The 72,089-nt window shown below is 37.5% G+C and overlaps 1 protein-coding gene across 1 annotated transcript; it reads right to left on the bottom strand.

Moving 5' to 3' along the window:
* Window positions 1-24,664: 24,664 nt before the first annotated feature.
* Window positions 24,665-62,267, bottom strand: UPRT (uracil phosphoribosyltransferase homolog). The gene is made up of 7 exons (XM_053580997.1): window positions 61,736-62,267; window positions 41,293-41,335; window positions 31,006-31,075; window positions 29,856-29,918; window positions 27,709-27,870; window positions 26,887-26,985; window positions 24,665-24,797 (listed from the first exon to the last, which is right to left on the bottom strand). Exons 1-7 carry the CDS (start codon window positions 62,122-62,124, stop codon window positions 24,691-24,693), a joined length of 933 nt encoding a protein of 310 aa, XP_053436972.1. The 5' UTR covers window positions 62,125-62,267; the 3' UTR covers window positions 24,665-24,690.
* Window positions 62,268-72,089: the final 9,822 nt, after the last annotated feature.

Below are 72,089 nucleotides of genomic sequence, written 5' to 3'. Positions count from 1 at the left end.
ATGTTTAAACAAGATGTTCCAACACGACATGCACCATCACCAACCACAATAAAACTTTCCTTAAAAAACATCTTACTTCACTTACTTTTTAGTCAATCAACTCACAATGGAATAATCACATATGATTAATAATAAGCACATAATAAAAGTATATATAACCAACATTAACTTAAAATTTATATATCTAATAAGAGCCTTAAAACAAATTATGCCTTTACTATTACTCAAACACAAATGTAAAGAATTACACTATACTAACATTCCTCAGATAAGAGGAAGCAAGAAGAAGCAAGAAAAAGCAAATAATTTTCGCTGATAACCACTAACCTTTGTTCTCCTTAAGGGCAGGATATTGAAAAATAGTAATGGATAACTACCCACGTTTGCAAACTTAAAATATAACTTGTAAAAGTCAGCAAGTTGTAAAAAAGCTTTGTGTAACCTGTAATGCTTCGTGTAAAATGTATAAAAACCGTACTTAAAACTCAGTAAAGTGCAGCTGCATACTGCACCAAGTGCTATGTGCCAGACTGTCATTTTCCTGCGTCGACCTTTCAACCAACCTGACTCCGTTTCCCTGCTTTCCCTCGGACTGAAGCCCACCGACAGGGTGGTCCGTGGCAGAAGAGAAATTCAAAAGTTGTCTCAAGAATTTAATGATTTTAAAGACAAAACCACCAAAGATTTTGACTCACTGAAGCAAGAATTTGCAGCCCTCAAAGATATGAAAAATACAGTAGAATCGCTCACTAACAGAGTGGAACAAGCAGAAAAAAGGATTTCTGACAATGAAGACAAAGCTTTTGAATGCTCCCAAACTCTCAAAGAGGAAGAGAAATGGAGAGCAAAAACAGATCATTCTCTCAGAGTGGTTTGTAATAATTTGAAGAAGGCTAATACCTGCCTTATTGGAATCCCTGGAAGTGATGAAGTGGCCACCCAAGGCAGAGAGGCCCTTCTCCATGAAATTATGAAAGAGAATTTTCCAGACATGCATAGATATTCTGAAATTCAGATAGGAGACAGTTTCAGAACTCCAGCATGACTCAATCCCAATAAGACATCCCACAGGCATATCATAATTAACTTCACTAAAGTTAATATGAAGGAGAAAATTCTGAAAGCAGCCAGATGTAAGAAATCCATTGCCTACAAAGGGAAGAATATTAGAATGCTGCAGATCTCTCTGCTGTAAAATTTTCTGGCAAGAAGAGGGTGGTCATCAACTTTTGATCTCCTAAAGCAAAATAGCTTTCGACCCCAGATCCTGTATCCAGTTAAACTGAGTTTCATTTATGATGGAGAAATTCTATACATTACTGACATTCATATGTTGAAGAAATTTGCCATAACCAAACCAGCTCTTCAGGATATTCTCACACCTATCCTCTATAATGACCAGCCCAATCCTCTACAACAAAAATAAACTCACTCAGAAACACTTCATCAAACTCCAACTTCCACAGTGGCGATAGGATTAAAAATGTCCACAGGACTTTCAAAAAAAATCAATACCCAAAATTTTATCAGACTTATCAATATTCGCCATTAATGTGAATGGCTTCAACTGTCGTCTAAAGAGACACAGGTTAGCTGACTGGATACAAAAACTCAGGCCAGATATTTGTTGCATACAAGAGTCACATCTTACCTTAAAAGATAAATATAGACTCAGGGTGAAAGTACGGTCGTCCATATTTCAGGCAAATGATAATCAGAAAAAAGCAGGTGTTGCAATTCTATTTGCAGACACAATAGGCTTTAAACCAACGAAAGTAAGGAAGTATAAGAATGGTCACTTCATATTTGTTAAGGGTAATACTCAATGAGATGAGATTTCAATTATTAATATTTATGCACCCAACCAGAATCCACCTCAATTTATAAGAGTAACTCTAACAGACGTGAGCAACTTGATTTCCTCCAGCTCCATAATAGTTGGAGATTTCAATACTCCTTTGGCAGTGTTGGATAGATCCTCCAATAAGAAGCTGAGCAAACAAATCTTAGATTTAAACCTAACCATCCAACATTTGGATTTAGCAGACATCTACAGAACATTTCATGCCAAAAAAACTGAATACACATACTTCTCATCAGCCCACGGAACATACTTCAAAAATCGATCACATCTTAGGTCACAAGTCTAACCTCAGTTAATTTAAAGGAATAAAAACAATTCCTTACATCTTCTCGGACCACAATGGAATAAAAGTTGAACTCAGTAACAACAGGAATCTTCACACTCATACAAAAACATGGAAGTTAAGTAACCTTATGCTAAATGATAGCTGGGTCAGGGATAAGATTAAGAAGGAAATTGCCAAATGTTTTAAACAAAATGGTAATGAAGACATGAATTATCAGAACCTGTGGGATACTGCAAAGGCACTGCAAGCCTTCCTCAAGAGAATGGAAAGAGAGGAAGTTAACAACTTAATGGGACATCTCAAGCAACTGGAAAAAGAAGAACATTTCAAACCCAAACCCAGTAGAAGAAAGAAATAACCAAAATTGGAGAAGAATTAAATGAAATTGAACACAAAAGAATTATACAACAGATCAATAAATCAAAAAGTTGTTTTTTTGAAAAGGTCCATAAAATAAAACTTTGGCTAACCTAACCAGGAAAAAAAGAGTAAAATCTCTAATCTCATTAATCAGAAATGACAAAGACAAAATAACAACAGACTCCTCAGAAATTCAAAAAAAATCCTTAATGAATATTACAAGAAACTTTATTCTCAGAAATATGAAAACACGAAAGAAGTTGACCAATACTTAGAAGCACATCACCTTCCAAGTCTTAGCCAGAATCAAGTGGAAATGTTGAACAGGCCAATATCAAGTTCTGAAATAGCATCAAACGTACAAAATCTCCCTAAAAAGAAAAGCCCAGGAGTAGATGGCTTCACGTCAGAATTCTACCAAACCTTTAAAGAAGAACTAGTACCTATGTTACTCAACCTGTTCGAAATGTAGAAAGAGAAGGAAGACTACCCAACACGTTAAAGGAAGTAAACATCACCCTGCCCAAACCAGGAAAAGACCCAACAAGAAAAGAAAATTATAGACCAATATCACTAATGAATATAGATGCAATAATATTCAACAAGATCCTAACAAAATCCAGCAACACATCAAAAAAATTATACAACATAACAAAGTCGGTTTTATCCCAGGGTCTCAAGGCTGGTTCAATATCCATAAATCTATAAGTATAATTCAGCACATAAATAAAAAAAAGACCATATGATTCTCTGAATCGATGCAGAATAAGCTTTTGACCATATCTAGCATCCCTTCCTAATCAGAACACTTAAGAAAATTGGTATAGGAGGTACTTTTCGTAAACTGATAGAGGCCATCTACAGCAAACATACAGCCAATATCGTATTGAAGGAAGTTAAATTGAAATCATTTCCATCCTAGCCAATAGATTACAGCTTATCATCAAAAAAGTCATACATCATGATCAACTAGGTTTCATCCCAGGGATGCAAGGCTGGTTTAACATACGCAAGTCCATAAATATTATCCACCATATTAACAGAGGCAAAAATAAAGATCATATGATCCTCTCAATAGATGCAGAAAAACCATTTTATATAATCCAGCATCGTTTTTCTAATTAGAACACTGAAGACTATACGCATAGGTGGCACATTTCTAAAACTGATTGAAGTTATATATGACAAACCCACAGCTAATATTTTACTAAATGGAGTAAAACTGAAAGCTTTTCCTCTTAGAACTGGAACCAGACAAGGTTGTCCTCGGTCACCTTTTCAACATAGTGCTGGAAGTTCTAGCCAATATAATTAGGCAAGACAAGGAAATGAAGGGAATCCAAATGGGAGCAGAGGAGGTCAAACTCTCCCTCTTTGCTGATGATATAATCTTATACTTAGAGAATCCCAAAGACTCAACCACAAGACTCCTAGAAGTCATCAAAAAATACAGTAATGTTTCAGGATATAAAATCAATGTCCACAAGTCAGTAGCCTTTGTATATGCCAATAACAGTGAAGATGAGAAGCTAATTAAGGACACAACTCCCTTCACCATAGTTTCAAAGAAAATGAAATACCTAGGAATATACCTAACGAAGGAGGTGAATGTACTCTATAAAGAAAATTATGAAATCCTCAGAAAGGAAATAGCAGAGGATATTAAAAAATGGAAGAACACACCATGCTCATCGATGGGCAGAATAAACATTGTTAAAATGTCCACACTTCCCAAAGCAATCTACCTATTCAATGCCATTCCTATCTAAATACCAACATCGTACTTTCAAGATTTGGAAAAAATGATTCTGCGTTTTGTATGGAACCAGAAAAAAACCCCGTATAGTTAAGGCAGTTCTTAGTAATAAAAATAAACCTGGGGGCATCAGCATACCAGATTTTAGTCTGTACTACAAAGCCATAGTGGTCCAGATAGCATGGTACGGGTACAAAAATAGAGACATTGAAACTTGGAATCGAATAGAAAACCAATAAATGAAACTAACATCCTAAACCACCTAATCTTTGATAAACCAAAGAAGAACATACCTTGGGGGAAAGACTCCCTATTCAATAAATGGTGTTGGGAGAACTGGATATCCACGTGTAAAAGACTGAAACTGGACACACACCTTTCCCCACTCACAAAAATTGATTCAAGATGGATAAAGGACTTAAATTTAAGGCATGAAACAATAAAAATCCTCAAAGAAAGCATAGGAAAAACACTGGAAGATATTGGCCTGGGGAAAGACTTCATGAAGAAGACTGCCATGGCAATTGCAACAACAACAACAATAAACAAATGGGACTTCATTAAACTGAAAAGCTTCTGTATAGCTAAGGACACAATAATCAAAGCAAAGAGACAACCTACACAATGGGAAAGGATATTTGCATATTTTCAATCAGACAAAAGCTTGATAACCAGGATCTATAGAGAGCTCAAATTAATCCACATGAAAAAAGCCAACAATCCCTTATATCAATGGGCAAGAGACATGAATAGAACCTTCTCTAAAGAAGACAGACAAATGGTTAACAAACATGGAAAAATGTTCATCATCCCTATCTATTAGAGAAATGCAAATCAAAACCACCCTGAGATACCATCTAACCCCAGTGACAATGGCCCACATCACAAAATCTCAAAACTGCAGATGCTGGCGTGGATATGCAGAGAAGGGAACACTTTTACACTGCTGGTGGGACTGCAACCTTTCTGGAAGGAAGTATGGAGAAACCTCAAAGCACTCAACCTAGACCTCCCATTTGATCCTGCAATCCCATTACTGGGCATCTACCCAGAAGGAAAAAAAAAATCCTTTAATCATAAGGACACTTGTACTAAACTGTTTATTGCAGCTCAATTTATAATCGCCAAAATGTGGAAACAGCCCAAATGCCCACCAACCAGGAATGGATTAACAAGCTGTGGTATATGTATACCATGGAATACTATTCAGCTATTAAAAAAAAATGGAGACTTTACATCCTTCATTTAACCTGGATGGAAGTGGAAGACATTATTCTTAGTAAAGCATCACAAGAATGGAGAAGCATGAATCCTATGTACTCAATTTTGATATGAGGACAATTAATGACAATTAAGGTCATGTGGGGGGGAAGGAAAAGCAGAGAGAGGGAAGGAGGTAGGGGAGTGGGGCCTTGGTGTGTGCCACAACTTCTGGGGGCAAGACATGATTGCAAGAGGGACTTTACCTAACAAATGCAATCAGTGTAACCTGGGTTATTGTACCCTCAATGAATCCCCAATAATAAAAAAAAAACAAAAAATGGAAATCATTTCTACTCAGATCAGGAACCAGACAGGGCTGCCCATTGTCTCCACTGCTATTTAACATTGTATGAAAGTTTTAGCCATCACAATTAGGGAAGAAAAGGTGATCGAGGGTATCCATATAGGGTTAGAAGAGATCAAACTTTCGCTCTTCGCAGATGATATGATTGTATATCTGGAAAACACCAGGGATTCTACTACAAAACTCTTAGAAGTGACTAAGGAATACAGCAGCATCTCACATTACAAAATCAACATTCATAAATCAGTAGCCTTTATATATACCAAGAATAGTCAAGCTGAGAAAACAGTTAAGGACTCTATTCCATTCATAGTAGTACCAAAGAAGATGAAATATTTGGGAGTTTATCTAACAAAGGACGTGAAAGATCTCTACAAGAAGAACTATCAAACTCTAAGAAAAGAAATAGCTGAAAATGTTAACAAATAGAAAAACATACCATGCTCATGGCTGGAAAGAATCAACATTGTTAAAATGTCCATACTACCCAAACCAATATACAATTTTAATGCAATCCCTATTAAAGCTCCACTGTCATACTTTAAAGATCTTGGGGAAAAAACAAAACAAAACAAAAAAAAACTTCGTTTTATATGGAATCAGAAAAAACCTCAAATAGCCAAGACATTACTCAGAAATAAAAACAAAGCAGGAGGAATCACGCTACCAGACCTCAGACTATACTATAAATTGTTAGTGATCAAAACAGCATGGTACTGGTACAAAAACAGAGAAGTAGAAGTCTGGAACAGAATAGAGAACCAAGAGATGAATCCAGCTACTTACCATTTGTTGATCTTTGACAAGCCAATTAAAAACATTCAGTGGGGGAAAGATTCCCTATTTAACAAATGGTGCTGTGTGAACTGGCTGGCAACCTGTATAAGACTGAAAGTGGACCCACACCTTTCACCATTAACTAAGATAGACTCTCACTGGATTAAAGATTTAAACTTAAGACATGAAAGTATAAAAATACTAGAAGAGAGTGCAGGGAAAACCCTTGAAGAAATCGGTCTGGGTGAGTATTTTATGAGGAGGACCCCCCTGGGCATTTGAAGCAGCTTCAAAAATACACTTCTGGGACCTGATCAAACTAAAAAGCTTCTGCACAGCCAAGAACACGGTAAGTAAAGCAAGCAAACAGCTCTCAGAATGGGAGAAGATATTTGCAGGTTATGTCTCCTGCAAAGGTTTAATAACCAGAATCCACAGAGAACTCAAACGTATAAGCAAGAAAAGAACAAGTGATCCCATCGCAGGCTGGGCAAGGGACTTAAAGAGAAACTCTTCTGAAGAAGACAGGCGCATAGCCTATAGACATATGAAAAAATGCTCATTATTTTTAATCATCAGAGAAATGCAAATCAAAACTACTTTGAGATATCATCTAACTCCAGTAATATTAGCCCATATCACAAAATCCCAAGACTAGAGATGTTGGCGTGGATGTGGAAAAAAGGGAACACTTCTACATTGCTTGTGGGAATGCGAATTAATACATTCGTTTTGGAAAGATATTTGGAGAACACTTAGAGATCCAAAAATAGATCTGCCATTCAAGCCTATTATTCCTCTATTAGGTATATACCCAGAAGACAAAAAATGACATTATAGCAAAGGTATTTGTACCAGAATGTTTTTTGCAGTCCAATTCATAATTGCTATGTCATGGAAAAAGCCAAAGTGCCCATCGATCCACAAATGGATTAATAAATTGTAGTATGTGTACCCCATGGAATATTATGCAGCTGTAAATAAAGGTGGGGACTTTACCTCTTTCATGTTTACATGGATGGAGCTGGAACATATTCTTCTTAGTAAAGGATCTCAGGAATGTAAGAAAAAGTATCCAATGTACTCAGCCTTACTATGAAACTAATTTATGGCTTTCACATGAAAGCTATAACCCAGTTATAACCTAAAAATGGGGGAAGGGGGAGAGGGTGGGGAGGGAGTGGAGAGGATGGGCAGAGAGAGGGTGATTGGTGGGATTACACCTGCGGTGCATCTTACAAGGGTACATGTAAAACTTAGTAAATGTAGAATATAAATGTCTTAACACAATAAGAAAATGCCAGGAAGGCTATGTTAACCAGTGTGATGAAAATGTGTCTCAAACAGTCTATAAATCCAGTGTATGGTGTCCCATGAGTGCATTAATGTGCACAGCTATGATTTAATAATAAAAAAAAGAAATAATAAAAAGAAAAAATTATAACACAGCTACGATAATCAAAACTGGCATTAGGATAGACTTATGAAATAGAATTGAGAGTCCAGAAATAAATCCTTATATTTACAGTGAATTTATTCTTGACAAGTGTGTCAAGACCATGTAATGGGGAATGAATAATCTTTTAAAAAACATATACACAGGCAGAAGAATAGAATTGAATTTCTTTCTTATACTATAAATGAAAATTAACTGAAATGGATAAAACATTGTATTTTTCCATTTATATCAAATTTTCAGAATAGGTAAACCCACAGAAATGAAAAATAAATTAGTGGTTGCCAGGGACTAGGGGAAGAAGAATATAAAGTGACTAGTAATGAGTATGGAGTTTCCTTCCTTCCTTCCTTCCTTCCTTCCTTCCTTCCTTCCTTCCTTCCTTCCTTCCTTCCTTCCTTCCTTCCTTCCTTCCTTCCTTCCTTCCTTCCTTCCTTCCTTCCTTCCTTCCTTCCTTCCTTCCTTCCTTCCTTCCTTCCTTCCTTCCTTCCTTCCTTCCTTCCTTCCTTCCTTCCTTCCTTCCTTCCTTCCTTCCTTCCTTCCTTCCTTCCTTCCTTCCTTCCTTCCTTCCTTCCTTCCTTCCTTCCTTCCTTCCTTCCTTCCTTCCTTCCTTCCTTCCTTCCTTCCTTCCTTCCTTCCTTCCTTCCTTCCTTCCTTCCTTCCTTCCTTCCTTCCTTCCTTCCTTCCTTCCTTCCTTCCTTCCTTCCTTCCTTCCTTCCTTCCTTCCTTCCTTCCTTCCTTCCTTCCTTCCTTCCTTCCTTCCTTCCTTCCTTCCTTCCTTCCTTCCTTCCTTCCTTCCTTCCTTCCTTCCTTCCTTCCTTCCTTCCTTCCTTCCTTCCTTCCTTCCTTCCTTCCTTCCTTCCTTCCTTCCTTCCTTCCTTCCTTCCTTCCTTCCTTCCTTCCTTCCTTCCTTCCTTCCTTCCTTCCTTCCTTCCTTCCTTCCTTCCTTCCTTCCTTCCTTCCTTTCTTTCTTTCTTTCTTTTTTGTAGAGACAGGTCTCACTTTATGGCCCTCGGTAGAGTGCCGTGGCCTTACACAGCTCACAGCAACCTTCAACTCCTGGGCTTAAGCAATTCTCTTGCCTCAGCCTCCCTAGTAGCTGGGACTACAGGTGCCTGCCACAACGCCCGGCTATTTTTGGTTGCAGTTTGGCCGGGGCCAGGTTGTTGGGTTGATGAAAATGTTCTGGCATTAAGACTGTGGTGGTTGCTCAATTTCGTGAATATACTAAACATCATTGACTACTTTAAAAGGATTATTTTTATGGTATATGAATAATATCTTAATAAAATTGGCAGGAGACAAAAGCATAAAAGCTTACATACCTTCATGAGAGTGTGCTCACACTTAACGTGAGAGGGACCAAATAAAGGTACCCACTAGATAGATTCTTCCACTTTTGTGGGGGATCTGGTGTAGCAGAGGTGGGAGGGTACTATTACAACTATACAATTCATTCCCACATCCCCTCAGCTTTCTTTTTTCCTACCTGCCGTAGTGGTTTTGGAATGAGGGCTATAACTATGCCTGCCTGAAGTAATGATAATCCCTAAGCAGGAAACTATAATTACACCTTTAAACATTTATGCCAAAATTTCTAAGGACCTTATGGATTATACTTTCACCCCATCTTGCAAAACTGGTATTACCAATGAAGGCAGCTGTACAGCCTACTAGTTCTATATCTGTGTAACTTTACACAAGTAGGAATGGACTGAAGGATACTTACTAGACTCATATTGCTGCTGCCAGCAATATAAGCCAGAACTGTCACTGAATATTCCCTCTAAAGGTGAAAAGATTTAGGTTAAAGTCAATGACAAATACAAAGAAAGATGAACAGTAGCTGAAAGTAAAAGATCGAATAAATGGATTATGCAATGAGGGAAATCTAACATTACCTTGGTTCATCAAGAAAGACCCAAAGGAAGGGAATACTCTCTCTCAGCACAATTATACCAGAAGCCCAAAATGGTGAAGCTGTCCATTTACCAAGAACACTTCTACTTTTGGACGTTTACAAGGTCAAAGGCAAACCTGCAAACCTTAGTGGTATTAAGCTAGAAGACATTCTGGTCATGTGCTATTGATAATGAACAGGATGAACTGTGATAACTGAATGGAACTCTAGTATTCACCAGGGTATTCACCAGACTGTATTCACCAGTATCTTTTGCATTTGAGAAGAAACTTTCATGAATTAGTCCCCACTGAATCATCAAGCCATGCAGTACACACCTGGAAAACTAGTCAATAGGTAGTAATAAACTTTGATCAACAAATACTTAGAAAGGTTCTTGGCTATTACAAACAGAATGTAGCAGCTGCATGCCTCTGATGCCAAGGTATGCTATGTATACATACAAATCACACTTGTTTCTGTGGGTGTAAACTTATTAAATAAAATAGAAACAATGGGTTTCTGATGGGAATAAGTAGTAGGCATCACAGAGTGGGCTCAAATTTCCATGGGAAGTAACTCCACCTTGAGACAAGGAAGGCTCAGGGAGGTCTTTACTCTGTATGACTCAGTAAATTACATCTAAGTTTGACTATTACTCATAGTATGGGTACCTAAAATTTTTAAATACAAAACACCTATCTCAGCTGTACTCAAGTAATTAGTACACAATGACAATAACACACTTGGTGTATTAAACATTGGTCCACAAGACAAAAGAGAGCTGTAGAAGAGATAGGTGCCAGTTTAATCATCAAAGGACAAACTGAATTCTTCTTTTAATAAGTGACATTCAGAACAAAAATATGTGTTAGGTAGAATAGACCAATTACAAGGGATTCTTTAAAAAAAAAAAAAAAAGGAAAAGATGGGAACCAGCCTGGAAAGACAGTGAGGCCTTAGTGAACTGGGTCAAGAAAATTCACTGAATAATGCTGGATGATATTAGACTTGGATTCAACACAGTTTCTTGACTATTTTAAAACAGATGGAGCCTGACATAGCAATGGGGCAATGATCCTTCATCCTAGGCAATGACACTTTCAACACTTCTGAAAACCTATGAACCTTCAAAATTACACATTTTCTGGGGGCAATAGTAATTTATATTGATGCACTCTGCCTGTCTTCACCCCAAGAATGGATCAAAATAAGTTGTACCCTGTAGTACAGTTAGCAGGAATAGGAACCACATGCACCTTTATACTTGCCATAAGAAAGAAATGGGCTGTACTAAATAATGCCACACAAGGAAAACAGTTTCAGTAAAATCATGTGAATTGGCAAGATGACTAGCTTTGTCCACATGTTATGGGCTGAACTATATCCCCCAAAATTCATGTTGTAATCATAACTCCCAATACCTCAGAATGTGACTGTATTTGGATAAAAGGCCTTTAATGAGGTTAAAATGAGGACTTTAGGGTGGGCCCTAATCCAATTTACTGGTGCCTTTATAAGGGAAAATATGGACATACAAAGAGACACCAGGGACACATGTACAAAGGAAATACCTTGTGAGTATACAGTTTTAGAAAATGGGTATGTGCAAGCCAGAGAGGTCTCAAAAGAAACCAAGCCTGCCAACATCTTGATCTCAGACTTCTAGACTACAGAAATGTGAAAAAATAAATTCCTGCTGTTAAGCAACCCAGTCTGTGGTACTTTGTTATAACAGCCCTAGCAAACTAATACACCATCTGACTCGGAACCTGAAAATAAACAAATCCTGGTCACTTATGACAACATCTATCCATAAGAACATCTAGTATGTGATCAAGGGACAATTATGTTGGGAAGGTATAATAAATAACTAATTTTTACTGAGTTATCAGATGAAACATAACTGTATTATAACCATTATATGATATGGCATAATGTTGGTATTGCTGTTAAGAGTCAATTACCTTATGCAAATAAGTTATATAATACAGATACAGTAATTATATGTATCAGAAAATATATGTATAAAGCCTCTTTAGAATGTGCTATCAATGAAAAGATAATTGGCTTAAAGAGGAACTAGATTATAGTTAACTATCAGCTGGTTAATATTCTAAATAGTTCTATATAAATTTAGCATAATATATAAATGGATCAAGGGAAGAAATAAATTAATATGAAAATACAGAAATGTACATATATAATTGCTTTACAGAATGGGTTGTTTCTTCAAGTCTATTTGTCTTTCAATGGCTCTTCCAAATGTTACACATACTCACGCTAGTATTACTATAATGTATCTATTATAAAATACAATAGTTTTCTTCTAAGGGAACCTGAACCTAGGGTCAAGAAGGTAGACTGTACAGGAAAAAGTTGACAAGGCAGATCTGAGTTGCTCAAACCTTGCACATTACCAGAAAGATATGTTCATGAATATCCCTTATCCAGCTACTGGAAATGAAGTCTTGTAATGTTTTAACTAATAAGGTTGTTTTGCATACTTGGAGCTTTTATGTACACTGTACCAATTTGTATAGATAGTCTGTAGAAACAATGTGATTTACGGGGAATACCTACTTTCCTTCTGGTGGTCTGTTTTGGTAACTGTAATCAACTATACAGGCACCATGTGCCTAGGTGACCAAATGCCATTTAAATGTCTGAAATCCTAGGCTCAAGTGAACTCTCAGGTAGACCACACTTCACACATTGCTATAATTTGTAGATAAAGGAATTAAGTGAGTCCTATGTAATTGCACTGGAAAAGGACTCTTGGAAGCTTGCACCTGTCTGGTTTCCTACAGACTTTGCCATAAGTGCCTATTCCCTTTACTGATTATGCCTTGCATCTTTTTTTCTGTAATATACTATACCCATAAATACTACATATAATGACTTTTGGGTCCTATGAGTCCAGGAGGTGGTCTTGGGTATTCTCCAACAAAGGTACACCAGAAAATATCTAATTAACATAAACTAAGGCAGTAATGGAAGTAAAAGTTGTAGAAAATAGCAGAATGGCAGATGTACATCTTACCTTACCTTATCAGTAATTACACTGAGTAAAAATGGAAGAATAACAGCAGATTACTCATCAAAGAAATGCAAGAAATACAGTGAAATAATATTTTTAAAGCACTGAAATAAAAGAAAAAGCTGCCAAACTAGAATTCTATAACAGTGAAAAGTCTTTCAAAAGACTACATGAAATGAAGACTTTTTCAGATACACTAAAGTTAAAATAATTCATTACTGGGAGACGTAAACTACAATAGGAACTCCTTTAAGTAGAAGGAAAATAAACCTAATGGAAATCTGTATCTACACAAAGAAATGGAAAACACCAAAAGAGTAAATATGTGAAGAAACAAAAACAACTTTTTTTATTAATCCCTTTTACATCTTTTGAAAGGAAAAGTGTTGAAAGCAGAAAATAATAACTATCCATAATATTATGAAGTTTAAGATGTGTAGAAGTAAAATGTATAACAATACTAGCACAAAGGCCAAGGATAAGAGGAGGAAGTACATTAAATGCTTACCTTAGGCTTAGACTGTAATAAATTAAAAATTGTATGCTAGAAACCCAAAAGGAATAAATCATTGTATCCAATGTTATCAAAAGAAATAAAATGAAGTCATAAATAATACTCAATTCAAAAGGTAGAAAAAGAGGAAGAAGTGAATAAAGAACAAATAGAAGGTAGATACCAGGGTGGTATATTTAAAACCAATCATATCAATAACTGCATTAAAGAAAAATGGTCTAAACATCTCAATTAAAAGACAGAGGCTGTTCAATTAAATAAAAAACCAAGATCCAACTCTAGGCTGCCTATTAAGAAACCCAGATTAAATTTAACTAATGTGATGAAAATGTGTCAAACGATCTATGAACCAAGTGTATGGTGCCCCATGATCATACTAATGTACACAGCTATGGTTTAATAAAAAAAAAAATAAATAAAAAATAAAAAATAAAAATACAAATAGGTTAAAAGTCAAAGATGTGCTACATTAGTAGTATTCAAAAGAAAGCTGGAATATTTATATTTATATCAGCCAAAGCAGATTTCAGAATAAAGACTAGTAACAGGTATAGAAAGGGTCATTTATAATGATAAAGGGTCAATCAATCAAGAGAATATAAAAATCCTAGAGGGGAGACAAGATGGTGGACTGAAGCCAGCTTTCCACAGAGGCTCCCGTCCAGAAGGAGAGTTAAGGGACAAAAAATTTAGTAAGTAACCTGGTGGATTTGAGCTGCACCAAGAGAGAAGGTTGAAGAACGTACATCAACACCCCTGAGGCAAGCTGCGACCACAAGGACGCAAACAAAAGGTACAAAATCCATCACCAAGCACACGGGAGTCCCCCCTCCCCCATGAGACCGGCTCTAGAGCCCCACAAACAAACGGGCAGAAATTAAAGGCCCTCCCACTACACTCCACGGGAGAGACTTTCTAAAAACTGGACCTACCTCCCCTACTAGGGTGCCATGATGTTCTCCTGCCAGGCATAAAACTGTATAAAACTTTAAATGTCCTTTGCCGGCAACCCTGAACTCCCAACACTCCCCCCCACTCACACTGAGGTCTGGAGGCCTGTCCCCCAGGAGTTCGGATTCTTGGGTGATTTCTCGAGGGGAGTGGACAGTGCCCGAGATGTGACTGGTCAGTGCTGACTCTGAGGCACACAAGTGAGGAGAGGGCACCTGGCTGAGGGGGAGTCATGCCTAGGCGGCATTTCCCTGCGGCACGGTGCAGCAGCCCTCCTTGGGCAACAATACGGCCAGGCATAAAACTGAGTGAAACTATAGCTTCCCCGTTTGCAGCGCTGAGCTCCCAGAACTCCCCCCCACTCTCACTCAGGGGTCTGGGGGCCTGCCCCCCAGAAGTATGGATTCTTGGGTGATTTCTTGTGGGGTGTGGACAGTACCTGAGCTGCGCTGTCTCTGGGGCGCGGAAGCAAGGAGAGGACGGTCGGCTAGAAGGGAACTGCTCCAGACCAGCGGTTCCCTGAGACTGCGGAGCTGCAGCTGTCTTCTGGCAGTGGTGCGGCCAGGCATAAAACTGTGTGGAACTCTCTGTTCTCAATACCTACAGCTCTGGGCCTAAGCACTCTCCTTCACCCCCACTCTCAGACCTGGAGGCCGGACCTGGTGATCTCTCGAGTGGCGTGGACAGAGCATAAACTGTGGCTGGTCAGTGCTAACTCTGGGGTGCGAGACCGAGGAGAAAAGGGTCGGCTCGGTGCCCACACCAGAGCGGCAGTTCCCAGAGGCAGAACAACAGCAGTTTTCTTTTTAAAAGCAAAACGGCTCACTTCTGGATATTATGAAGCCACACCCCGTCTCCCTGGGCAACCAGAGGAGGCCACCAGTGAGTAAAGGATTTCCCTGATGCTGCTCACAGACCCGGGAAGTTTCCAGGGCAGAGCCGACTCAGAGAGGTAATCGGACACAAACCTCCAGCAGCAAAGACCTTTGAACTCAGAACAGCCTGTCTTCTGCAGGCAATTTTAGCAGAAACAGAGACAGAATCCCGAAAAGTTGTCTGTTCTGTTCTGTTCTGTTAGCAACATCAATCAGGGGTGGGGCTAAGTCTGAGTGAACACCTTCCCCCCCACCTGCATAAAGCAACCAGGGATGTCAGGCCTCACCTCCTCCTGCTAGATAGCGGCAGACTGCATAGGCCTGACAGATTTCCTTGCGATTCAGGCAGGTGCAAACCCCTGGAGTATCTGTTCACTACAGGCAACTGGGTCAGCCATCTGCAGAGATACCAGTGACTGGGTCCGATGGAGGGGCAAAGTGGAGAAGGAGACATCAACCTTCCCAGACTGATCTATTTGCTAGGTGGCTCCCCCTGACTCCATGCAGCACTGGAGTAAGCCATTTCAGAGTAGTCACCAGATCCCTGTGATCCAGTTCCCAGAGACCTCTTGAAGTCTCCCACCTGAGACATGTGCCTGACGATTGAGACAACTGATTTGGACCTTTTGAACTGAACCAATAGACTGAGGACTTTTCAGGCGGTGCCCTGGGTGTGTGGTTGTAGGAAGGTTTGATTTTCCTTTTCTAATTGGTGCCAGAGGTGGGCGGGCGGGGTGACTTAATTGCTGGTTTTTCCACACAGCTGAGACTTCAACCCAGAGTAAATGTTATACTAGGGTCGAACAGAAACCAGCTGAAAACAAGACAGAACCACATACCCCCACCACACAAGACAGGGCCCTAGTTTCTCAAGCCACAACACTGTATGGGCCTTCGATAAAGCCCAGGGGGAAAAATCAAAGGGAGTAAAATAACCAAGGGGCAGAATCAGCAGAAAAACTCTGGTAACATGAATAACCAGAATAGATCAACCACCCCAAGAAAAGATACGGCAGATGTAACTGAAGATCCCATTCATAAACAACTTGCTGAGATGTCAGAAATTAAAGACAAAACCACCAAAGACTTAGACACACTGAAGCAAGAATTTACAGCCCTCAAAGAGATGAAAAATACAGTAGAAACCCTCAGCAACAGAATGCAGCAAGCAGAAGAAAGGATTTCTGACATCGAAGATAAAGCCTCTGAACACTCCAAAACTCTCAAAGAGGAAGAGAAATGGAGAGCAAAAATGGATCATTCTCTCAGAGAACTCTGGGATAATTCGAAGCTGATCAATATACAAATAATTTGTATTTCTGAAAATAATGTAGTGGCCTCAATGGGCACAGAGGCCCTTCTGCATGAAATTATGAAAGCAAAATTTCAAGACATGCCTAGAGATTCTGAAATTCTTGATAGCAGACAGCTTCAGAACCCCAGCACGATTCAACCCCAATAAGTCACCCCCAGGAATATCATAATTAGCTTCACTAAAGTTAATATGAAGGAGAAGATTCTCAAAGCAGCCCGGCGAAAGAAAACCATTACGTACAAAGGGAAGAATATTAGGATAACTGCAGATCTCTCTGCTGAAACTTTTCAAGCCAGAAGAGGGTGGTCATCAACTTTTAATCTCCTAAAGCAAAATAGTTTTCAACCCAGGATCTTGTATCCAGCTAAACTGAGTTTCATTTATGATGGAGAAATTAAAAACTTTAATGACATTCATATGTTGAAGAAATTTGCCATAACCAAACCAGCTCTTCAGGATATTCTCAGACCTATCCTCAACAATGACCAACCCAATCCTATACCACAAAAATAAACTCACTCAGAAACTTCGGATCAAACTTCAACTTCCACACCGGCGAAAGGATTAAAAATGTCCACTATACCTTTGAAAAACTTGATACCCAAAATTCCACCAGACTTATCAATATTCTCCATTACTGTGAACAGCTTAAACTGTCCTCTAAAGAGGCATAGGTTAGCTGACTGGATACAAAAACTCAGGCCAGATATTTGTTGCATACAAGAGTCACATCTTAACTTAAAAGACAAATACAGACTCAGGCTGAAAGGATGGTCATCATATTTCAGGCAAATGTTAATCAGAAAAAAGCACGTGTTGCAATTTTATTTGCAGATACAATAGGCTTTAAACCAACAAAAGTAAGGAAGGACAAGAATGGTCACTTCATATTTGTTAAGGGTAATACTCAATATGATGAGATTTCAATTATTAATATCTATGCACCCAACCAGAATGCACCTCAATTTATAAGAGAAACTCTAACAGACATGAGCAACATGATTTCCACCAGCCCCATAATAGTCGGAGATTTCAACACTCCTTTGGCAGTGTTGGATCGATCCTCCAACAAGAAGCTGAGCAAAGAAATCTTAGATTTAAACCTAACCATCCAACATTTGGATTTAGCAGACATCTACAGAACATTTCATCCCAACAAAACTGAATACACATACTTCTCATCAGCCCATGGAACTTACTCCAAAATCGATCACATCTTAGGTCACAAGTCTAACCTCAGTAAATTTAAAGGAATAGAAATTATTCCTTGCATCTTCTTGGACCACCATGGAATAAAACCTGAGTTGAGTAACAACAGGAATCTGCATACTCATACAAAAACATGGAAGTTAAATAACCTTATGCTGAATGATAGCTGAGGTCACAGATGAGATTAAGAAAGAAATCGCCAATTTTTGGAACAAAACAACAATGAAGACACGAACTATCAGAACCTCTGGGACACCACAAAGGCAATTCTAAGAGGGAAATTTATAGTACTACAAGCCTTCCTCAAGAGAACGGAAAGAGAGGAAGTTAACAACTTCTTGGGACATCTCAAGAAACTGGAAAAGAAAGAACATTCCAACCATAAAACCCAGAGAAGAAAAGAAATAAGCAAAATTAGAGCAGAATTAAATGAAATTGAAAACAAAAGAATAATACAACAGATCAATAAATCAAAAAGCTGGTTTTTTGAAAAGGTCAATAAAATAGATAAACCTCTAGCCAACCTAATCAGAAAAAAAAGAGTAAAATCTCTAATCTCATCAATCAGAAACAACAAAGATGAAATAACAACAGACTCTTCAGAAATCAAAAAAATCCTTAATGAATATTACAAGAAACTTTATTCTCAGAAATATGAAAATCTGAAGGAAATTGACCGATACTTGGAAGCACGCCACCTTCCAAGACTTAACCAGAATCAACTGGAAATGTTGAACAGACCCATATCAAGTTCAGAAATAGCATCAACTATACAAAACCTCCCTAAAAAGAAAAGCCCGGGACCAGATGGTTTCACGTCAGAATTCTACCAAACCTTTAAAGAGGAATTAGTACCTATATAACTCAACCTGTTCCAAAAGGTAGAAAAAGAAGGAAGACTACCCATCACATTCTATGAAGCAAACATCACACTGATCCCCAAACCAGGAACAGACCCAAGAAGAAAACAAAATTATAGACCAATATCACTAATGAATATAGATGCAAAAATATTCAACAAGATCCTAACAAACAGAATCCAGCAACACATCAAACAAATTATACATCATGACAAAGTCAGTTTTATCCCAGGGTCTCAAGGCTGGTTCAATATACGTAAATCTATAAATGTAATTCAGAACATAAACAAATTAAAAAACAAAGACCATATGATTCTCTCAATCGATGCAGAAAAAGCTTTTGACAATATCCAGCATCCCTTCATGATCAGAACACTTAAGAAAATTGGTATGGAAGAGACATTTCCTAAACTGATAGAGGCCATCTACACCAAACCCACAGCCAATATCATATTGAATGGAGTTAAATTGGAATCATTTCCACTCAGATCAGGAACCAGACAAGGCTGCCCATTGTCTCCCATTGCTGTTTAACATTGTAATGTAAGTTCTAGCCACCACAATTAGGGAAGAAAAGGTGATCAAGGGTATCCATATAGGGTCAGAAGAGATCAAACTTTCGCTCTTCGCAGATGGTATGATTGTGTATCTGGAAAACACCAGGGACTCTACTACAAAACTACTTGAAGTCATCAAGGAATACAGCAGCATCTCAGGCTACAAAATCAACATTCATAAATCGGTAGCCTTTATATACACCAACAATAGTCAAGTTGAAAAAGCAGTTAAGGACTCTATGCCATTCACAGTAGTGCCAAAGAAGATGAAATATTCGGGAATTTACATAACAAAAGACGTGAAGATCTCTATAAAGAGAACTATGAAACTCTAAGAAAAGATATAGCTGAAAATGTTAACAACTGGAAAAACATACCATGCTCATGGCTAGGAAGAATCATCATTGTTAAAATGTCTATACTACCCAAAGCAATATATAATTTCAATGCAATCCCTATTAAAGTTCCGCTGTCATACTTTAAAGATCTTGAAAAAACAATACTTCGTTTTATATGGAATCAGAAAAAACCTTGAATAACCAAGACATTACTCAGAAATAAAAACAAAAAGAGGAGGAATCACCCTACCAGACCTCAGACTTTACTACAAATTGATACTGATCAAAACAGCATTGTATTGGCACAAAAAACAGAGAAGTAGATGTCTGGAACAGAATAGAGAACCAAGAGATGAATCCAGCTACTTACCACTATTTAATCTTTGACAAGCCAATTAAAAACATTCAGTGGGGAAAAGATTTCCTATTTAACAAATGGTGCTGGGTGAACTGGCTGGCAACCTGCAGTAGACTGAAACTGGACCCACACCTTTCACCATTAACTAAGATAGACTCTCACTGGACCAAAGATTTAAACTTAAGACATGAAACTATAAAAATACTAGAGGAAAGTGCAGGGAAAACCCTTGAAAAAATCGGTCTGGGTGAGTATTTTATGAGGAGGACCCCCCGGGCAATTGAAGCAGCTTCAAAAATACACTACTGGGACTTGATCAAATTAAAAAGCTTTTGCACAGCCAAGAACACAGTAAGTAAAGCAAGCAAACAGCCCTCAGAATGGGAGAAGATATTTGCAGGTTATGTCTCCAACAAAGGTTTAATAACCAGAATCCACAGAGAACTCAAACGCATTAGCAAGAAAAAAACAAGGGATTCCATCGCAGGCTGGGCAAGGGATTTGAAGAGAAACTTCTCTGAAGAAGACAGGCGCACAGCCTTTAGATATATGAAAAAATGCTTATCATCTTTAATCATCAGAGAAATGCAAATCAAAACTACTTTGAGATATCACCTAACTCCAGTGAGACTAGCCTATATCACAAAATCTCAAGACCAGAGATATTGGCGTGGATGTGGAGAAAAGGAACACTTTTGCACTGCTGGTGGGAATGCAAATTAATACATTTCTTTTGGAAAGATATATGGAGAGCACTTAGAGATTTAAAAATAGATCTGCCATTCAATCCTGTAATTCCTCTGCTGGGCATATACCCAGAAGACCAAAAATCACATCACAACGAAGATATTTGTACCAGAGTGTTTATTGCAGCCCTATTCACAATTGCTAAGTGATAGAAAAAGCCCAAGTGCCCATCGATCCACGAATGGATTAATAAATTGTGGTATATGTACAGTGTGGAATATTATGCAGCCTTGAAGAAAGATGGAGACTTTACCTCTTTCATTTTACATGGATGGAGCTGGAACATATTCTTCTTAGTAAAGTATCTCAAGAATGGAAGGAAAAGTACCCAATGTACTCAGCCCTACTATGAAACTAATTTGGGGCTTTCACATGAAAGCTGTAACCCAGTTACAACCTAAGAATAGGGGGAAGGGGGAAAGGGAGGTGAGGGAGGGGGGTGGTGGGTAGAGAGAGGGAGATTGATGGGATTACACTTGCGATGCATCTTACAGGGTTATATGCGAAACTTGGTAAATGTGGAATGTAAATGTCTTGGCAGAGTAACTGAGATAATACCAGGAAGGCTATGTTAACTATTGTGATGAAAATGTGTCAAACGGCCTATGAAGTTAGTGTATGATGCCTCATGATCATATCAATGTACACAGCTATGATTTAATAAAAATAAATAAATAAATTTAAAAATAAAAAATATGTACTCACCCTTATTATGAAACTAATCTAGGATCTTCACATGAAAGCTATAACCCAGTTACAACCTAAGAATAGGGAGAAGGGGGAAAGGGAGGGGAGGGAGGGGGGAGGTAGGTGGAGGGAGCGGGATTAATGGGATTACATCTGCGGTGCATCTTACAAGGGTATATGTGAATCTTAGTAAATGTGGAATGTAAAGGTCTGAGCAAAATAACTAAGAAAATGCCAGAAAGGCTATGTTAACTAGTGTGATGAAAATGTGTCAAATGGTCTATGAACCAAGTGTATGGTGCCCCATGATCATACTAATGTACACAGCTATGATTTAATAAAAAAAAAATCCTAAAAGTTTACATACCTAACAACAAAGTGTTAAAATACATAAAGCAAAAACTGGTAGAGGTGAAAGGAAAAAGAGACAAATCCAAAAATTTAGCCTGAGATTTCAACTCTACTCTCCCAGTAACTGATAAAAACAAGTAGAGAAAAAATAAAGAAATAGAAGTCTTGAACAACACTAGTAACCAACTTAACCTAAGAGACATTTCTAGAAGACCCCATCCAACAACAGCAGAATACAAATAGCTTTTAAGGGCACATGGAAGATTTACCAAGAGAGATTATATTCTGGCTATAAAACATATCTCAATAAATTTAAAAGGATTTATATAATACAAAGTATATTCTCTGATGAACAATGGAATTAAATTAGGAAGCAGTAACAGAAAGAAATCTGAAGAAGACAGGCGCAATATTTATATTTCCTATAAATATTTGGAAATTAAATAACAGACTCTAAAAGATTGGGTTAAAAAAAATGAAAATGGAAAGGAGAAAGTATTTTGAATGGAATGAAAATGAAAATGTATATCAAAATTTGTGAGGTATAGCTAAATCAGTATTTATAGAGGAATGTGTATCATTAAATCCTTTCATTATAAAAGAAATGACTGAAATCAAACTGTGGTCCCCAGAACAGCAAAATTATCATCACCTAAGAACCTGTTACAAATGCACATTCTTGGGTCCTAACCCAGACAAACTGAATCAGACACTGTAAGGGTAGGGCCCAGCAAACAGTGGTCCTCCAGGAGATTCAGATACAAATTCAATTTGAGAACCACTGTTATGTACTATTTGAATGTCTTTTTTTATTGTGCTAGTGATTTTTCTTCAATAAGGAATCTACACAGATGACACTGCTCTGAAGTTCATGTCATTAATAATCTTGCTTTGAATAGTCTGTTCATCTTGTGTCAAATTTAGAAAATTTACAAAATATCCTACAAGAATCCTGCAACTGATTAACCCTACAAATAATGCTTCAAATAAACCCTACAAATAAAGGCCCAAATTACAAAAGACATAGGTACAATTTTTCTTCAGATCTGCAGGGAGATAGGGGACAAACATCAGTGGGAAATCTGATCCCACTGAATAATTTCCTACTGTTTATTCTAGGCCCTCAATGTGAGAAGCAATCATATTCACTGATGAGAAAGAAGAGAGAAATGTTAAATCTAAATAGCTGATATAATGATAATTTGCTGGAAATAAAATTTTATACTTATGCTTGAATATAAATTTGTCTGATGTTCTGGAAAGTCACTTCATACAAAATATTGAAGCCCTAACATAAGCTAATTCAAAAGCACTAATTCCCATAATGGTAGGTATCATATTCCCAACTAATTTAACCCATCAATCTCAAGCAGATCTGGTCTCTATTGAAATTTGCTGTCTCTCATCTTTCCTGGGCTAGGGAGATAAAAGATTTTGGTTTTAAAGGGCTTCAGGTAATTTCTGCTAATAAGGATTAAACATAATCTTCATTGCAACAAAATAGTTAACTGACAAGTATGGATGAGAATTTCAATAAGAACTTAAAAGCAACATTTGCCATGGAAGAATTATAATATGGATATCTTTCTATTAATCTCCATTTACTATATGATGGTCTCTAAAAATAAAGGGAAAAATACAGTGAAATTCTTCCAGTATTCTAGGCTCCAGAGGAAAAATATAATCCCTTCTATACCAGGTTTCTCCCCCAACTTTTGTTAACTTTCACCAGCGTTAGTTCTTTCTAAATCGTTGCCTTCTGCTCTTTCCTGTGTTTTTAAACAGAGGCCCAAAACAGCTACCTATGGGGCTATGAGAGTATAATTAATCAAGTAATCAGCCAGCCACCACTGTTAAAATGTTTTAATATTAATGTAAAATGAGATCAGGGCTTTACAAGCAGATTTTAGAATGCAAATATTGACTCCTAAAATGGTTTCTCTCCTTTTAGAAGCCTAAAGATGAACACATACAAATCTCCAGTATATTTTTTAAAGCATGTTGGTTTTTTTTTCCATTTTAATACACAGTTAACATGCAAAATAACTAATTTCCGAATCTAAATCCTTTAGTAAAAACATCCAAATTAAAAATCAAGCATTTTAATTTACTTATTAAACATAAAATCTAGTGAGAAACCTCACTTTCCCCCACATCTCAGAAAATCCATCACCGATTCCTTTCTAGAGGATTGATGGCATTAACAGCACTTGGCTCTCCCTTCTCAGCATCCAAACATCCTTGGTTCATACTATGTAAATTAGTATTTTAGCTCCAGTTACTGAAAAGGCCCTGCCATCTTCTTTACCACATTTAAGCTAGGCAAGGCACCTACAACAATGCAGTTTGGGGAATTAGCTATGAAGAACAGCCTGACTGAAGAATTAACCATTGTCATCTTGGCTGACAATTGAGTATACTAATGGAAATGTAAAGTTCCAAGCAGTATTCTTTTTGTATTCTCTCCAATTTACTAGCATGTACATGCCAGGAATTAAGAAGTAGAAGAAGGTAACAACAACCACATACAAAAACAAACTAAATAAAATACATACTACAATGGGAAAAGCCACTGATACTCTTTCCAGTTTTATTTGTGGTTATGATCAAACTCTAAACTAAGAGGCTCATAAATTAAGGAACAATTTTAATGTATTGAGGGTTCAGCAATTTCTATTAGGATATTATTGAAATTCTTATTTTATTCTAAGAGTTGTATGTGTTTCATTGCTGTATTTGGTGCTGAAAGCTAAGAAATAAACAAATAAAATAAACCTCAAATGTACCCACTTTAAAAATTAAAAGGATCTTTAATGCATTTTTCTTTGCCTTTTCTTAAGCAAATTAGTAGAACAAATAGAAATTCAAAACATGACTATAATACTTAGTATTATACAAGGTAATTCATTTTCCTTCAATAACTTAGTCTGTTCCAAAGTATTTCTGTCCAAAATGTGTAGGTGCAACAGGATGAACTTCAGTAGTTAAAATTGTGATCTCCGGAAACTCTTGAATGATTGATTTGGCACCTTCAAAAAATAAAGAAAAAAAAATATTGTTATGGCAGGGTTTTTTTTTAACATCAGTCAGAATTCAGAAATTTTATAGTCATTGGTCAGTAGTTCTAATATTGGCAAATGACAGAGAACAATGACCTTCAGATATCAAGTCATACTTGGTTAATCTCTTTGTTCATATGTTTATATAATGTTTGTTGTCTGCAAAGTTTTAGTAGTCAGACTATGGCCCCTACATTCTTAAATCAAATTGGTTCATATCCAAGATTTGAAAAATAGTTATTCAGTTATAACAACTTTTCCTCTGAAGATTCTTTTTTGTTTTATTTTAAAGGTGGCTGAAATAAAGTGAATACAGTCCTTTCTAAAAACAGGATCATACATAAGATGATGGTTTTCCAACTGAAGCACTGTGAAATAAGTGGACACTTCTTTGGTGTGTCAGAGCACGCTAGCTTTTTAGAAGTTAGGACTCTAGCTTTGGAGAAGGGAAACAAGAGGAAAAATGGAATTAGTACTAGCTGGGACCCCAGTTAAACTATAAAACCATCCCATAGTTGCCACAAGATTTTTTTCAGCTATAATGTCAAAGAATCATATACTATTCTAATGTATACTGTTAGAAATAAAGGCATTATTTTTCTAGTCCTAAAAGCAAAGGTCTTATTATTGGATTATCTCAATGTTTTTACTGCCACCTATGCTATATACAAATGATGACCAAACAAATCACCCTTTGTCATTACCAACATTTAAACTACAGGTAATTTTTGGTTATGAAATAAAAAAGTAATTAAACAGGCCACAATTCCTATAAGGTAGCCTGTTGAAAGCAACATACCCAAGTAGATATCCTATAGCTTCTTTAGGGTTGGCTGAGATTTATAAGCTTTAGAAATCTGAAAACCCCTGATTATGAAGTAAATACTAATTCATCATATTCATCAAAGAACATTTGAAAAATGCAAATAAAAAGTTTAAAAGTCAAATGAAAAATGCTTAGAATTCCATCATCCTAAGATGACATTATAAATACTGTGTGCATTTTGAAAGCAAAATTGAAATAATACCGCATAACTATCTAACCTCTCATGCTCAAGATTTATTAGGTTCCATGTTAAATCCACATCTGATTTTGCTGGTTAAAACAGCAGTAGTTTGTATTAGTCACCTTTAGCTTGGTGATGACATTTTTCACTATTCTAATGCTATTACTTTTACACTGCTTTTTTACATTCCCATGTACATTTTTTGATGCCATTAAATATTTTTCAAAAACATGATTTAATGGTGAAATATTACTTCCTTTGACTACGTACATTATTTATTTAACCATTTCCTTATTCAGAGGTATTTACTTATTTCTGTTTTTGTTATATCAAATAACTACAATGAACAGCCTAGAAGCTAAATTTTTACATGCATCTATGATTATTTTCTTAGGACATGTTCCCAATTGCCCTGTATTATATGGCAAAAAAAGCCAAGATCTTTAGTTGGACACATCTCCCTCAGGAATGGAGAACACACAATTTTCTCACCATCCCGTGTGAGCAGAAGTCTAACTTAAAAATCTTTCATTCTTCACTTCATACTGCAAAGCTTACTTCAGTAAAACCATACAGCTAGCTAGAATCTAGAGTTTCTTAATTTGGGGGAGCAGTTCACAAGCTCAGGTGGGGAGCCAAGGAATCAGGAAACTTTTAGCCATTTGTAGGCTCTACCCAAACAGGGCAACAAAGAAAATACTTCCAATTCTTTTCAACAGGTTAGTTCATACTCCTTCATTTAAAATTAAACAACATTGGGCGGCGCCTGTGGCTCAAGGAGTAGGGCACCAGTCCCAGATGCCGGAGGTGGCGGGTTCAAACCTAGCCCCGGCCAAAACCCACAAAAAATAAATAAATAAATAAAATTAAACAACATTACAATGGTGTAGAATATTATCACTAAGCTTAGAGATGACAGACACAAGTTATAACTACCAAAATTAGATTTAGATTTAAACATGAAAGTAAATAAACTTTTCTTCAGGATTAACAGCTAGACAGATACACACTTATCTATCTCATGACAATCTGGAGCCTCATGCTGAACTCACCATGAGGAGTGGAGAACAGACTGAGTAGTATGATAACACTGGGTTGAACTCCATGTTCTATAAGAACCTTTACAGCTTCAATTACAGTATTTCCAGTGCCTGAAATCAAAAAACAATCAAATACATTAGCAATGTTAACATTTATCTCTAAATGTCTTATTATTTATTTTTTTTTGGCCGGGGCTGGATTTGAACCCTCCACCTCCAGCATATAGGGCCAGTGCCCTACTCCTTTGAGCCACAGGAGCCGCCCCTATCTCTAAATGTCTTTTAAATGTCTTTGAAGTAAGGTCAACATAGTAATCTAACATAAGATACCACTAGGAAAAGCTTCATTTGAAGCTCCTTGTTCTTTATCAGTGTTATTTTCAATAATGGACATGACACATACACTTTTCAGTTACCAAACACACTACAAGCCCTAAATTCATTTTATAGTCAAGGTGTTAAACTTAACATATTCCCCCCCATCTCTCCAGGAGACCATGCCATGTGTGATCTGAGTAAGCTTAGCAAAAAGAACAGGATAACAGAAAAAAATATTACCTCCAGAGAGAATAAATTCTTGAGAAAATCATTACTGTACTCATTAGGCCAGAGAGGGGATATGTTTCAACATGTATTCTGTGTTCTATATATTTTGCCTCAGTAGATCCTTTGCTTCAATGTGTTCATTTCAAACCAGAAGCTCTTTGGAGTTAATGAAGTTTGACTAGTGTTAATTATTCCCTTATTATACAAGGGTATAGAATACCCAGGAGGTAGGCAATAAGCTGAATTTTAACCCTAACCAAAGAATACAAATTAACTCATGCCACTCACTGAGAATTGGATACATCAGAAGGACCTTTCTTCGGTAAATGTCCGGGGGGAACTTGGCATAATATACTTTGGCTCTTTGTGTCTCCTCATCACTCTGAATCAGGATCTTTCCAATTCGAATGGATCGACAGCAGTCTCGTAAACCTTGTTCCATTGCCTCACCTTGAAGAAGGAAATAAAACAGAAGGAAAAAGGGTTGGAAAACAGACTGGCTATGTCTGAGAATAGGCCAAAGCATAGTTAGTAACACTTAGTGCAGGTCAATGAAACCAGGTTAAGGGCTAGTCAATGAAAGTAGAATAAGCTAGTTTAACTGCCGGCTTGTAAATTGTAGAGCTGTCATGTTTCCGTAAGTACAGAAAATAAAATATTTTGTTCAGCTGCTGCCTAAGCTTTATCAATGTCAGAAACATTTTTACTCTAATTACTTTAAAGAAGCCTTAAACCATCTAAACTTGTCACTCTTATCTGAAAAAATACAAAAGATTATGGAAGAATAAAGGCTGTAGAGACCAAAGGATCTCCTTTTAGATTGAGGTGGCATAAGGATACGTCACTTAGCTCAGCAATGACTTCACTGGCAAAAGTTTTACTACAAACAGTGAAAGAGCAGTATGTTATTCCTCTTCCCTCAGAGAACCACAACCACCACACAGAGCCATTTTTAAAACTGAATTCCCTTAAGCAAGTGTTTTCCAAAAGTCATTCTCATGCTATTGTCAAGATTTGAGGCCATATTAGAATTCGACCAATACTGGTATTTAGTTAATATTTTTCTTAAATTAACTGTTGTCATTTCAATTTATTTTAAGAGAAAACTTTAAGGCCTGGAACAGTGGCTCACGTCTATAATCCTAGCACTCTGGGAGGATGAAACGGGTAGATTGCTTGAGCTCAGGAGTTCAAGACCAGCTTGAGCAAGAGCAAGACCCCATCTCCACTAAAAATGAAAAGCTGAGGCAAGAGGATTGCTTGAGCCAAAGAGTTTTGAAGTTGCTGTTAGGTATGACACCACGGCACTCTACCCAGGGTGACAAAGTGAGACTTTCCTTAAAAAAAAAAAAAAGAGAGAGAGAGAGAAAACTTTATATTGCTAGTGTTAACATAAAACCAGTTTTAAAAACAATTCTCTCTGTGCATCACCCCAAACCATCTGGTACACATTATGAGTGCAAGGACCATGCTGGTGCCTTTGGGGAAGGAGCTGAACTAAAACAGAACAAACTGTACCATTGTGTCCTCTAATTTTAAAAAGTTGAACATTATCCTATGAATCCTGTCATTCCTTAGAGCTACCATCTAGGAAAAAAGAACCTTAAAGCTCCTAATTTACCTGAGGTATTCAATTATTCACAGACAGAACTTCATAGAAAAACAATGTTTACATGTTAAAAAGTTAATATCTCCAGTGGAAGTAAGTGGGAATTCCATGATTTGTAAAAAAAAAAAAGCCAAAACTGTATATCTTGTGCACAAAAAATTAAGCTGAATGAAAATAACCATCTCCGTGTAACAGGTGTAGGTTCTAATCATAGGCATGAGACTTTGCTATGCAAAGGATGTTTTAGAAGGTAATCACTTAGACTCAAACATAAATATAACATTTATAACACCAACAAATGAGGGGTGAGGAAACGGCAGCCTTAAGGAAACACGTGGCCTTCCTGGTCCTTAAGTGCAGGCTTTTGACTGAATCCAACTTTATATAACAAATTCTTTATTAAAAGGAGTACAACAGATAAGGATAAAGCTTTTCTTGCCTTTGGTGCTTGAAATCAGAAGGATGCAGGTTCCCCATCTCAGCATGGGCCTGAATTTATGCCATATTCTCTCAGTCTTCAAACTGTCATTTTCTCCCCAAGAAAGCATCATTGACTCTCCCATCCTCCCACCCTCCCTGATTCTCCTTGGAAGCTGGCTTATCCATGGGAACAGGCCACTGTGAAATATGCTCTACGCTCTACAGTTAAAATTAGCCAAACTTAGCAACACAAAGGCCATGCTTCTGAGGCACCATGAGGATATAAAACACAGGTGGTGAGATTTAAGCAAAGGCAGGCTATAATTATGACAAGGCTGCCTCTCTCCTGGAAAACAGCAAACATTTCTATGCATACAAAGAGACAAAAACACACATGCAAACCTACCACTTCTCATTATGCTGACCCCACAATTTCCCTTCTCAAATTTCACTCCTTCATACTTGTACCCTGTTGGGAAATAAAACCAAAGAATTTATCCTTCATCATTGGAGCAACCTACATATTTTATAAAGTGCCTATGTTTAAAAGAAGATGGGTAGAGAGCAACCCTTGTCCAAAGACCCTGTATCATGCCTAAGGTTTCCTGGGAAAGTAATGAGATGAACCATGATTTTTCCATAGTTATTTCTTAATTCTTCATAAGAAATCTAGGGGAATAACTGGAAGAAGTAGACTTCATTGAATGGGAATAGTATTTATTATAGCATAATATTCGCATACACGTTCCCCAAACTGAATTCAAAGGAAAATCATTATACTCCAAGAATGCTATATACCCTATCAATTCAAACTGGGACCCCACTGTGAGCCACAGAAGAAAGCCTACTCATTCCATCCCTTTTTATGAGCCTCCATTCTGCCTTGACAGAAGAAAAAAGAGGTTAAAGTAGTTATCAAGACATGTGTAACCCTTGGTCTCATCTTGAATTTATATCAATTATGATGCAACTAGCTCAGCCCCTAATCTTCATAAAGTCATGTCTTTCAATAGAACAGTTTTCCTTTATTTACTAAAACTAAATCAGAATTTCAAATCTCTGAAACAGGGATCTTTGGATACTTTCTATTAAAAAGAATAGAACAAAGCACCTTCTCCAGTTCTGATCAATTTTAGTTGTCTTTCTTTATTACGTCTCACCTTTCTTTATTTTTTTTTGTTCTAAACCTGGAGTTTCAGTGGCAAACCAGCTTTGCCTATTTGTTAACACTAGCATCTTCTCCATAGAGGTGAAGATAAGCTCTTGGCAATTCTTAACTCTAATCCCAATGGGCCTGCAACAGAGGCAACACCTACATGCTAAAGAATATTTATTAACCTTTAACTAGAATTGACAAGCAAACCATTAACAAAAAGTCACCTACACAGATTTATTTCCTAAATGTCTCAGAGTTTTTTAAGATGTTTAAAAGAACAGCTCCACCTAGATTCTTCATTTTGCATATTGATTTATCTTAGACTGCTTTCCTTCCATCTTGCACCATTCTGGCTCAGAAATTTTATGAGGAAAAACTGGCGAGTAAGAGCCCTGGTTACCTGTTGGAGTGGTCACCATGCATTCCTTATATGGCAGCTGATTCAATCCCTCTTCCACAACAAGTCTGATCTAAAGAGTCAAAGGAAGAATAAGTTAAGAACCCACTGAGAATCTCCTGCTACCTGTTAGCATTGGAGCTGAATAGTAGGCAGAAAGTCAATAGCATACTAGGCAAGGGTTTAGTTTATGGAGGTAGGAAGGGGCCCCTATCATTTGTTAGATACAGGGATATCTCCAAATGCCAGGCTGCTTGCTGCTAGTCATCCAACCACATTTAGACACATGATTGCTACAAAAAGGCTCAAGTCCTCCTTCTAATTCTCATTCAATCATACAGGTCTATGAGGAATACAACTCCAGCAAGTGACAAGAATCTTATCAGGCATCCTTCCCTGGAAGTAATATACTTCTGATTACTCTGAAAATAGTGCCCAATGGGAATTTCTCTGTTTTGTTCAGTACCCTTAAATTGGTAAGTCACATTCTTTTTAACAAAGGTCCACCATAATGTAAATAGAGCCTGAAATTTCTTTTGAGGAAATAAATGAGTGCATGGGCTAAACCAATTTACTGAGCTTGAAGGAGGATCCAATAAAATGCATTTAGATTTTTCAGCTAAAAGAAAGGCTCATACCAATTGTAATTTGTGTTACAGTGGAAATAATCACTCAGAACTACTAGAAACAGCCTCCAGAAACAAGGTATGGCAATTCCATGAACAACCAGAGCCTACTAAAATAAAGGTGGTGCTGAGTCTGCAATGCACATTTTATCAAATCAATATTACATCACTGATTGAGAATCAGGAACAGCAGGGAGAAGCACCAGGTTATCACCAGGATATCATGCTGTTATCACAACACAACATCCTGGTGTCATTAAAAGGATTGATTCGAATTGAGCCAGGACTTTGTCAGCCTACAGCTTCTGACAGAGGGCCCAGGAACCTCATGAATACTGCATAATTTGTGCATAATCACTCATAGCCACCACATTCTGTGGAGATTTATGCTTTTTATGATCAAATTACAAGGGTAGAAGAGGATTTTTTTCTTTGAAGAGCCTAGATCTCCTCCTTTTGGTAACACTCCTCTACAGAGTCTTAATACCTCTTGCCCCATCCCCTGCAACCCTGGTACAAAAATTAGCATGTCCAAGTCTTGCAGGAAAGCATAAACCAAAAGAAGGGCAACTAAAATATAAAGAATATAAGGATCTGTGGACCAGGGAAGCCACCCCTGACAAATTCAGGATAGAATTAATGTTCACTACAATGGGACCTTTGCACTAAGGAGCTAGTGTACTAGAAATCCGCAACAAGAAAAACTAAACAGCTCCAGTTTGTATCAAAATCATAACCCACTCTTCCCCCCATACCAGGACCCTCAAAGCCAACCACAGAGAACAGAAAGGTCCAAATTACCATACCCTCAGGTGAATTATGACTTCGGTCCTTATTACCTCATTTGACTAATACATAATGCCTGCTGCCTGCCCTTTCAGGGAAGTATCTTAAAATAACCATGAACTTGGGTAGTGCCTGTGGCACAAAGGAGTAGAGCACTGGCCCTATATGCCAAAGGTGGTGTGTTCAAGCCCAGCCCCAGCCAAACTGCAATAATAATAATAATAATAATAATAATAATAATAATAATAATAATAACCAAGAGGAGTGAGAGCAAGATGGCAGCCGAGTAACAGCTTCCCTGCAACTGGGCACCGTGAATCTAGGGAGATAAGACTCCAGACATCTCTGGCTGGTGGGATCTGCCTATAATCATCCCTTTGAGGATACAGAGAGTCAGTGAGAGACTTCTGGACCCCAAGAGGAGGACAAAAACAGTGGAAAACTGGCAAGTGGTCGCATGTGTTTGAATGGTCTAATCCTGCTGGCAGATGTAAGTACAGTAGCAGCCACACTGCAAACTAGAAAGGCCTTACCTGTGAACTATTTTGGTGTTTTTGGACTTGGCACTCAGTTGAACTGCCTTGGGGAGAACTTTGGGCGTTGTCTAGGGCCCCAGACTGAGCCGCTGAGCCAGACGGAGCTAATAGTGTTTGGCTGTGGGCCACAGGGAGCCATTGTGAGAGAACTGCCCCGGCAAGCTCCATCCTCAGGGTTGCAGAGCAAGGAAGGGGTGGGAGTTAGTAACCTAGTGACTGAGCAGCCTAAAGGCGGGGACTGAGCCACCTTATAGCCTTAACCCTCAGGGGCAGAGTGAGACCAGTTTTGGCACACTGGGTAAGTGGATAGCCACTTCAGCAGTGATCCCAGTGACAAGCACTTTCCTGGGAAAGCATCTGCTTAGCCAAGTTTAGAAGCTTAAAGTGCCTTTTAAGAGGGCTGAAGAGAGACTTAGGGTGTCCACCCTGTGGGGTTTGAGAAATCAGCAGAGGGCTCCAGTTGTATCAGCATTGTGATTAACATCTCATACCCCAGTAGACCACCTGTTGCCCAGATGATATCCAACAAGATATATATACTGCTTTGTTTTTGGTTGTTTTTTTTTTGTTGTTGTTCTTGTTGCTTATTTTTTTATTTTGTTGTTGTACTTGTTTTGTATTTTAATTTCAACCTTTTCCATACAGATTTTTTCTTTTCTTTTTTTCTTTCATTTCTTTCTCCGTTTTTCTAGTTTAAATAAAATTTCCCATTGCTGCCATTTTAAATAATTAGAAATTCATTTTTCCTAGTATTTCTACCCCTATTATTTAGTTTTTCACCTAATTTTATCCCGTAAAGTTTTCTGTTTCCCTGTTTTGGTTTGATTTATAGCATTTTTTGTCTTTCCTCTCTACTTGGTGGAGGTGGGTACTATGTCTGATCAGGTTAGCAAAGAGCTGCTGACCTCAAGGGAACCACCCAACCAGGCACCCCCAGAGTTTGAGGGTTTTTTAAGGTTGTGCCAAAGTACCCTACTGAACACCTATATTGCTCTGTCTCCCTCTTTCTGTGCCTCTCTTCTTTTTGTCCATATTCCCTTTTACCCACTCCCTCTCCTTTTTCTATTTTCTTTCCATTCTTTCTTTTTTTTATCCCTTCTTGCTCTCCAACTTTCTCATACTTCTGGTCCTGTACCAAAAGGACTCATTGAAACCTTAGTCCACAGGCACGGGAACTTAAAGAGCAAGAGGAAGTGAAAGGAAAATTAGGGCAAAGAAACAGATAAAATAAATCACTCATGAGGAAGAATCAGCAGAAAACTCCAGGCAACATGAAGAACCGGTCCAGAGCAACCCCTCCAAGGGACCATGAGGAAGCTACTGCAGAGGATTCTACCTACAAAGAAATGTTAGGAATAACAGAAAGGGAATTTAGAATACACATGATGAAAACAATGAAAGAAATGATGGAAACAATGAAGGAAACTGCTAATAAAGTGGAAAATAATCAAAAGGAAATCCAAAAATAGAATCAAATAACAGATGAATGTTATGAAGAATATAGAAAGGATATAGCAAAGCTGAAGGAACTGAAGCAGTCAATTAGGGAACTTAAAGATGCAATGGAAAGTATCAGTAACAGGTTAGACCATGCAGAAGAAAGAATTTTGGAGGTAGAGGACAAAGTTCTTGAGATAACTCAGATAGTTAAAGAGGCAGAAAAGAAGAGAGAGAAAGCAGAACGTTCACTGTCAGAATTATGGGACTTTATGAAGTGTTCTAACATACAAGTTATAGGAATCGCAGAAAGGGAAGAAGAATGCCCAAAGGCATGGAAGCCATACTAGAAAATATTATAAATGAAAATTTCCCAAATATCACCAAAGATTCTGACACACTGCTTTCAGAGGCATATCGGACCCCAGGTCCCCTCAACTCTAACCAAGCTTCGCCAAGACACATTGTGATGAACCTGTCCAAAGTCAAGACAAAAGAAAAGATTCTGCAAGCTGCCAGGAGTAAGCGTCTGGCAGGGGCAAATCCATCAGAGTGACTGCAGACTTCTCTAATGAAACTTTCCAAGCAAGAAGACAATGGTCATCTACCTTTAATCTACTTAAACAGAACAATTTCCAGCCCAGAATTCTGTACCCTGCTAATAAGCTTTAAAATTGATGGAGAAATCAAATAATTTAGGGATACACAAACATTGAGGAAATGCGCCACAACAAGACCAGCTCTACAGGAAATACTTCAACCTATTCTACACACTGAACATCACAATGGAACGGCAGCAAAGTAAGAACTCAGAAATTAAAGGACAGAACCTAACCTCCACACTGATGCAAAAAATAAAACTAAGCAATGGACTGCCACAAAATAAGATGAATAGAATACTACAAAACTTACCAATTATCTAAATAAATGTTAATGGCTTAGGGCGGTGCCTGTGGCTCAAGGAGTAGGGCGCCGGTCCCATATGCTGGAGGTGGTGGGTTCAAACCCAGCCCCAGCCAAAAACCACAAAAAAAAAAATGTTAATGGCTTGAATTCCCCACTGAAGAGAGATATATTGGCTGACTGGATTAAAAAATACAAGCCATCCATCTGCTGTCTGCAAGAAACACACCTGGCTTCAAAAGACAAATTAAAACTCCGAGTCAAGGGTTGGAAGACAATTTTTCAGGAAAGTGGAATTCAAAAGAAACGAAGAGTTGTGATCTTATTTTCAGATACATGTGGATTTAAAGCAACTAAAGTCAAAAAAGACAATGATGGTCACTTCATATTGGTCAAGGGAAAAATACAACAAGAAGACGTTTCAATTCTAAATATTTATGTACCCAATTTCAATGCTCCCAGATTCTTGAAACAGACCTTACTCAGACTGAGCAATATGATATCCGATAATATCATAATAACAGGGGATTTTAAGACTCCTCTTACGGAGCTGGACAGATCCTCTAAGCAGAAATTAAACAAACATATAAGAGAATTAAATGAGATCCTAGAACAACTGTGCTTGATAAACGCATATAGAACACTCCACCCCAAAGATAAAGAATACACATTCATCTCATCACCCCATGGAACTTTCTCCAAAATTAATAATATTGGGACACAAAACAAATATCAACAGAATAAAAAGAATTGAAATTTTACCTTGTATCTTCTCAGACCAGAAGGCACTAAAGGTGGAACTCAACTCCAACAAAAACGTTCAACCCCACGCAAAGGCATGGAAATTAAACAATCTTCTGTTGAATAACAGATTGGTGCAGGAAGAAATAAAACAGGAAATCATTAACTTCCTTGAGCATAACAAGGAAGACACAAGCTACCAAAACCTGTGGGATACTGCAAAAGCAGTTTTGAGAGGAAAATTTATTACTTTAGATGCCTATATTCAAAAAAGAGAAAAGGAGTGTATTAGCAAACTCACAAGCCATCTTATGGACTTGGAAAAAGAAGAACAATCTAAGCCTAAACTCAGTAGAAGAGAAGAAATATCCAAAATCAAATCAGAGATCAATGAAATTGAAAACAAAAGAATCGTTCAGAAAATTAATAAAAGAGTTGGTTTTTTGAAAAAAAAAATAAAAAAGATAAATGACTGGCCAGAGTAATGAGAAATAGAAAAGCAAAATCTCTAGTAACCTAATCAGAAATGATAAAGGGGAAATAACAACGATCCCACAGAGATACAAGAGATCATCTCTGAATACTACCAAAAACTCTATGCCCAGAAATTTGACAATCTGAAGGAAATGGATAAATATTTGGAATCACACCCTCTCCCTAGACTTAGCCAGGAAGAAATAGAGCTCTTGAACAGACCAATTTCAAGCATGGAGATTAATGAAACAATAAAAAATCTTAGAACCAAAAAATGCCCTGGTCCAGATAGCTTCACACCAGAATTCTATCAAACCTTCAAGGAAGAGCTTATTCCTGTACTGCAAAAATTATTCCAAAAAATCGAGGAAGAAGGAATATTCCCCAACACATTCTATGAAGTGAACATCACCCTGATACCAAAACCAGGAAAAGACCCAACCAAAAAGGAGAATTTCAGACCAATTTCACTCATGAATATAGATGCAAAAATTCTCAACAAAATCCTAGCCAATAGATTACAGCTTATCATAAAAAATGTCATACATCATGATCAAGTAGGTTTCATCTCAGGGATACAAGGCTGGTTTAACATACTTAAGTCCATAAACGTTATCCACGGTATTAACAGAGGCAAAAATAAAGATCATATGATCCTCTCAATAGATGCAGAAAACGCATTCGAAAAAATCCAGCATCCTTTTCTAATTAGAACACTGAAGAGTATAGGCATAGGTGGCACATTTCTAAAACTGATTGACGCTATCTATGACAAACCCACAGCTAATATTTTACTGAATGGAGTAAAACTGAAAGCTTTTCCTCTTAGAACTAGAATCAGACAAGGTTGTCTTCTGTCACCTTTACTATTCAACATAGTGCTGGAAGTCTAGCCAATACAATTAGGCAAGACAAGGAATTAAATGGCATCCAAATGGGAGAAGAAGAGGTCAAACTCTCCCTCTTTGCTGATGATATAATCTTATACTTAGAGAATCCCAAAGACTCAACCACAAGACTCCTAGAAATCATCAAAAAATACAGTAATGTTTCAGGATATAAAATCAATGTCCACAAGTCAGTAGCCTTTGTATACGCCAATAACAGCAAAATGGAAGCTAATTAAGGACACAACTCCCTTCACCATAGTTTCAAAGAAAATGAAATACCTAGGAATATACCTAACGAAGGAGGTGAAGAACCTCTATAAAGAAAATTATGAAATCCTTAAAAAGGAAATAGCAGAGGATATTAATAAATGGAACAACATACCATGCTCATGGATGGGAAGAATCAACATTGTTAAAATGTCTATACTTCCCAAACCAATTTATCTATTCAATGCCATTCCTATTGAAATACCAACATCATACTTTCAAGATGTGGAAAAAATGATTCTGTGTTTTATATGGAACCAGAAAAAAAACCGTATGGCTAAGGCAGTTCTTAGTAATAAAAATAAAGCTGGGGGCATCACCATACCAGATTTTAGGCTGTACTACAAAGACACAGTGGTCAAGACAGCATGGTACTGGCACAAAAATAGAGACACAGACACTTGGAATCAAATAGAAAACCAGGAAATGAAACTAAGATCTTACAACCACCGAATTGTTGATAAACCAAACAAGAACATACCTTAGGGGAAAGACTCCCTATTCAAAAAATTGTGTTGGGAGAACTGGATATCCACATGTAAAAGACTGAAACTGGACCCACACCTTTCCCCACTCACAAAAATTGAGTCAAGATGGATAAAGGACTTAAATTTAAGGCATGAAACAATAAAAATCCTCAAAGAAAGCATAGGAAAAACACTGGAAGATACTGGCCTGGGGAAAGACTTCATGAAGATGACTGCCATGGCAATTGCAACAACAACAAAAATAAACAAATGGGACTTCATTAAACTGAAAAGCTTCTGTACAGCTAAGGAGACAACAACCAAAGCAAATAGACAACCTACACAACGGGAAAAGATGGTTGCATATTTTGAATCAGACAAAAGCTTGATAACTAGGATCTACAGAGAACTCAAATTAATCCACATGAAAAAGGCCAACAATCCCATATATCAATGGACAAGAGACATGAATAGAACCTTCTCTAAAGAAGACAAATGGCTAATAAACATATGAAAAAATGTTCATCATCCCTATCTATTAGAGAAATGCAAATCATAACCACCCTGAGATACCATCTAACCCCAGAAGGAATGACCCACATCACAAAATCTCAAAACTGCAGATCCTGGCGTGGATATGGAGAGAAGGGAACACTTTTACACTGCTGGTGGGACTGCAAACTAGTACAACCTTTATGGAAGGAAGAATGGAGAAACCTCAAAGCACTCAAGCTAGACCTCCCATTTGATCCTGCAATCCCATTACTGGGCATCTACCCAGAAGGAAAAAAAATCCTTTTATCATAAGGACACTTGTACTAGACTGTTTATTGCAGCTCAATTTACAATCGCCAAAATGTGGAAACAGCCTAAATGCCCCCCAACCCAGGAATGGATTAACAAGCTGTGGTATTTGTATACCATGGAATACTATTCAGCTATTAAAAATAATGGAGACTTTACATTCTTCGTATTAACCTCGATGGAAGTGGAAGACATTATTCTTAGTAAAGCATCACAAGAATGGAGAAGCATGAATCCTATGTATTCAATTTTGATATGAGGACAATTAAGGACAATTAAGGTCATGGTGGGGTGGGGGAAGGGGAGAGCAGAGAGAGTAAGGAGGGAGGGGTGGGGAAAAGAAGAGCAGAGAGACAGAAGGAGGGAGGGGGTGGGGCCTTGGTGTGTGCCACACCTTCTGGAGGCAAGACAAGATTGCAAGAGGGACTTTACCTAAAAAATGCAATCAGTGTAATCTGGTTTATTGTACCCTCAATGAATCCCCAACAATAAAAAAAAAAAAGTGGTTAAAAGAAAAACAATATGATAATGGCTGGTGATAAAGGAGTTACTGATGTTCTGCTTATTACAGCAGAGAAACAACTGGTGACTAATAGCAGTTATGTATGTAATAAAATTGTTCTTTGGAGATGCTGCTGCTTAAAAGATTGTCATGGGTGTCACAAGACTCAGCAATGAATCCCATGGCTATTTTTCCTTTTGAACGTGTTTCTTCTGTTAAAGTAATAACTATGTGACTATGGCCCCATATGGAAAAAGGAGAATACATTTTGATCCCATTACTCACATAAAATCCATGGGCATGATGACCACCTAAGCAAACCCCAGCACACACAGGGGTCAAAGGCAAGACTAGATAGAGGGGAGAAAAGGCATAAAATAATAATAATAACCATGAACTTAACTCCTACTTTCTATAGAAAAAGAGCTCAAGGGAGGTAGTAGAAAGAAGAGCTACTTTCTACCAGTGAACATCAAGACCCCTCTTCTCTCCATAGCAGCCATAGATGTAAGTTCCTTCAAACCTGTTCTTTGGTTTGATGAAATCATAAAAGATAGAATGACCTAATTTTTGCCCCAGAAATATCACCCACAGTTACCTTGGTACTCTGTAGGGTTATTATTACTATCCTTGAAAGCTCAAATGATTTTAAATAGAATTGGTCTCTGAAACAAAAACATTTAAAGCCTGACAGTAAAACAGGAGTTATCTGCATTCTTTTGAAATAAATCCCCCAGGGAAAATCTAAATGAAAAGTTTCATGCCATTTTTCCCCTCACATTACCTTGAATATGCTGTTGACAGATCATAAGTTAACTTGTGTTTTCATGCCCAAATGTTGTTGACCAATCACAAGTTAACTCAGGTTTGCACTGGCATTAACTATTGCAATTTTTAAAATGCAGGGTAGTGTAGAATATTGTAAAAGCTTTCTTGATCATGTCACTGGAATAATACCTATTGACATGGGACAATGTCTGCATAAAATGTCAGTCAACAATGTATTAATAATCTACCTACTACTATTTGATTACAACTTTAAGGGTTAATAAGCCACATTTCTTTCTTTCCCAAACTTAATACTAATAATATCATTTAGATTATAATCTCCATGAGCTTAGGAACTATGTCTCTATTCTTAACTGTTGTATCTCTTCTCTCTCCCAATACACTGAGTCAGTGTCTGACTCACATGAGTTCTGCATATATTTCATGAATGGATGAATACGAATAAGCACAGCAGAAAACATGTCAACCCCATTCCAAGCACTGAACAAACTTATATATTAACACAAAAATGAAACAGTGCCCATCCTGAAGACAAATCAAGATGGCCTAAGATCCTCTCAGGTCATAATACCTAAACAGATTTGTGCTTGGTCAATCCTTAATTCAGAAGTCCCTGAGGAAAGTGTGGACAGTTCAATTTAATAATTTACATGTATGGATAATTCAGAAAAGAAAACACAAAATTAACTTATCCTTCCCATGTAAACTACAAGAAACATACTAGTTTTTGTACATGAGCTAGATATCACAAAGGTAACCATGAGGTCTCCTTACATCTTAGGTTTTCTTTTAATGTACTTCACTGCACTAAGATGAAGCACTTAACAGTTGCTGAGAACCAGGTTCTCAAAATGATACCTCGGAACTACATGGAGGTATAGCCAATGCTTTGAGTTGAAAGGAAATGAAGCAAAGCTTTAATGAAACAATAGAAACAATACTTCAGAAGCCTAGCAAAATGGTGGTTACTTGGTACAATCTCTTTTACCCCTAGAATGGTCACCCTTGGCCTACCATGATTATGTCACTAGGTACCAAGTGAAATGAAAATGGAAAGCCTCCACCTACCAAACGATCCGCAGAAAACATGAAGTCCCCTCTACTGGCTGTCCTAAAAGAAACAGCACAAGTTTTAGTCTAAATTAAAGCTGAAAGGCAAAATATAATTTAATACAAATTACTTAATACACTGATATCAAGACCTATTACATACTAAAAGCTTAAATGCTTAAATGCACAGTCTGGGGGAAGATGCTTTTAACTAGTGTACAGGCACCTAAATTGGGTGATTTGATAAATATTATTGGATATGTTTATTTGACATCAACATTAGAAATTGGAACTGAAAAGATCATGCAGTTCTGCACTGAGCTGCCCAAGTACACATTATCACAAAGTTACCACGGAGGGTGAGAGCAAGCCCACAGCTCAAGTTGAGAAAAAACTTTGCAGTCATAAATGCAGGTTCTCCCCCACGTTCCCCTCAATTCTTGATCTAAAGCCCCATTACCAAGATAAGTAACTCATCTACTTTGTAATTGTTTCTGGAATTAGAATAGTATAAACAAATCCTCTACTTTTGACACTGCTTTATAAAACATGTAACCTAATTTCCACTTCCTTTTTCTCAAATGATTGACAATTTATTCCTTTAGTCTGCCTTTTCAAACAAGTATTTCATTCCCTACATTTTTATGTCATTTTCCTGCCCATTTCCTTCTGTCAAGACCTTCACGTCCTGAAGTACCCAAGTAATCCTAATCTGGGGATGCACCTACCAACAAGCTGTTAACTAAACAAAAAGGGAATTGTTTTTGTTGTTGTGGTTGTTGAGACAGAGTCTCACTATGTCGCCCTTGGTAGAGTGCCACGCTGTCACAGCTCACAGCAACCTCAAACACTTGGGCTTAAGCGATTCTCTTGCCTCAGCCTCCCAAGTAGCTGGGACTACAGGCGCCTGCCACAATGCCCAGCTATTTTTTGTTGCAGTTGTCATTGTTTTGTTTTGTTTTGTTTTTTAGCTGGCCCTGGCCAAGTTCAAACCTGCCACCCTGGATGTATGTGGCTGGCGCCGTAACTACTGTGCTACGGGCGTCAAGCCACGAAAGGGAAATGTTAAACACCTTTTTTTTTTTTTTTCTGTACATAAACATCTTGTATTTTTCTTCTTCCTTCCATACAAGTTAAATAATCTGACTGGACTAATTTCCAGCTTATGTATATAAATATCCCCTTCTGCCTCTCCATAGCATACCTAAAATACTCCCCAACACAGCATGAAAATGGCATATGCCAGCACATACTATCTCAGTGTATCATTCATCAGCACACTTTCCTGACATGTAAAAAAATGAAATATCCCTGACACAAATGGCATTAGGTTTCTCAGAGTAACCAGTTCTATCATATTACAGATATTAAGTCTCTAAAATATGAAGCATAATAGAGCAATAGCAAGAATATAGATCTATATTAAGTATTTCCTAAATTCAGAAGATTCCACACATTCCTATACACAGAGGGCCCATTTGAAGCAGGTTCTATTTCATGTACTATGGTTTTTAAATGAGACTACATTATTATACCAGCACCTCTCATTTCTATAATTAATCTTTACAACATGCTTGTCAAGGAGGTAAAAAACAATGAACCACAAAAACGACTGAATCCTCATGCTTTGTTTGCTAGACCTATACGAACTTGTCTAGGCAGCCAGAACATAGTGTTTCAATAGGAAAGAAAAATCTCTATTTGTCTTACATCTGCAGTGAATATATATCAAGAACACATCTGAAATGTTTTAATTTCTGAACAGTTAAACATCAATTTATGACACAGAAAAGTTACATTAAGTGATCAAAGCTTCCCAATTTGATATTTACTATGGAATCAGATATTTTAATAACTTTCACAGTCCCCCCTCACAATCAGCCTCAGCTATTAACTTTTGCATAATAATCACCTTCTTTCTCTACTTTCCAAAAAGGTACACACTATGAGAACCTAATACAAACTGTCATCTCTTGACATCTATTTGAGCTTCAATTAAATCATTTACTGCTCCAAGTCACTGCACTACAAACAATAACTACTAACCTACTTCCTGCTGTTTCAGACAGACTTCAGACCCATACTGAGTTTCAATTTAGAAATTAAAATAAATCTAGGATATAGTAAGTTGACTGCATTATTTTTCTTGAAAAATCACAGTGGCCTTCAATATCACATTCAAATACTTAACATTGTTAACATTGGAATTTTATAATGCAGATATTATTGTTTGAAAAAAGCTTCATGTATTCTCTAAGCCTCTTCTTTAGACCAACACTAGGCAGAATTTTTAATAAAAATGTATTAATATAAACTAGACCCCAGGTATTATTCACTCTACACTTTGTTTTAGTTTTGTTTTTCTTTTTTTTTGGCCGGGGCTAGGTTTGAACCCACCACCTCTGGCATATGGGACCGGCGCCCTACTCCTTGAGCCACAGGCGCCACCCTTCACACTTTGTTTAAATCATAACTGTATTCATTGTGTTTTAAAAACTTTAAAAACAAATCTGTTCTACTAGAAACCAAGCTTTGTAAGACATATTTATTACCCTCTGACTGAAAATTGACCCAAATAAAATCTAATGTGATCACAATGCAAAAAACACACAAATGTCCCTGAAATATTCCAAAATACATCTAAATAATCAAATATCAAACATTTAAACAGATAGTGATAACCAGCACTCAAATCCAAATCATGGAAATCTAATTAATGTTAAGGGGAGTATCTTTTAAATTGTACAACCCCCTAGCAGGTTTAACAATGTAGACCTACTCATATCTTAGAATACACTTTCCTTGACACTTCCTTACACATACTAATACAGTAGATTCTCTATAAAGTTGACCACTCAAGGGACTGTACCCACTGGTCAACATATGAAAGTGGTCAACATAAGGAACTAGGCCTAATATAGTGATATGTACATGTGGTACATGTCTGGCCTATGACAATTAGATCAACTTAAGCAGGTGGTCAATGTAGGGAGTAGTCAACTCTGAAAGTTCTACTGCACATCACACACTTGTAGTAACCAAATGAAAGGTATAGGCAGCCACTTTAAAAAGTGATCTTTATAACTGAAAAAACAAAAGAATGATATTAATACTGGAGGCCACATCCTCTCTTTTTTTTTTTTTTTTTTAACTGTTGGGGATTCCTTGAGGGTACAAAGAACCAGTTTAAACTGATTGCATTTGTTAGATACAGACCCTCTTATGCTTGTGTCTCACTCCAACAAGGTGTACCACACCCTGTGACCCCCTCATCCCCTCCCTCCTTCCCTTTCTCTGCTCTCCTCATCCCCCACCCTCCACTGTGTACTAGATCATTAATTGTCCTCATATCAGAATTGAGTACACAAGATTCTTTTTTTTTTTTTCTTTTCATTTTTTTTTTTTTTATTGTTGGGGATTCATTGAGGGTACAATAAGCCAGTTACACTGATTGCAATTGCTAGGTAAAGTCCCTCTTGCAATCATGTCTTGCCCCCATAAAGTGTGACACACACTAAGGCCCCACCCTCCTCCCTCCATCCCTCTTTCTGCTTCCCCCCCCCATAAACTTAATTGTCACTAATTGTCCTCATATCAAGATTGAGTACATAGGATTCATGCTTCTCCATTTCTGTGATGCTTTACTAAGAATAATGTCTTCCACTTCCATCCAGGTTAATACGAAGGATGTAAAGTCTCCATTTTTTTTAATAGCTGAATAGTATTCCATGGTATACATATACCACAGCTTGTTAATCCATTCCTGGGTTGGTGGGCATTTAGGCTGTTTCCACATTTTGGCAATGGTAAATTGAGCTGCCATAAACAGTCTAGTACAAGTGTCCTTATGATAAAAGGATTTTTTACCTTCTGGGTAGATGCCCAGTAATGGGATTGCAGGATCGAATGGGAGGTCTAGGTTGAGTGCTTTGAGGTTTCTCCATACTTCCTTCCAGAAAGGTTGTACTAGTTTACAGTCCCACCAGCAGTGTAAAAGTGTTCCCTTCTCTCCACATCCACGCCAGCATCTGCAGTTTTGAGATTTTGAGATGTGGGCCATTCTCACTGGGGTTAGATGATATCTCAGGGTTGTTTTGATTTGCATTTCTCTAATATATAGAGATGATGAACATTTTTTCATATCTTTGTTAGCCATTCGTCTGTCATCTTTAGAGAAAGTTCTATTCATGTCTCTTGCCAATTGATATAAGGGATTGTTGGCTTTTTTCATGTGGATTAATTTGAGTTCTCTATAGATCCTGGTTATCAAGCTTTTGTCTGATTGAAAATATGCAAATATCCTTTGCCATTGTGTAGGTTGTCTCTTTGCTTTGGTTATTGTGTCCTTAGCTGTACAGAAGCTTTTCAGTTTAATGAAGTCCCATTTGTTTATTTTTGATGTTGTTGCAATTGCCATGGCAGTCTTCTTCATGAAGTCTTCCCCCAGGCCAATATCTTCCAGTGTTTTTCCTATGCTTTCTTTGAGGATTTTTATTGTTTCATGCCTTAAATTTAAGTCCTTTATCCATCTTGAATCAATTTTTGTGAGTGGGGAAAGGTGTGGGTCCAGTTTCAGTCTTTTACATGTAGACATCCAGTTCTCCCAACACCCAAGGTAAGTTCTTGTTTGGTTTATCAAAGATTAGGTGGTTGTAAGATGTTAGTTTCATTTCTTGGTGTTCAATTCGATTCCAAGTGTCTATGTCTCTATTTCTGTGCCAGTACCATGCTGTCTTGACCACTATGGCTTTGTAGTACAGACTAAAATCTGGTATGCTGACGCCCCCAGCTTTATTTTTGTTACTAAGAACTGCCTTAGCTATACGGGGTTTTTTCCGGTTCCATACAAAACGCAGAATCATTTTTTCCAAATCTTGAAAGTACAATGTAGGTACTTTGATAGGAATGGCATTGAATAGGTAGATAGCTTTGGGAAGTATAGACATTTTAACAATGTTGATTCTTCCCATCCATGAGCATGGTATGTTCTTCCATTTGTTAATATCCTCTGCTATTTCCTTTCTGAGGATTTCATAGTTTTCTTTATAGAGGTCCTTCACCTCCTTCGTTAGGTATATTCCTAGGTATTTCATTTTCTTTGAAACTATGGTGAAGGGAGTTGTGTCCTTAATTAGCTTCTCATCTTGACTGTTATTGGTGTATACAAAGGCTACTGACTTGTGGACATTGATTTTATATCCTGAAACATTACTGTATGTTTTGATGACTTCTAGGAGTCTTGTGGTTGAGTCTTTGGGGTTTTCTAAGTATAAGATCATGTCGTCAGCAAAGAGGGAGAGTTTGACCTTCTCTGCTCCCATTTGGATTCCCTTTATTTCCTTGTCTTGCCTAATTGTATTGGCTAGAACTTCCAGCACTACGTTGAATAGTAAAAGTGACAGAGGACAACCTTGTCTGGTTCCAGTTCTAAGAGGAAAAGCTTTCAGTTTTACTCCATTCAGTAAAATATTGGCTGTGGGTTTGTCATAGATAGCTTCAATCAGTTTTAGAAATGTGCCACCTATGCCTATACTCTTCAGAGTTCTAATTAGAAAAGGATGCTGGATTTTATCAAATGCTTTTTCTGCATCTATTGAGAGGATCATGTGATCTTTATTTTTGCCTCTGTTAATATGGTGGATAACGTCTATAGACTTGCGTATGTTAAACCAGCCTTGCATCCCTGGGATGAAGCCTACTTGATCATGATGAATGACTTTTTTGATGATAAGCTATAATCTATTGGCTAGGATTTTGTTGAGAATTTTTGCGTCTATGTTCATGAGTGAGATTGGTCTGAAATTCTCCTTTTTGGTTGGGTCTTTTCCTGGTTTTGGTATCGGGGTGATGTTTGCTTCATAGAATGTGTTGGGGAAGATTCCTTCTTCCTCAGTTTTTTGGAATAATTTCTGCAGTACAGGAATAAGCTCTTCCTTGAAGGTTTGATAGAATTCTGGAGTGAAGCCATCTGGACCAGGGCATTTTTTAGTTGGAAGCTTTTTTATTGTTTCTTTGATCTCAGTGCTTGAAATTGGTCTGTTCAGGAGGTCTATTTCTTCCTGGCTAAGTCTAGGGAGAGGGCGTGATTCCAAATATTGATCCATTTCCTTCACATTGTCAAATTTCTGGGCATAGAGTTTCTGGTAGTATTCAGAGATGATCTCTTGTATCTCTGTGGGATCAGTTGTTATTTCCCCTTTATCGTTTCTGATTGAGGTTATTAGAGATTTTACTTTTCTATTTCTAGTTAGTCTGGCCAATGGTTTATCTATTTTATTTATTTTTTCAAAAAACCAACTCCTTGTTTCATTAATTTTCTGAATGATTCTTTTGTTTTCAATTTCATTGATCTCTGATTTGATTTTGGATATTTCTTTTCTTCTACTGAGTTTAGGCTTAGATTGTTCTTCTTTTTCCAATTCCATAAGATCTCTTGTGAGATTGTTGATGTGCTCTCTTTCTGTTTTTCGAATGTAGGCATCTAAAGTGATGAATTTTCCTCTCAAAACTGCTTTTGCAGTATCCCACAGGTTTTGGTAGCTTGTGTCTTCATTGTTGTTATGCTCAAGGAAGTTGATGATTTCCTGTTTTATTTCTTCCTGCACCCATCTGTTATTCAACAGAAGATTGTTTAATTTCCATGCCTTTGGGTGGGCTTGAGCATTTTTGTTAGAGTTGAGTTCCACCTTTAGTGCCTTATGGTCTGAAAAGATACAAGGTAAAATTTCAATTCTTTTGATTCTGTTGATATTTGTTTTGTGTCCCAGGATATGATCAATTTTGGAGAATGTTCCATGGGGTGATGAGAAGAATGTATATTCTTTATCTTTGGGGTGGAGTGTTCTATATGCATCTATCAAGCATAGTTGTTCTAGGGTCTCATTTAAATCTCTTATATCTTTGTTTAATTTCTGTTTAGAGGATCTGTCCAGCTCTGTAAGAGGTGTGTTAAAGTCCCCTGTTATGATGGTATTATCAGATATCATATTGCTCAGACTGAGTAAGGTCTGCTTCAAGAATCTGGGAGCATTTAAATTGGGTGCATAAATATTTAGAATGGAAATGTCTTCTTGTTGTAGTTTTCCCTTGACCAATATAAAGTGACCATCTTTGTCTTTTTTGACTTTAGTTGCTTTAAATCCACATGTATCTGAAAATAAGATTGCAACTCCTCTTTTCTTCTGAATTCCGTTTGCCTGAAAAATTGTCTTCCAACCCTTGACTCGGAGCTTTAATTTGTCTTTTGAGGCCAGGTGTGTTTCTTGCAGACAGCAAATGGATGGCTTGTGTTTTTTAATCCAGTCAGCCAATCTATGTCTCTTCAGTGGGGAATTCAAGCCATTAACATTTATTGAGATAATTGATAAGTGTGGTAGTATTCTATTCGTCTTATTTGGTGAGAGTCCATTGCTTAGTTTTATCTTTTGCATCAGTGTGGAGGTTAGGTTTTGTCCTTTGATTTCTGAGTTCTTACTTTCCTGCTGATCCATTGTGGTGGTCAGTGTGCAGAACAGGTTGAAGTATTTCCTGTAGAGCTGGTCTTGTTGTGGCGAATTTCCTCAATGTTTGTATATCCGTAAGTGATTTGATTTCTCCGTCAATTCTGAAGCTTAGCTTAGCAGGGTACAGAATTCTGGGCTGAAAATTGTTCTGTTTAAGTAGGTTAAAGGTAGATGACCATTGTCTTCTTGCTTGGAAAGTTTCATTAGAGAAGTCTGCGGTCACTCTGATGGATTTGCCCCTGTAGGTCAACTGGCGCTTACTCCTGGCAGCTTGCAGAATCTTTTCTTTTGTCTTGACTTTGGACAGGTTCATCACAATGTGTCTTGGAGAAGCTCGGTTAGAGTTGAGGCGACCTGAGGTTCGATATCCCTCTGAAAGCAGTGTGTCAGACTCTTTGGTGACGTTTGGGAAATTTTCTTTTATAATATTCTCTAGTATGGCTTCCATTCCTCTGGGGCATTCTTCTGCCCCTTCTGGAATTCCTATAACTCATATGTTGGAACGCTTCATAAAGTCCCATAATTCTGACAGTGAACGTTCTGCTTTCTCTCTCTTCTTTTCTGCCTCTTTTACTGTCTGAGTTATCTCAAGAACTTTGTCTTCTACCTCTGAAATTCTTTCTTCTGCATGGTCTAACCTGTTGCTGATACTTTCCATTGTATCTTTAAGTTCCCTAATTGACTGTTTCAGTTCCTTCAGGTCTGCTATATCCTTTTTATATTCTTCATATCGTTCATCTCTTATTTGATTCTGTTTTTGGATTCCCTTTTGGTTATTTTCCACTTTATTAGCAATTTCCTTCATTGTTTCCATCATTTCTTTCATTGTTTTCAACATGTGTATTCTAAATTCCCTTTCTGTCATTCCTAACATTTCTATACTGGTGGAATCATCTGCAGTAGCTACCGCATGGTCCCTTGGTGGGGTTGTTCTAGACTGGTTCTTCATGTTGCCTGGAGTTTTCTGCTGATTCTTCCTCATGAGTGATTTCTTTTATCTGTTTCCTTGCCCTAATTTTCCTTTCACTTCCTCTTGCTCTTTAAGTTCTTGTGCCTGTGGACTAAGGGTTACAGGACCAGAAGGGTGAGAAGGTTGAAGAGCAAAAAAAGGGGGATGAAAGAAAGGAGGACCGAGTGATAAGAAAAAAAGAAAGATAGAGAAAGGAGAGGGGGTGGGTATAAGGAATATTGACAAAAAGAAGAGAGGCACAGAAAGACGGAGACAGGGCAATATAGGTGTACAGTAGGGTACTTTGACACAACCTTAAAAAAACCCCACCTTCTGGGGGTGCCCAGTTGCGTGGTTCCCTTGAGGTCAGCAGCTCTTTGCTAACCTGATCAGACACAGTACCCCACCTCCACCAAGTAGAGAGGAAAGACAAAAATGCTATAAATCAAACCAAAAGAAGCAAACAGAAAACTTTACGGGGATAAAATTGGGTGAAAAACCAAATTATATTGGTAGAAACACTAGCAAAAATGAAGTTGAAGTTATTAAAAAAGGCAGCAATGGGAAATTATAATTAAACTAGGAAAATTGAGAAAGAAAAAGGGATCTGTTTGGAAAAGATTGAAATTAAAAAAACAAAAGAACATCAGCAACGTCAAAATAAACAAACAAAAAAAACAACCAAACCAAAAAAAAAAGAAGAAAAAAATACACAACCAAAAACAAAGCAGTTTGTATATGTTATTGAATATTGTCTGGGCAACACGTGGTCTTCTGGGGTATGAGATATTAGTCACAGTTCTGATACGACTGGAGGCTGCTGATTTCTCAAACCCCAGCAGGTAGACACCCTAAGTCTCTCTTCAGCCTACTTAAAAGGCACTTTGAACTTGTAAACTTGCTGAGCAGAAGCTTTCCCAGCTTTCTCGCTGGAATCGCTGCTGAAGTGGCTATCCACTTACTCAGTGTGCCAAAACCAGTCTCACTCTGCCCCTGAGGGTTAGGGCTGCAAGGCGGCTCAAACCCCACCCTTAGGCTACTTGGTTGCTGGGTTACTAGCTCCCACCCGTTTCTAGCTCTGCGACCATGAGGGCGGAGCTTGCCGGGGCAGATCACTGACAATGGATCCGTGTGACCCACCGCCAAACACTATTAGCTCCGTCTGGCTCAGCGGCTCAGACTGGGGCCCTAGACAACGGCCAAAGTTCTCCGCACTCCCGCTCAGGCCTTCCCCAAGGCAGTTCAACTCAGTGCCAAGTCCAAGGACATCAAAACAGTTCACAGGTAAGGCCTTTCTGGTTTGCAGTCTCGTTGCTACTGAACTTACAGTTGTGGGCGGGTTTAGACGGATTGAACACACGCGACCACTTGCCGGTTTTCCACTGTTTTAGTCCTCCTCTTGGGGTCCAGAAGTCTCTCGCTGACTCCCTGTATCTTCATAGGAGTGATGATAGGCAGTTCCCACCAGCCAGAGATGCCTGGAGTCCTATCTCCCCAGACTCACGGTGCCCAAATGCAAGGAAGCTGTTACTCGGCTGCCATCTTGCTCCGCCTCGAGTACACAAGATTCTTACTTCTCCATTCTTGTGATGTTTTACTAAGAAGAATGTGTTTCACTTTCACCCAGGTTAATATAAAAGATGTAAAGTCTCCATCTTTTTATGGCTGAATAGTATTCCATGGTATACATATACCACAGCTTGTTAATCTATTCCTGGGTTGGTGGGCATTTAAGCTATTTCCACTTTTTGGTGATTATAAATTGAGCTGCGATAAACAGTCTAGTGCTAAGTGTCCTTACAGTAAAAGGATTTTTTTCCTTCTGGATAGATGCCCAGTAAGGGGATTGCAGGATCAAATGGGAGGTCTAGCTTGAGTTCTTTGAGGGTTCTCCATACTTCCTTCCAGAAAGGTTGGATTAGTTTGCAGTCCCACCAGAAGTGTAAAAGTGTTTCCTTCTCTCCACATCCACGCCAGCCTCTGCAGTTTTGAGATTTTGTGATACGGGCCATTCTTACTGGGGTTAGATGATGTCTCAGAGTGGTTTTGATTTGCATTTCTCTAATAATTAGGGCTGATGAGCATTTTTTCATGTTTGTTAGCCATTCGTCTGTCTTCTTTAGAGAAGGTTCTACTCATCTTCCTTGCCCAGTGATATAGGGATCATTGGCTCTTTTATGTTGATTAATTTGACTTCTTTGTAGATCCTAGCTATCAAGCTTTTGTCAAAATCAAAATACGCAAATATCCTTTCCCATTGTGTAAGTTGTCTATTTGCTTTGGTTGTTGTCTCCTTAGCTGTACAGAAGCTTGTCAGTTTAATTAAGTCCCATTCGCTTATTTTTATTTTTTTTTATTTTTTTGACACAGAGCCTCACGATGTCACCCTGGTAAAATGCCGTTGCATCACAGCTCAAGGCACCCTCAAACTCTTGGGCTTAAGCGATTCTCTTGCTTCAGCCTCCCAAGTAGCTGGGACTACAGGCGCCCATCACAATGCCTGACTATATTTTTGTTGTTGTTCCAATTGCTAATAAAGTCGTCTTCTTCTTTCCCCAGGCCAATATCTTCAAGTGTTTTCCCATGTTTTCTTTGAGGATTTTTATTGTTTCGCACCTTAAATTTAGGTCTTTTAACCATCTTAAATCAATTTTTGTGAGTAGAGAAAGAAGCAGGTCCAGTTTCAGTCTTTTACATATGGTTATCCATTTCTCCCAGCATCATTTATTGAATAGGGATTCTTTCCCCCAGTGTATGTTCCTCTTTCCTTTATCAAAGATTAGGTGGTGGTAAGATGTTAGTTTCATCTCCTATTTTTCTATTCAGTTCCAGATGTCTATGTCTCTATTTTGTTGCCAGCATCATGTTGTTTTGATCACTATGGTGTTGTAGTACAGCCTAAAGTCTGGTAAGGTGATACCCCCAGCTGTGTTTTTATTAGTAAGAATTGCCTTGGCTATATGGGTTTTCTTTCTGATTCCATACAAAACCAAGATTTTTTTCCACGTCTTGAACGTATGATGTTGGTATTTTCATAGGGATGGCATTGAATATGTAGATTGCTTTGGGAAGTATAGACATTTTAACAATGTTGATTCTTCCCAGTCATGAGCATGGTATGTTCTTCCATTTGTTAATATTTTCTGGTATTTCTTTTCTTACGGTTTCATAATTTTCTTTATAGACGTCCTTCATCTTTTTTGTTAGGTATATTCCTAGGTATTTCATTTTCTTTGAAGCTACTGTGAAGGGGATTGTGTCCTTAATTAGCTTCTCATCTTGGCTGTTATTGGCGTATACAAAGGCTACTAACTTGTGGACATTGGTTTTATATCCTGATTCATTACACTACTTTTTGATCACATCCAGGGGTCTTCGGGGTTCTTAAGTATAAGATCATATCATCAACAAAGAGGAAGAGTTTAGCCTCCTCTGCTCCCATTTGGATGCCCTTTATTTCCTTCTCTTGCCTAATTGTATTGGCTAGAACTTCCAGCACTATGTTGAATAGTAGTGGCAATAGAGGACAACCTTGTCTGGTTCCAGTTCTAAGTGGAAAAGCTTTCAGTTTTACTCCATTCAGTAAAACACTAGCTGGGAGTTTGTCATAGGTAGCTTCAATCAGTTTAAGAAATGAGCCACCTGTGCCTATATTCTTCAGTGTTCTAATTAGAAAAGGATGCTGGATTTTATCAAATGCTTTCTCTGAATCTATTGACAATTCTTTGTCATTTTAATGTGGACCTGGTAAACCTGATTCTTTCTTACTTGTTAAGTGAGACTGTCTATAACAGTGGTTCTCAACCTTCCTAATGCCACAACCCTATTAATACAGTTCCTATGGTTCGCAATCCACAGGTTGAGAACTGGTGGTCTATAAAGAACTTTAAAATATCCAGAGAGGCTGCACCAACTGTATATATTTTAAAATATGTACATCTCCCAAAAATTATAGCCAAAATTTTTTTTAATTTACATCTCATAGCAAACCCAAACCAAGATGAAACTTCTTCATAGAGTTTCACTGACCTTTCTTTCAAAAAACTATAGGTACTTACTTATCATCCATAAAATACAGAAATAAAAATGACATAATTTTTTAATTAAAAAATAATATTGGAAAAATTAAGAAGGGAGATCTTCTCCTCCTCTTCTTACTAGGCCTTACTATTACTAATACTACTACTACTAGTAAGTAGAAAGATTCTCTAGTATGACATCTTCTTTTGGGATAACAGCAACTTCAATTCTTATAGCAGAAATCACAGTATAATCACTCTCTGCTGCTTCTATTTGAAATTAACTTGGCAAACCCCTGTCGTTTTCTTTTTACAAAAATCAACTTAGCAACCATATATATGAACACATGTGTGTATAGATTATGTATGTATTTATGTGATCTCAAATTCATAAAGACTTATTTACAGAACTTTTCTTAAAAAAGTCTGTAAGTTACAAGGGGTACCTCATGCCATACACACATTATTCCCTTCTTTTCCAGAAGCCACCATTTATTAAAAGCTTACTTGGTGCCAAGTAGCAAACACTTTTGGTTCATTATCTCATCTATCCTCACACAACCTTAAAAGGTAGATTCTATTATCACCACCACTTTAGTGAGGAGAACCGTGAGGCATACAGAGGTAAAGTATTTCAAGGTTCTTCCCTCAACAGAGCCTGAAGCTCTGATTCCAAATTCCTGAGTAAAGCCATTATTTATGTTTTTCTCTCATAAGGGTATGTTTACTGAACGCTAGGCAATTTTTCGAGGTCTTTTTATGATATTTATCTGCCTGTGAATCACACTGGCATGTATATACAATGGAAATAATAAAACAATGAAATAAACAGCCTGGCAGGCAAATAAAACATCTTTACTTGTAACAGTTTTTATACCATGGCTTGCAAAAAGTATGTACCAAGATTATCATATACAAGAATGTACCCTTTTCAACAATAATTAAAGCGAAATCTTCTGATTTGTAACTTTAAAACAACTTAATTTAAATAAAACCCTAGTAGCACTGAATTAGTTGTCATTTCAAAAGTTTAAATACATCACTCTTTCTTCAGGAGTATTATATCCACAGGACTACTTGCAGCACTTGGGGAAGGAGGAAATTGGGGTTGGGCATACAGGGTTGCCAGATTTAGCAAATAAAAATACAGGCTGACCAATTAAATTTTTATTTTTATATGCCATATAATATTTTGGATATACTTACATAAAATTATTCATTATTTATATGAATTAAAATTTAAGTAGGTATCCTGTATTTTATCTGGCAACTTAAGTTGAGAAGAAAAAACAGACTGAAACTCAGCACTAATATGTTTTTGTGGGATTTTTTTGTTTTTAAGCAACAGGTTAAAGGAACACTGGAACATAAAAAGCTTTTCTGGCTTTTTTTCTGGAATAAAAAAATATTCCTTTTTAAACCAAAGGAATATTTCATTTCAAGTTGATGTTTAGTGAAAGCATTGAAAATATAATCATAACATTTCTAACTACTTTATTATATGACAAATAAAAGAATAGTTCTGAAATTTTTCATGGTATGTGGATGATTTATAAATGATTTTCCTTCTTCCTTCCTTCACAGAAACTAACTCCCAACAAAGTACTTGGAACAAACCTAAAAATGTGAAAAGTTAAAAGAAAAAATAGTTTTTAATATCTGCCAGGTGCCAAGTCATCAAGGGCACAGCTCTTTAGCACCTTAATTAACTCATAAAATAAAGTGTTGTACTTGTTTCTCAAGGCAGAGTTCAATGTAAATATTCAAAATCACAGATAAAAATAAGAAAAACTATCATTTTCTCTTATTATTATGATTGCTACATTAATACAACTATGTACCAGGCACCGTGCCAGGCCAGACCCACTTTTTTTCTCCTTGGAGTCCAGACTAGCTGGAAAAACATGATGAGAATATGCCCAATAAATATTATAACTAGGGTCTGTATAGCTCAAAGAAGTGACTTCCTCCCTCTGCACTAAAAATCAGTTAGGAAATTCACATGGGAAACACACAAAAACTAAAATCATGTCCAGGTTTTAAACAATTTGCAGGTCACAATTTTTTTTCTATGGTGGACATTTCGGTTTTATCCAAATTGAAGGGGAAGGTTGTGAGATTCCTCTGTTCTTAGGACAGCATCAAGCTCTTTAGCCTGCTTCTGTCTAGCATGTGGAATCCCTGGCTCACCCTATACCTCAAATCTGAAGCCTGGCTTGTCACCACACAAGAAGGATGGCCATTCTCCCAGAGGCTGTGGCCCAGCTTGAGCACAGCACAGTCACCTGTTATGGTATTTGTCAAGTTACAGATGATTTGGTTCCACTCAAGACTACACAAACAACCTCTAAGGCTGGTGGTCAGGAACTTGTATTGAAAAAAAAAAAAAAAAAACTCCACAGACGAGTCTGATTCACAGCTTTGAAACGCAAAGAGACAACCTACACAATAGGAAAGGATATTTGCATATTTTCAATCAGACAAAAGCTTGATAACTAGGATCTATAGAGAACTCAAATTAATCCACATGAAAAAAGCCAACAATCCCTTATATCAATGGGCAAGAGACATGAATAGAACTTTCTCTAAAGACGACAGATGAATAGCTAACAAACACATGAAAAAATATTCATCATCTCTATATATTAGAGAAATGCAAATCAAAACAACCCTGAGATATCATCTAACCCCAGTGAGAATGGCCCACATCACAAAATCTCAAAACTGCAGATGCTGGCGTGGATGTGGAGAGAAGGGAACACTTCTACACTGCTGGTGGGACTGCAAACTAGTACAACCTTTCTGGAAGGAAGTATGGAGAAACCTCAAAGCACTCAACCTAGACCTCCCATTTGATCCTGCAATCCCATTACTGGGCATCTACCCAGAAGGAAAGAAATCCTTTTATCATAAGGACACTTGTACTAGACTGTTTATTGCAGCTCAATTTACAATCGCCAAAATGTGGAAACAGCCTAAATGCCCACCAACCCAGGAATGGATTAACAAGCTGTGGTATATGTATACCATGGAATATTATTCAGCCATTAAAAAAAATGGAGACTTTACATCCTTCGTATTAACCTGGATGGACGTGGAAGACATTATTCTTAGTAAAGCATCACAAGAATGGAGAAGCATGAATCCTATGTACTCAATTTTGATATGAGGACAATTAATGACAATTATGGTTATGGGGGGGAAACAGAAAGAGGGAAGGAAGGAGGTGGGTGGGGCCTTGGTGTGTGTCACACTATATGGGGGCAAGACATGATTGCAAGAGGGACTTTACCTAACAATTGCAATCAGTGTAACTGGCTTATTGTACCCTCAATGAATCCCCAACAATAAAAGAAAAAAAAGAAAATTAAAAAAAAACAAAACAAAACATTGCTTAGTCACATGATTCAAATCACGTTAGGCTGCATTCATTTTAGGGTTGCACAAGATGTTCATCCATCCTGAAGTTGTCTCCTCTCCAAATGACTTTAAAATAAAAAAAAAAAAAGTCACAAGACTGACTGAGCTCCTCTTTAGGGTTATTTCTTGGACTGAAATACTTCATGCAGCCTTATGAGGCAATGTCAAAGCCTCTCCTAGGCATGTATACAGGAAACATTCAACAGCTCACAAAACAGCTTTACTCTAATGTTTCAGAAGCTGGAAAAGAAAAACCAAAAAATTGGACAGGTAGGATGATCTTTACAAACACCATTGCCTTAAATATGAGCTCATGAACTATGTTCACAGGAAAAACACATTACAATCAGATTTTGCTGTCTTTAGTATATAACGGAAGTAAGAAAGGAAGAATGTATAGTTTAATCCATTCCAACAGCAAAAAGTAAAAAAAAAAAAAAAACAGAAATGAAGGAGTCACTTATCTTCCCAAGTTCATGGGTGATCCATGTATATATGGCTGAGTAAATAACCTGCTCACTTGGTGTTTACATTATTGTACTCTCAAAGACAGAAATTCATTTCCTTGAAATTCAATAATATAGCCAACATATTATGTTTCAAATATTGTACATTTTGAAAATATAAAAAGACATTTAAAATAAGCACAATGTTCTCAAACTTGCCTGCTATGTAGATACACACAATTACACACACATACACAACATGCACATACCGTCCTGCTTGCTCAACCCCAATTTCCTCATGCCAAAGTCAATTCACAAAGCAATCCCTTCACAAGGTATATGCTAAAACCAGGAACAATGAAAGTAAAAAATGTACTCCAGTGGCTTCTATTATTAAACAACTTTCCAGAGCACATATTTGCTATCACATCAAAACAGAGATAAGCATAATTCCTGAAAAGAACAGGGTGTGATAACTTACAGTACCTTCCAGAACTAGGCCTATGTAAGTATAGTTCCTCTTACCATAGGGATCCTGCACCAGTCTCCTAGAAAGGCTAAACAGGTCTTAAACAGGTCTTGTTTGTGTGAGGGGATGGCAATTTTATTTTATTTTTTTTTTGAGACAGAGCCTCAAGGTGTCACCCTGGGTAGATTGCCGTGGCATCACAGCTCACAGCAACCTCCAACTCCTGGACTCAAGCGATTCTCCTGCCTCCTCCTCCCAAGTAGCTGGGATTACAGGCGCTTGCCATAACGCCCAGCTATCTTTTTTGTTGCAGCCGTCATTGTTGTTTGGCGGGCCCAGGATGGATTGGAACCCACCAGCTCAGGTGTATGTGGCTGGCACCTTAGCTGCTGGAGCTACAGGAGCTGAGCTGGGATGGCAATTTTTTTAAGACAAAGAGCAGAAGATAAAGCTGCTGTTAACTGATGTGATTAACAAAAACAAAACTAAAAACACTATTCTCAACCTAAATAAGCATCATTTCATTATTAAAAATTATAGTGAGCCTTTATATAACAAAGCAGGATAAAAATTATCTAGGATTTCTCAGTATTGATTTTCAAAATAAGAATGAGTTCCACGTACAGTTAAATTCCTTTTACTATCTTCTGAAGGCTCATGACAGCATTTACAGATGCAATCAGAAGCACACACAAACCCAAATATGAAGCCCTGAAATGACATTAATGTACAAAGCTCTTCACAGTTTATAACACGATTACTGACAGTATCTTTAGCCCCCAAGAGCTCTATGAGAGATTACTACCATATTCATTTTACAAATGATAAAGCTGTAGTACAGAGATGCTAACTATCTTGCCTGAGATCATTCTTTTGGATCCTGTTGTCTCCTTCCAAACTCAGAAAGAATAAAAAAAAAAAAAAATTCCACTTATGCTCAGATTGACCATATAACCCAGGCTTTTCCAATGTGAATGCTGAATGTCATGCTCTTTCCAAGTTCTAAAGCAACAGTTCTTACCCTTTACATTATCATAACCTTTTGTAAAAATCTAATGAAAGCTAAGGAATCCTTACCCCATAAAAAGGACAAAAGCAAATGTTCATAGCAACATTACACATAATTACCAAAGAGTGGAAACCACCTAAATGTCCATCAACTGATGGATAAATAAATTGTGGTATATGTGTGCAATTGACTCTCATTCAGCCATAAAACAGAATAATATACTGATACAACATGGATGGACCTTGAAAACATTACACTACATAAAACAAGCTGCAAAAAGACATATGATATGAAATGTTCAGAACAGGCAAAGCAAAAGAGAAGAGTGATTGCCTTGGGCTTTGGGTGGACTGAGGAGAAATAGGGAGGAACTGCTAACAAGTATAGGGTTTCTGGCTGGGGTGAGGAAAATGTTCTAAAACTGATTTTGGTGATGTTTACATAGCTGTGGGCATAGCTAAAACCACTGAATTGTATACTTCAAATGCTTGTATGATATATGAATTATATCTCAATAAATATGCTATTAAAAAAAAAACATTAAAGGCAATGCCTGTTGCTCAGTGGGTAGGGCGCCGACCACATACACCCAGGCTGGCAGGTTCAAACACACCTTGGACCTGCTAAACAACAATGACAACTACAACAAAGAAATAGCTGGGTGCTGTGGCAGGTGCCTGTAGTCCCAGCTACTTGGGAGGCTGAGGCAAGAGAATCGCTTAAGCCCAAGAGTTTGAGGTTGCCGTGAGCTGTGATGCCACAGCACTCTAGTAAGGGTAACACAGTGAGACTCTTGTCTCACCAAAAAAAAAAAAAATGCATTAGAAATGCACAAATAAAATTTCCCAGATAATTTTTGTTGTTGTTGTTGAGTAGAGTCTCACTCTGTCACCCTGTAGAGTGCTCTTGCTTCATAGCTCACAGCAACCTCAAACTTTTGGGCTCATCAATCCTCTTGTCTCAGCCTCTGGAGTAGCTGGGACTACAGGCACCCACTGCAAGTCCAGCTAGTTTTTCTACTTTTAGTGGAGAGGGAGTCTCAGTATCTTTTTAATTTCAAATTAATATGAGGGTACAAATGTTTAAGTTACATTGTTTTCAATTCTAAGGCAAAGTTCAAGTTGTAGTCTCACTCTTGCTCAGGCTGGTCTCAAACTCCTGAGCTCAAGCAATCCACCCTCTTCAGCTTCCCAGATAATTTCTCAGCATTCATTAAAGCCCGGAAAATATCACACAGGTGCAGTGGGGTCCGAGACCCAAGCTTAGTAATTCCCATTCTACATAAACAAGAATCATCACATTTTGTTTTTCATAAAAGTTCTATTTCAGCTGCCCCCACAACTAACAAGCCTATGCCTATTTTTTAAAATCCCTACTTCATCGATTATAGTGATCACATAACCACAGCAGTTTTCAATACTAATTCATTAAAAACAGTTAAATAGTAGTTTCACCAATATAATTTTAATAGTATAGTTTCACCAATATAATTTTAAAAGCTAGAAAAAACATAATAATTGAGTGCCTATTATTTGCAAGGTGTTGATGAAATTCAACATGTAATGAATGTATTATATATTAACAAGACTGACTACAGTAATGTGTGGGTGCATGTGGAAGAGAGAAAAACTGCAGGAAGGGAAATAATTAGGACTATAGCAACAGTATAACAGAAAAAGTTACTCCAGTCTTATTTAGGGAGTGGCATCCTGTCATTCAACAGCCATTTTTAAAAGATCAAGGTATGCCCCACCACTGACAACGGATGATGCAACATGCTGTAGCTACTCATTTAAAGTGCTTGGTGTCCTAGGCACGGTGGTTCACGCCTGTAATCCCAGCACTTTGGGAGACAGAGGGGGCCTGGATACCTTGAACAACATCGCAATACCCTGACCCTACAAAAAAAATAAAGTGCCGTCAATAAAGAAAATAATGGTATGTATTTCCCTCAAGAAATCCCATCTACAATGTGGGTTTGGAAATTTCAAAATAATCTTTTAACATTAATGTCTGGGTATGTTGGTTTGTGAGATTTGGAGAGGCCAAAGTCCCCTTTAGGCTCCCTTTGACCCATTAACTCTGTTAAGTTTACAGTAAAACAATCTTGGTAAGAGATGGATGATAAGCTTTCGCGTGACAAGTAAACCTGAACTCTGAGACTGAAAAACAAAAAAAACTTCAGACAAAAGGACTTATTTGCAGCAGCAAACACTAAAGGGTCAAGGCACAACAGAATTTCCATGAAATTGATCTTTATTTGTAAGCCTGAGGTGATTGGTGATAGGTCACAACCTTGGGTAGTAACCATTTCTAGGTTATAGGTTTATCATGGAGACAGGCAATGAGCAGACGGCACAAAACCATTTACCGGCCTGAAATGGCCAAGGATAGGTCATGTTTCAGAGAGACAAAGAGGCCTTGGGCTACCTAAAAGGCTTCCTCCCTACACAAAGGGATGATAAAAATAGGGATTAGAAGGGCTAGAGTCATACACACCCCTCAAAGAGAAGGCCCTCCCCCAATCTTCAAAGGCAAATTTGACAGGACCAAGAACACTACCTCTTAGCCCTTTCACTTCCAGTCCCCGCCCACTCCACCCCGCAGAGACCCTCCACTTTCCTTTCCCCTTCCGCTCTCGGCTTACTTGTCCCGGATGATGGTCTGCAACTCCCGGATCTGATCATTCATGGGCAGCAGTTTAAGCTGCGCCCCAGTCTGCCAGGAGAGTTCGCAGTCTCCCAGGAGGAAGTCATGGGCTGGTGCTTCATAGTTGCTACCATCACCACTACCACTGTTGTTTTCAGAGTTGAGGCTGGCGCCTCCGTAGGCCTCAGGGTCCCGCTCCGAGGCTGGCACGCTAGAAGGGGTGTGCCCTGTGTGGAGAGTCAGCTTGGCCATGGAGGCGCTGTTTACCCCGGCATGGTCCGGGATTGGGTCGCCAGGTCGCAGCGACTCCGGGCTTGGGGTTGAGGCAGAGTTTACTTGCTGGTTGTGACAGGGCATGGAATCCAAACCCTGCAATTCGGTGGCCATACGCTAGGCCCCGGAAAGTCCCCGCTGCTACGAAACTCTAAGGATAAAAGGGAGGGGAAGGAGAAGGGGCGGGTGTTTACGGGCTCTTCCGGTCGTTAGCGCCTCTTCAGAGCCACTAACCTCCCAGCCCTCTCCCCCCTTGGGCTGCTGTTGGTTGGTTGCTTTCGCAGGCTGCTCACGCCCGACGTACCCATTCATAGGCACCCTATTGGCTTCTTTACCTGCCACTCCACGGAGAGAGGCTTGTTAACCCTTTGAGTCACCTCGGCTGTATGGATTGCCACATGTAGCCAGGCATTTGTAGTGAGGCAAAGGGTGCCTGGTTAGTCTTCTGGGAGGACGCCTAGAGTTTGAGCATTCAGAACTGTGAGTGATTGGTAGAAACAGGAGAACCGGGAGTGGCTGTTGTTAACAAATGTTTAGATACGTAAGACCTATGTTTTCAGACTTCGTAATTTTGCGGAGAAATTATACCTCAGTACCTGCAAATTCACTTAGCTAGTCTGTGAATCGGAGAAGGAAGTAAAAATGCCTAGTTGGCTGCTAAAGAGCTTGTTCTCTACTATTCTTTACTAGACTGTTTGACAAACTGCCGCTTCTCAAGTGCGCCTGACCGCTAAAGCTTTTCTTCATTGGTTGCTCCTTACAACGAACGGGTTACCATGGGGATTCTGAAAGCATTTCCGATTCGCTGTCGCTTTATTTCTTTCAAATACTTGAAAACACGCCTTTTTTAGTAGGTGGGCTCACTATTATGGCCTGAGGTGAGAGTGTTTAGAGCAGTACTTTTCAAACTGGTGTGTATCAGAAAATTGTAGAGCTTGTTAAAATGCAGGTTCTCGTGGCTCACTTTGAGATTTGGATTCAGTAGATCTGAGATTGGATCCAAGAATCTTTGTTTTTAACAAGTAACCCAGCAATTCTTATATTCATAAATAGCGCTCTTTGAGAAAGAGTGATTTACAGGCTCTCTTTTAAGAGAACTATAACCTGAACATCAGAGACCTGCTAATTCTGTTAATTGCTAATTATTGAGCAATATTCAACAAGTCCCTTCCCCTCTCTGGACTTGACTTTCTTCATATATAAAGTGAGATGCCTTAACTATTTGACCCCTAAACGTTCTTCCAATTTTGACATTTTGTAATTATACTTTTTTTTTTTTTTTTTGGCCAGAGCTGGGTTTGAACCTGCCACCTCTGGCATATGGGGCCGGCGCCCTACTCCTTTGAGCCACAGGCGCCGCCCACCTGTAATTCTACTATTTTGCCTCCTGAAAGCCAATTCTTAAAATTTCTTCTTCCATATAGGAACATAACTAACACATGCAGAGATTCAGAAAAATATGAGTAGCGAATAACAGGAATATCTAGGCCTTTGGGAGGACTTGAATGAATCAGGCTTTCTCTTTCCCATTTTTTTATTTGTTGTTTTGGTATTAGTATTAGTGGTATTTTTCTACCTTTGTTTCTCTGCTTGTGCCTCAGTACATGGTCAGTCCACTATTAGCCGTAATTATAATATAGAGTTTAAATTCAATTGATGATAAGAATTGTAATCCCACTCACTTTTGAAAACCTGTGCGTCTTTCCACCTAGCACACAATGCAAATCAAAGAGTCTCTGGGGCGAAAAGCTGCATCTTCTAACTTGAAGTGGGCAGGAACAATGCAATGGCTACTTTGCTAATAAATACTCTTAGAGATAACACTGAAATACAGTATTGTATCATTAGCAGTAATTTAAATGCAGTAGTGAATTTAAAATGGTATCATAAGACATCCCAGGACTAAAACTGCACTGTTCTTTCATTTAGTGTCTTATCAGACAAGTGGCCTTATTGTGAATGCAACAAAATATGAATTAGAGCCAGTGTGTCTTGTGTTTTCACTCTCATAGGAAACATCCATGTGTACACTTACCTATATTAACCAATAAGCATTAGCATGTCTATCCAGCCAGTTTAATTCAGTTTAATTATTTAAGGATATATTAAAATAAAATTCATTAATGATTAATCATAGTAACAAGTTTGGTGTTTTATAATTTACACAATTTCATGTACATTCTCTTATTTCTCAAAAAAAAAGCTTGAGGATTATCAGTCCTCATTTACAGACAATATCTGTATAATTCTTTTTCCTAAAGTGACTTGCCCAGGGTCACACATCCAAAATGTAGCAGAGCCAAGACAGGAACCCTAGTTTTGTTTTTTATTGTTGTTGTTGAGATAAGGTCTCCCTGGGTTGCCTGAGGTAGAGTACAGCCACTGGGCCTAGCTTAGGAAACTACTTCTTCCAACTCTAAATCCAGTGCTCTTTACAGATGCCTACAGATTCATGAAATAATTTAGTTAATAAATGTCAAGGCCCTACTATTTGCCAGGTGTATTTCTAGGTGCTAGAATAGACACAAAGAAAAATAAATGAAGATCTTGAAATTCTCCATGGTTATAGTGGTCATGGAGGTCATGGATAGCATGGTTCTTTACAAAACAAAGGTTAATGTCAAGCACCATGGAAACCTTCAATGTAGATTTTTACATTTAGCAGAACTGACAAATTTCAGTTTATCCCTCTCTCTTCCCACATTTTGATAGAGTTGGAAAAATTCTCCTGCGATAATTAAGATGACTGTAAACTTCAGTTTAGGTTTTGAGCTCTAAATTTGAGGTGATCCCTAAAAATTATGGGACACAGAACACCAATTTTCTGTAATAGGAATCCCTCACATTCATCTACATAGTGCCCTTATAAAACACTTTTGTATGGGTTATCTCATTTGATATTATGGATTAGTTAAGCCTGGTATTATTATTACTGTTTTACAAGTGAGAAAATTAAGACTTAGGAGCCTAAATCATATCCTAAGTAGTAGAGTTGGAACAAGATGAAAGAGAATTAATATTAAGCCATATTTTCCATGTGATTTACTTTATTTCATTTAAACCTTCTGACTGGTTTAAATGGGTAGGCCCTATATTTAGCCTCATTTTACAGATAGGGAAACTGAGACCCAGTGAGATTAAGTAACTTGATGTCACACAGGCAGTAAGTACAAGAGCAGACACTGAATTCATTTTGACTTTAATGATGCTTAAGCCACTGAAATGTAATTTTAAATTTCTTATAAAAATATATTAATTGAAAGGCAGCCAGGCATAGTGGTACGTGTCTATGATCCCAGCTATTGAAAAGGATCACTTGAGCTCACGAGTTCAAGTCCAGCCTGGTTAACATATTGTTAGACCCCAATTTGTTTAAAAAAAAAAAAGATAGCAAATTCTCTGAACAAATACTGTGATTCACTTTTCTTTCTAAATGAATATCTGTATAACCTTTCACATGTATACCTTACCTTGGTTCTTATCTTGGATCTCAAAATGTCTACTTGGGTATCTTTATAAATGTATATATTTTTTACTATTTACTCTCCCTGCTTTCAAGTTTTTTCTTTAATCTCTGATCCTATTACTCTGTTTGCTTGTTTATTTCCAGCTTTATTGAGGTATAATTGGAAAATTAAAAGTTTATATATTTAAGGTATATAATGTGATGGTTTGATATACATATACTTGATCTGCATATACATTGTGACATGATTACCACAATAAAGCTTTAACACATTCATCCCCTCACAGAGTTACTATCTTTGTGGGTATGTGAGGTAAGAACTCTTAAGATCTACTCTCTTAGCAAATTTCAAATGTACAATACAGTATTATTAAGTGTAGTCACCAAACTGTAATAAAGTACCCAGAAGTTATTCATTTTATGACTAAAAATTGTACTCTGACCAACATCTTCCCATTCCACCCCCTGTACCAGCCCCTGGCAATCAATATTCTACTGTTTGCTTCTATAAGTTTAACTCTTTTGGTTTTCTCATGTAAGTGAAATCAAACACTAATTTGTATGTGTGTGTGTGTGTGTGTGTGTGCATGCGCCTGGCTTATTTCATTTAGCATAATGTTCTCCAAATTAATCCATGTCATTACAAATTGCGGAATTTCAAAAAAATTTAATCACTTTCAAATACATATTGCCAGCCTTATGAAATTAGTTTACTTATGAATACAAAGCAGCCTTCTCTGGGATATGGTGTATGGTACACCTTTTGGGGGCAGGACAAAACTGTAAGAGGGACTTAACCAAATAAATGCCAACAGCGTAACCTAATTCTTTATACCCTCAATGAACCCAAAACAATAAAAGAAAAAGAAAAATACAATTATTGAAATGAAAAATAAAATACCATAGGAGCTCAACAGTGAATTTGGGTTTTATTAAATTATCAATCTGAAGATTGATATGATGGTACAAATGTGTAGGTTATATTGTTTACATTTCTCAGGTAAGGTTCAAGTTGCAGTTGAGCTCTTCACCCAGGGGAAGTGATGTATATTACATCACATTAGGTGAGATTTTTCCAATCACATTCTCTCCTCCCGTTTCCCCTTCACTCCACCCCCTAACCCTCAAAAGAATACACTTGTATTTTTCCTTCATGTGGGCATGTGGCAGCTTATACAGGGTAGCCATAAATTTCGTGTGCATTGTGTATGGTGCCCCATGATCATATTGATGTACATGGCTATGATTAAAAAAAAAATTACACACTATTTTAAATTGCACATGAACCTTATGGCCACCTTGTATATTATTTTTACATTAGTATTGAATACATTAGATACTTGCTTTTCCATTCTTATGGTACTTTACTAAGAAGAATGTGTTTCAACTCTATCCAGATAAATACACAAGATATAAAGACTCCATCATTTTGTATGTCTGAATAGTACTTCATGGGATGAATGGATAGATAGAAGATAGATAGATAGATAGATAGATAGATAGATAGATAGATAGATATCATAGTTTGTTAATCCATTCATAAGTTGATGGGTACTTGGGTTGGTTCTACTTTGTGATTGTGAATTGAGGTATAATAAATATTCTAGTGCAAATGTCCTTGTGGTAATATGATTTTTTTTTCCTTCTGAGTAGATACCTAGTAATAAGATTGCAGGATCAAATGGAAGGTCTAGTATTAGTTCTTTAAATGTTCTCTATACTTCTTTCCTTAGAGGTTGTATTAGTTTGCAATCCTACCATCACTGAAAAAGTGTTGCCTTCTCTCCAAATCCACTCCAGCATCTGTGGATTCAGGATTTTGTGATGTGGGATATTCTTACTGGGGTTAGGTTATAGTTCAAGGTAGTTTTGATGTGCATTTCTCTGATGATTAGGAATGATGAGCATTTTTTCATGTGTTTTTTGACCATTTGCCTGTTTTCTTCAGAAAAGTTTTTTTTCAAGTCTCTTGTCCACTTATAAATGGTAATAATGCCTCTTTTCCAGTTGATTAATTTGAGTTCTCTGTAGATTCTGTTATCAGCCCTTTTTCAGATGCATAGCATGAAAACATCTTCTCCCATTCTGAAGACAGTTTGCTTTAGTTGTAGTACCCTTAGCTGTACAGAACCTTTTTTGCTTAATCCTGTCCCATTTATTTATTTTTGGCATTGCTTCAATTGTCAAGGGGTTCTTCTTTATAAAATCTTTTTCCAGGCCAATTTTATCAAGAATTTCCCCTACCCTTTCTTCTAGGATTTTTATTACTTCATGTTTTAAATTTAAATCTTTTTTTCCAGTGAGAGTCAATTTTTTTCAGTGTTGAGAGGTGCAGGTCCAATCTCAGTTTTCTACATGTTGCTAGCCAGTTCTCCCAGCACCATTCATTAAATAGAAATTCTTTGCCTCAGTGCATGCTTTCGTTTGGTTTATCAAAGTTTAGATGGAAATAGTAGCTAGCTTTATTTCTAGGTTCTCAGTTCTATTCCTTAGATCTATATCTCTATTTTTGTGACAGTACCATGCTCTTACACTCACTGTAGATGTATTGTATAACCTGAATTCTGGTAACATGATGCCTCCTGATTTGTATTTATTTCTAAAAATTGCATTGGCTATTTTTTTTTCTAATTCCATGAGAAATTAAGTACTATTTTTTTTTTCAAGTTCTTCAAAGTATGATGCTGGTGCTTTAATGGGAAATTGAATTAAATATGTAATTCATATTGTGACAATGTTTATTCTTCCTAGCCATGAGCATGGAATATTTTTCCATTTGTTACTGCCTTCTGCTAGTTCTTTTCTCATGATTTCGTAGTTCTCTTTATAGAGATCCTTCACGTCATTTAATAGATATATCCCCAGGTATTTCATTTTCTTTGAAGCTACTGTGAATGATATTGTCTTTGATTTGATTCTCAGCTTGACTTTTGTTGGCCTATATGCAGGCTACTGAATTGTGGACATTGATTTTGTATCCTGAGACACTACTGCATTTCTTTATCACTTCTAAGTGCCTTGTATTTGAGTCCCTGGGGTTTTCCAGGTATAAGATCATATCATCCACAGGGCATGAGTTTGACCTCCTCTGTCCCCATTTAAATACCATTGATCTTCTCCTCTTGCTTGATTCCATTGGCTAGGACTGCCACCACTATGCTGAGTAACAGTGGTGATAGTAGACATCTTCTTTAGTTCCAGTTCTAAGTAAAAATGATTTCAGATTTACTATATTTAATATGATATTTGCTGTGGGTTTGTTGTAGAAGCCCTCTATCAGTCTCACCTATGCCTAACTTCTTAAGTATTCTTGTCAGAAAAGGATGCTTAATTTTGTCAAGTGCTTTTTCTACATATCTTGAGAGGATCATATGATCTTTGTTTCCGATTTTATTTATGTGGTGAATTACATTTATGGATTTACACTTGTTGAATCAACTTTGCATCCCTGGGATGAAACCCAGTTGATCATGTTTTATAAATTCTTTAGTGTGTTGTTCTATTCTGTTTCCTACGATCTTATTGAATATATTTGTGTTAATACTCATTAATGATATTTGCCTATAATTTTCCTTTATTTGGGGGACCTTTGATGGTTTTGGAATCAGGGTGATACTTCCTTCTTAGGACATGTTGGGGAGGATTCGTTCTTTCTCTATGTTTTGGAATAGGTTATGCAATGTGGGTACAAGTTCCTCTGAAGTTTTGGCAGAATTTGGGTGTGAAACCATCTGTTCCAGGGCTTTTCTTTCTATGAAGATTTTGTATTGTTAAGCAATTTCAGTGCTTAATGTTCAAAATTTCTAATTCTTCCTGGTTGAGTTTAGGAAGGTGGTGTGATTCCAGGTATTGGGACATTTCCTGTATGTTTTCAAATTTCTGGGCCTAGAGTTTTCTTATAGTAATCATTGAGAATCTTTTCAATTTCTCTGGTATCTGTTATTTCCTTTTTTTCTTTCTTATTGAGGTTATTATAGATCTTACTTTTTTATTTCTTGTTAGTCTGCCCAAGGGTTTATAAATTTTATTAATCTTTGTAAAGAGGAAACTTTTGTTTTGCTGATCTTCTGAATGATTCTTGTTTTCTAGATTTCATTTAATTCTGCTCTGATTTTGTTTATTTCTTTTCTGCAAGTAGGTTTGGGGTTGGATTGTTCTTCTTTTTCCAATTGCTTGAGATGGTCCATAGGTTGTTGAATTGTTCTCTTTCTATTTTCTAGATTAAGGCATCTAGAGCTATAAATTTCCATCTAAGGATTGCCTTTGCAGTCTCCCACAGGTTTTGATAGCTTGTGGCTTCATTATCATTTTGTTCAAGAAATCTAATGATTTTATTTTTTATCTAATCTTTATCCCAGCTGTTTTTCAGCATAAGGTTGTTTAGTTTTCATGACTTTATGTGGGCACAAAGATTTCTGTTGGTGTTGAGTTCCACTTTCTTCCATTATGGTCCAAGAATACACAGGTGTAATTTTTGTTCTTTTTAATTTGCTGAGGTTTAACTTGTGCCTGAGATGTGATTGATTTTGGAGGATAATCCATGGGCTGATGAGAAGAATGTATATTTAATTTCATTAGCATGAAATGTTCTGTAAATGTCTGTTAAGCTCATTTGTTCTAGGTTTGTGTTTAAAACCATTGCTTCTTTGTTTAGTTTCTGCATGGAGAATCTTTCCAGTTCTTTCAGAAGGATGTTGAAATCTCTAGCTATCACAGAGTGAGGATATCATATTGTTCATGTCATTTGGGGTTCATTTTATATATCTAGAGGGTTTAGGTTGGGTACATCAATGTTTAGGATTGATATCTCTTCATATTTTATAGTTCCCTTGATCAGTATATAGTTTCCATCATTATCTTTCTTTATTTCTGTTGGTTTAAATCCAACTGTATTTTCAAATAAGATTGCAACTCCTCCTTTTTCCTGATTTCTATTCACCTTGAATATTGTCTTCCATAACTTCACCCTCAGTAATGTTTTATGATGGATTTCTTGAAGACAGAATATATTAGGTTGCTGTTTTTTTATCCAGTCATCCAGCCTGTATCTCTTTAGTGGGGAATTCAAGCCATTTACATTTATTGAGAGAATTGATAGGTATGGTGAAATTTTGTTCATTTTATTTTGCGGAGGTCTATTGCTTATTTTTATCCCTTATGCCATTGTAGAAGCTAGGCTTTATTCTTTCGATTCTGGTGTGTTGACTTTGCTGGTGGACCATTGTGCTGTTCAGCATGAAAAATATGTCTGGGTATTTCCTGTAGAGCTGGTCTAGTTATGGTGAATTTCCTTAACATTTGCATGTCAGTAAAAGATTTGATTTTTTTGTTGTTAAATATCTATCTTAGTGTAGCAGGATTCAGAATCCTGGGCTGAAAAATTGTTTTGTTTAAGGTTAAAGGCTGATAACCACAACTACAGACTTGAAAAGTTTCAGCTGAAAGGTCCGCTGTCAACCTGATATTTTTCCCTCTGTAGGTGAGATTTGCTTATGCCTGGCCAGTTATTGCATTTTCTCTTTCATTTTGACTTTGGCCAAGTTAATTATAATGTGTCTGGGAGATGCTTTATTTAAATTGAGTTGTGCTGGGGTGTCTTAATTTGGATTTCTAGTATCTAATATCTGGATTTCTGGATTTCTTGTAATGCCTGGGAAATTCTCCAACATGATGTCTTGAAGTAGAGCTTCAGTATTTTTAGAACCATCCCCTTCTCCTTTAGTAATTCCTATATTTTGAATGTTCAATCTTTTGAAGTAATCTCATAACTCTCTCAGGAAATACTCTGATTTTGTTCTTTTATTTTTTTTCTGCCTCTTTGAATGATTGGGTTAGTGCAAAAATCTTGTCTTCAAATTCTGAAATTCTTTTTTCTCCATGTTCTACTCTATTACTGAGGCTCTCAACTGTGCATTGAGTGTTCTTGAATGTCTCTCTCAATTCCTTAAGCTCCACTACATCTTTTCTAATTATGTCCATATACTTGGTAAATTTTCTTTAATTTCACTAATTTATTGAGTCAGTTTTTGGAATACATTTTGGATTTCTTTTTCCATTTTCTCCCAAATTTTATTCAACTTATTTGCCATCTAAATTCTTGATTCAATTTCTGACATTTCAATAGTTTCTCCATGGATGGTATTTTCTGCTGTATATCCCTTGTAATTTGTTGGGGTGTCGATCTGATCTGATTTTTCACATTGCCAGGTTCTTCCTCATGTGTATTTTCATCTTATTTTTCATATTGATTATACTTTTTTTTTATGAGACAGAGTCTCACTTTTTTGCCCTCAGTAGAGTGCTATGGCATCACCACTCATAGCAACCTCAAATTCTTGGGCTTAAGTGATTCTCTTGCCTCAGCCTCTCAGGTAGCTGGGACTACCAGCACCAGCCACAATGCCCAGCTACTTTTTTTTGTTGTTGTTGCAGTTGTCATTGTTGTTTTAGCTGGCCAGGGTTGGTTTAACCCCACCACCCTTGGTGTATGTGACCAGAGCCCTACCCACTGAACTATGGGCATTGCCTTGATTATACTTTTTAAGGTGAAATGTTAGGTTCTCTCTAAATAGTTATTGAGAGAGAATCTAATCGGGGATCCTTAGGCTGTACC

This window comes from Nycticebus coucang, chromosome X, assembly GCF_027406575.1.
Source record: "Nycticebus coucang isolate mNycCou1 chromosome X, mNycCou1.pri, whole genome shotgun sequence".
In the NCBI taxonomy this organism is placed as follows: Eukaryota; Metazoa; Chordata; class Mammalia; order Primates; family Lorisidae; genus Nycticebus; species Nycticebus coucang.
This window is presented reverse-complemented; position numbering and strand designations above follow the sequence as displayed.

Coding starts and splice junctions, on each gene's coding strand:
- UPRT (XM_053580997.1), bottom strand. CDS start 62,124: ATGGCCACCGAATTGCAGGGTTTGGATTCCATGCCCTGTCACAACCAG. Junction 29,919..31,005: donor CATGGTGACCACTCCAACAG/GTAACCAGGGCT, acceptor ATTTCCCAACAG/GGTACAAGTATGAAGGAGTG. Junction 26,986..27,708: donor TCTGATGTATCCAATTCTCA/GTGAGTGGCATG, acceptor TTTTGATTTCAG/GCACTGGAAATACTGTAATT.